Source organism: Meles meles, chromosome 2, assembly GCF_922984935.1.
Source record: "Meles meles chromosome 2, mMelMel3.1 paternal haplotype, whole genome shotgun sequence".
In the NCBI taxonomy this organism is placed as follows: Eukaryota; Metazoa; Chordata; class Mammalia; order Carnivora; family Mustelidae; genus Meles; species Meles meles.
Genome location: NC_060067.1, coordinates 25,540,121 through 25,610,955, shown reverse-complemented (window position 1 = coordinate 25,610,955; position 70,835 = coordinate 25,540,121). Strand labels below are relative to the sequence as shown.

At 47.4% G+C, this 70,835-nt stretch overlaps 1 protein-coding gene across 4 annotated transcripts; it reads left to right on the top strand.

Annotated features, from left to right (window-relative positions):
- The first annotated feature begins 19,676 nt into the window (after window positions 1–19,676).
- PDGFRA (platelet derived growth factor receptor alpha) lies at window positions 19,677–63,345 on the top strand. Of its 4 annotated transcripts, XM_045998315.1 has the most exons (24): window positions 19,677–19,829; window positions 20,903–21,026; window positions 28,688–28,748; window positions 30,541–30,858; window positions 33,448–33,708; window positions 34,821–34,951; window positions 36,177–36,348; window positions 36,439–36,628; window positions 39,702–39,817; window positions 40,791–40,917; window positions 41,988–42,181; window positions 42,906–43,000; window positions 43,202–43,334; window positions 45,433–45,537; window positions 45,956–46,066; window positions 46,288–46,441; window positions 47,338–47,504; window positions 49,780–49,895; window positions 50,241–50,363; window positions 51,117–51,228; window positions 52,478–52,577; window positions 52,698–52,803; window positions 54,703–54,944; window positions 60,299–63,345. In XM_045998315.1, the coding sequence occupies exons 3-24, from the start codon at window positions 28,697–28,699 to the stop codon at window positions 60,444–60,446; spliced, it is 3,273 nt and encodes a 1,090-aa protein (XP_045854271.1). In that variant the 5' UTR covers window positions 19,677–19,829; window positions 20,903–21,026; window positions 28,688–28,696; the 3' UTR covers window positions 60,447–63,345. The 4 variants fall into 4 exon arrangements, with proteins under 4 accessions (XP_045854271.1, XP_045854270.1, XP_045854273.1 ...); XM_045998314.1 differs by lacking the exon at window positions 20,903–21,026 and having other exon boundaries at window positions 19,680–19,829; XM_045998317.1 differs by lacking the exons at window positions 19,677–19,829; window positions 20,903–21,026 and adding an exon at window positions 22,375–22,711.
- The last annotated feature ends 7,490 nt before the right edge of the window (window positions 63,346–70,835 follow it).

Genomic DNA, 70,835 nt, shown 5'->3' with positions numbered 1-70,835 from the left:
ATTCTAACGACGAAGCTGACTGTGCATTTGTGTATATGCACTCTCGAGAGTGGTAGAGAAATCTCCTATTATGAAGGTACAAAGGAATCTCCCCTCTATGCACATGGTAATTTTAGAATTATAACATAGAGAAGTACAATACCACTGTAATTATAGCAAGTTTGCAGAAAGAAATGGCTTTGAAATAGTATATAATCTAAGTGTATTATATTTAGATAATATAAAATTTAATTTTATTGACACTGTTTTATTTTTGGTGCCAGGAAAAAAGGGTAATGGCAATTTTTTCAGGCTTCCTGTAAGACTATAAAAGTGCCTTCTGGATTTAAGTGTGATGTAAGCAATATAACTTGTGCACAAGCTCAGTCAAGTGGCTGGCATGTAGTAAGTGCTCAGTAAGTATTAGATGTTGTCATTTGGCAACAGCATGTATATAAGTAAGCATTTGATGCAAATGATGCCCTGTATGCATTTTTAGAATGAGCTCCAAGAGGAACTCACATTTGATCCACATGGTACCTGGTAGACCATTATCAACTACACTAAATGTTATTTTTTGCACTTGAAATGCACAAGGGACCATTTTAGACACTGAATGGAGCAGAGAAAAGTCCCGGCCTCTGGGTAGGACAAGGAGATGAATATCATAGAATCTGCTCCTACAGAACTTACAATGAAATGAAAGAAGCAGTTGCTCATGGAATAATAACAGAACTCTAGCTGAGCACTTACTATATGCCAGGCACTATTCTAGGTTCTTTGCTCCTACTAACTCTTATAATCCTCCCACAGATGACATCAGTTAAGTAAGGTGTCACAGATAGCAAGCAGCTCACAAGATTCCAAACTGGGCTGTCTGACCCCAGTCCACACTCTGGACTCCTACCTTAAATTGCCCCCCCCCCCCCCCGGGCATGCACATAGCAGTAATGTTGTGTAATCTTCAGAAAGGGGTAAGAAAACCACTATGGGAACATTCCAACCAGGAGATTGGGAAAGCTTCTCCGACGACTGGCCTCTGAATTGAGTTTTGAGAGATGAGGGGAAAGAATGTCAAGCAAGAGAGAACAGCTTCCTAGAGCCCTTGATAGCTCTCACCATGTGCTACAATTCTGGAGTAAATTCCTCCTCTGGGCTCCTACATCAACTACGGTCCCCTGCTGTAACCCTTAGTACATTCGACTTCAATTGCCCCCATTAAATATTTAATGCTGGATATCTCTATCCTGAGCACCCAGGAACTGCTACAATCTACTACTGACTACTCTTTTTCTGAAATTAGGTATTTTATACCACAAAACGACTACATTAATTTAAAATACCATGTGCCCCACAGAAATGTACATTTATATGGTGTGAAGATACATTGAACACACAGCTCATTATTTGAAACATAGTTTTGTGGCTAAATCAGTAGGATTATTAGAGCCAAAATAAACCTTTTAAATGCATATGTCACAGAGGATGAATGCCTTCCAATTATCTGGAAGTTAATATGGCATTTTAAATGAAAACGACAATAAATTCTACTCTTGTTCTCATCTGAATACTCTGTATTTTTCTGTCCTCCTCACACACAGAAAATGCTTAGCCTATCTAGTCCAGTAGAAAAAATACAGCCACGGTTGTAAGATGGGTGCTATTTGATGAAACAGACAAGAGAGGAAAATTAGGTTAGCACAAGGGAGGCTGAACATATTTAAGAAACGCACAAAATTACTAACTTATAATAATTAATGCATTCTCAAAATTCTTGCCAGAAACACTACTTTTCACATTATCGAATTCTGTCCCCATTGCTATTGAAATCGTAGAATATCTGAAGCATATTCTTTCTCATCCTAAAATTATTGGCTTTAGGATCCGAGCCAGCTGAACCCTCCCACCTACACCACCCACTATGAATAATTTAAGCCCTCAGAAAAAGGCATTCCTCTTGGAAGACATTAGGGTGCTTCCTGGGGATAGGGAAGGCTATTTGATTATTATTTTTTTTAAAGATTTTATTGATTTATGTGTCAGAGAGAGAGAGGGAGGGCACACAAGCAGCGGGAGAGGCAGAGAGAGAGAGAAGCAGGCTCCCTGCTGAGCAAGGAGCCCCATGTGGGACTCGATCCCAAGACACCGGGATCATGACCCGAGCAGAAGGTAGCGGCTCAACCAACTGAGCCATCCAGGTGTCCCAGGCTATTTGATTATTAAAAAATTCATTTCCTAGAATATCCAGACCTTCCCCCAGGGACCAAATCATTTCTTCCTTTAGAAAACCTCTTTAGGTTAACTCTGACTCTGCTTTTTTCCCCCAAAGACTTCTTGCTCACAAACAAGCTCTGACCTACCTGGCTGAGTGTTGCTGGTTCATCCCTTATGTCCTCTGCCTGTCCACTTCTGGCTAAGTGTTTTACAGGCACCCAGGGAAAGACTCCTTCCTTCAGTGGATGTCAAAACTCCACATTCAAGGATGATATTAAACATTATTTTACTCATAGTCTGAAATAGACTGGATTAATTCACTTGTTCTTTCTTTCTTTTTTAAGATTTTTTAAAAATTTATTTATTTGACAGAGATCACAAGTAGGCAGAGAGGCAGGCAGAGAGAGGAAGGGAGGCAAGCTCCCTGCTGAGCAGAGAGCCCGATGTGGGGCTCCATCCCAGGACCCCAGGATCATGACCTGAGCCGAAGGCGGAGGCTTTAACCCACTGAGCCACCCACGTGCCCCCACTTGTTCTTTCAATAAGCATTTGCTGAGTGCCCAGGGTGTGCTAAGCACTATCTTCTAGGCATAGGGTCTAAAGTAGTTTTCAAAGCTGACAGTCTCCCACTTTTCATGAACTTTAGTGTCTAGTGGGAGAAACAAAAAAAAAAAAAAAAAAGAAGAAGAAGAAGAAGAAGAAGGAAAGAAAGAAATATGTAACTACAAACTGTGATAAAGTGCTGTGTGATTAGTTCTGTGAAGGGAAGCACAGGAGAAGAGTGGTCAGGGATCTCCTTAGGACAGACTTTACATCTGAGATAGGGACAGTGGGAGAGAGGATGTGGAGGCCGAGAAAAATTTAAGGCCATCCCACCTCAGGTTTAGCCTTAGCATAAGTACAGCCATCTTAGCTCCGGCAGCCATCTCAGACCCCTGTGCCCAAGGGCTGAACTTTCCCCTACTTTTCTTTACTAAGCCCCACCCTGCTTTGGTTCCAGGAATCCCCACCCTGCTTTAGTAGCAGGAACCCATAAATACCCCTGCCTTAACTAAGTTCGGGGTCCAAGTGCCTACTCCTCTGTGTCGGGTATACTTGGGCCCAAGCTTAAGCTTGTCAAATAAACCCTCTTGTGATTGCATTGGTTCTTGGCTCCTTGGTGGTCTATTGGACGTGAAAACTTGGGCATAACAGGGGTGGGACAGAAGGAACTTTTCCCAGGCTAAGAAGAGGTGTGTGCGCATCCAGAGGTGGGAAAGAGCTTGACAGATTTAAGACCAGTGTAGAAAGAAGAGAGTGAAACAGGGTGACATTAAAGGGATAGACAGGGTCAGCTTTAGGAGCCTGGGTTTTGTTTTAAATTCATGGAGAAGCCATCGAAGGTCACTAATTAGGAAGTGACATTGATCAGGCTTGTGAAACACACTGTCCATGAGAATGACTAAAATTAAAAAGACAGACAAACATCAAGACTTGGCAAAGATACAAAGCAAATGGGACATTCATACATTGCTAGTGAGAGCAAAATTGGTACAGTTACTTAGGAAATTTGGCATTATCTATTAAAACACGTACATTCCATGACCCAAAAATTCCATTCCCGGGCATATCCCCAGCAGAAGCGCTTTCATAGGCTCAAAAGACAGGCATGAGAATGTTTACAGAAGTATTTTTGATCGCTGAAAACTGGAAACCATTCATGTATCCAACAACAATAGATTGATTAAATAAATGGTGAATTCCTTCAATGGAATATTTCCCAGAAATTAGAATAAACAAACTACAACTCCATGCAACAACATGGGTGAATTTCATTAACAAAATGCTGACTGGAAGGAGTCAGACACGGAAGATTACACCCTGTTTGTTTTATTTGTCTATGATTCATATAGAATCTATGATTCAGTGATAAAGTTTTAAAGCAGGCAAGAACCATGGTGTTGGAAGGTAGGACATCGGGCACCTTTGGAAGAGGCTTGTGTAGAAATGGCATGAAAGGACTTCTAGGATACCAGTCATGAGTGTTCATTGTATATAAAATCACTGAATTACACACTATGGTTTGTGTTCATTTTGTATATATGTTGTATTTCAACAATATATATTTGACTTACAAAGAAAATTAAGAGTTTACATTTTAGAAAGGGCATCCTGACTGCTGTATGGAGAATGGTGGCAAGAGTAGATGCAGAAAAGCAACCAGAGGCGATTCCTAGAGTGAGAGGAACCTCTTGGCACAAGGAGGGGGGGAGTGCAGTGGAGAGGGAGAGGAAGGGACAGATTCTAAATATTTCTGGAAGATAAGATGAATAAAACTTGTTAATAGCCTGAATACAGGGAGAAGGAACAAAGTAAACACCTAGATGTGGGGGGTTTGGGCAACTGAGAGGATGGTGGTGTCCTTACCTGAGATGGGAAGACTAGGGGAGAATCAAGTTTGGGTGAAAACCTATGGTTTGTAAATCAAGGCTTCCCAGGAGCTCCTTTGGTACAAGGCTGATCTCAAGGGAAGTGGAGAAGGTCCAAATGACTCAAAATGCCTATAGCCTTGCCACACCTGAGGTAGATTCTGTGGACAGAAAAAGGGGGAACATTCTCATTCAGAAAGAGATTGTTTCTTCCTAAGACTTTACTGTTTATCTCCAATTCCTCCCCGCTCCCTTAGCTCTGGATCTAACAAGCCAACATCTGCCACCAGGAAAGTGACAAGGATGTCCTTACGCTCCTCTCTTAGCCAGAAAGTAGAACGTTCGCATCTCTTCCCCTTGGGTCATAGATAGTTGCAATTAAACAACAACAACAAAAAACTTTTTGGGGCAGCTGGGTGACTCAGTTGGTTAAGCATCTTCCTTCAGCTCAGGTCATGATCTCAGGGTCCTGGGATGGAGCCCCAGGTGAGCGTGGGGTATGCTTTTCCCTCTCCCTCTGCCTCTTCCCTGTCATGTGCATACATGCTCTCTCTCTCGTAAATAAATTAATAAAATCTTTTAAAAAAATACTTTTTCTAAGAATAAAAGGAAAGGAACCCAAATACTCAACCAGAGAATGCAAAGAGGGGAAGAAAACAAGAGTGTGTTCTGAGCTATCTAGGGTCTGCCCAAACTATGGGGCACTGAGAGCCTGCAATGTTGAAGCTGAGGGGGGAGGCGTAGATGTCGCACCAGGGTGAGGCTGGGGAGGTAGCCAGGACCCTTTATGGTGGGCTTTGCACCCTGTGCCAAGGGTTCTGAAACTTGGTATTTTTGGAGTTGGGATAGTTAGTTGGGGGGCTGTGATTGGTTTACAGGGGAGATGCTGAAGACTTGAAATAGGGCGCTGGAGGCAAGAAGGGAGGAGAGGAAGAGATGGTGCCAAGAAGATCTGGACAATCAATCTGAAGGTCTTGGGTATTAAACAGATTCGGATTGGGAAGGAGATGGGCTAGTCAAGGGTAACGCCCATGCCGGAGGGACCCTGGGGACTGTGACATCAACAAGTAAGAGAATACAGGACAAGAGCAAGTTTAGAGAAGAAGCTTGAAATGGATTAGTTGAATCCTGATCTGGTGACAGCCTAAATACTGCTTCCTACAAAAACCCCCCTGCTCCCACCATATCCAAGCCCTTATCCCTAGGCACTGAGTAACTGGTTGGCTGCATTTGTTCATATGCTAATACTTGTTTCTTAACAAATAAATTAGAAACTTTTAGGAAGTAGCTCTTTCTTGTAATTTCTGTGGCGTCTCTTCCTGGCTACCTGCGCCCAACCTTGGGCATAGAAGGTATTCACTATGCCTTTTGAATTGTGTGGCATTTATGTAGCGTGAACCATAATACTAGAAAAAAGGCACAGAACATGAAAACCTCCCCTTCTCAGATTATAGGAGGAAAAACACGGTATGTTACTTCTGGGTTCCGTGATTAGCAACTCTATCGCCATTGTATCCACATAAACTAGTTCTAACTGTAAAGAGCATGATGGTGGTGGGGAGACCATTGCTGGAGCCAGGAGGGTGCCTGGTCCCCTCTACCTGAGAACGATGTCTTGTATTAATCAGAACCTCTCCTGTTTTAGTGTCTGTGTCACTGCTCTTTTGCTCAGAGCGGAGAGGGACACTAGATGACCTCGCACATCTTTGTGGTGTAAAATGGCATGGGAGTGTGAACTTACGGAAAATGGAATAGAAAAACTGAAATGAAAGGGATGTGTAACTTCCAGTGGTCTGTCTGGGTTCGAAAGTATCAGAATAATTAAAACGTTTTTCATTTGTCCTTTCTGTAATATGTAGACATGGCTGGCCTTTATCCTCCGGATGGTAGGAAATGCTGGTGGAATGAGGATGAGCTATTTGCCGCACAGCTTTAGAATGAAACTTACAATGGTCAGGGAGAGGGCTGTGCATTTTAACCAGGCGTCTTGGAAGTCCTGTGCTCAAAGGCCAAGTATTAAGCAACACCCTTCAGACAAGCTCTTTGTCGGTAATCCAGGTGGGGTGGGTGCAGGGAACTCTCGAACAGCAAATTCCACTTTCTTAGGTTTATCGGTGGCTTGAGGGAAAGCAGACAGCACACAGATCGGCAGATAAGATAACCACTATCTGAAGCGTGAGTCTGCAGTTTTAAATTGTCCTTTATTTGGAAATACATTCAATCTCCTTTAAATGCCAAGGCAAAACTTTAAGATTCAACTACGTAGCTATAGACAAATCATTTTTTAAATTTTTAAAAAGATTTTATTTATTCAGGGCACCTGGGTGGCTCAGTGGTTTTTATTTAAAAATAAAAAGATTTTATTTATTTATTTGACAGAGATCACAAGTAGGCAGGGAGGCAGGCAGTGAGAGAGGGGGGAAGCAGGCTCCCTGCCGAGCAGAGAGCCCGATGTGGGGCTTGATCCCAGGACCCTGAGATCATGACCTGAGCTGAAGGCAGAGGCTTAACTGGCTGAGCCACCCAGGCACCCCCAAATCATTTTTTAAAAAGATTTTATTTTTTTTATTTGAGAGAGCGAGTGCGTGCATGTGCAGGGGGAGGGGCAGAGGGGGAGGGAGAAGCAGACTTGATGCTCAGTGGGAGCTCCATCCTAGGACCCTGAGATCATGACCTGAGCCAAAGTCATGCTTAACAACCATCTCAGCCACCCAGGTGCCCCAGACAAATCATGTTTTAAGTGTGTAGAATAAATATATAACGTGGATTTTCACCAGCAATAATAGAGTCGCTCTGTAGGCTAGGTATTAGTTACACCATATGAATTGCTGGTGCTTACCTGGTTTGGGAGCTACGGAAACAGCAGTTACATATGCTAGAGTTGTCAAATGCATACCACCTTCTGTCACTGGAAAATTCAGATGACTCAAACTGATATTTTAAAAAATTAATTAATTTTTTATTAACATATAATGTATTATTAGCCCCAGGGGTATAGGTCTGTGAATCATCAGACTCACACACTTCACAGCACTCACCATAGCACATACCCTCCCCCTACCCTGCCATTCCCTAGCATCTCTGTTTCGTGAGATTGAGTCTCTTGTAGTTTGTCTCCCTCCCAATCCCATCTTGTTTTGTTTTTTCCCTCCCTACCCCCATGACCTCCCTCTCTCCTTCTGAAATTCCTCATATCAGAAGATCATATAATTGTCTTTCTCTGATTGACTTATTTCGCTTAGCATAAAACCTTCTAGTTCCATCAACATTTTTATAAATGGCAAGATTTAATTTCTTTTGATGGCTGCATAGTATTCCATTGTATCACCACACTTCTTTATCCATTAATCTGTTGATAGACATTTAGGTTCTTTAAAAAATTAACCAATTATAGCATTGCTGCTATAAACATTCAGGTGCACGTGCCTCTTCGGATCACTACATTTGTATCTTTAGGGTAAATACCCAGTAGTGCTATTGCTGGGTCGTAGAGTAGCTCTATTTTCAACTTTTTGAGGAACCTCCATGCTGTTTTCCAGAGTGGCTGCACCAGCTTGCATTCCCACCAACAGTGGAGGAGGGTTCCCCTTTCTCCGTATCCTCGCCAGCATCTGTCATTCCCTGACTTGTTAATTTTAGCCATTCTGACTGGTGTGAGGTGATATCTCATTGTGGTTTTGATTTGTATTTCCCTGATGCTGAGTGATGTGGAGCACTTTTTCATGTCACATGGATCTTTGCTAGAATTTATATGTTACTCTTTACCATTTTTATGTGTAACAGTCATGTGTGTCTCTGATTATCACAAGGAGTACTGAAACACATCTTCAATTTACTTTTGTGTGTTTTTACAAATCATGTCACTGCACTCTTATTTAGTAGAGGATGGGTTTGTAAGAGAATTAAATGCCAAGGTTGGAAGTCATGATAATCTTCCCTGAATTCAACTAAAACGGAAATAGGTATGGGACCACAATTATCAAAGTTCTTCTGAAAGATGTAAGCGTGTGTCAGTCAAGTGTGATCCGTGTTTGTAGTAACATGACCTAACCATAAAAGCGTGAGTGTTTGAGTTGGGTAAATCACACTGGTTCGGTTGGCCTTACTATTCCCCAGTGGGAAAACGGGGCTAACCAACAGTATTAATGGCGGTTTTTTTCACAGGGCTGTCATGGAAAATCATTTGGTAAGAAATACTTTCCATGATGCCTGCCCATGCTAGAGCGCTGATAATTCCATATAGGAGAACCTCAGAAAACTCAATCTTTTGACTCCACAGTCCAAGCCAGTCTGTCAAAATACTAATTTTCTGGTAACACACGCAAAATGTACTATGCTATTCCTTACCGACAGGTGAAATTTTTGTTTTAATGTTTGAGAATTCCAATAATCAAGGCCGACTCGACGTTATGAAGCACTGTTATTTGCCATGGGAGCCAATTCTAGGCATTTTACTTTGAGTTGGGACTTAAGTTCAGGCAGGTCCTGAGCTAGCACTCTGAAGTCTGGGGGGGGGGGGGGTTCAAATCTCCTCTAGAGGGGCCGGCAGAGGGCCAGGGCTCCCCGCCCCTGACCCCGGCGGGCAGCATGGCCACCCCTCTCTCCACTCTGGCTTCCTTGCCATCGCTAAACCGCTCCCTCTGCATGGAGCACATCTCTCCTCTTTCTTCCAGGGTTATTCTACTCACTCTTCAGGTTTTAGCTCAGAACCCATGGCAGGAGTGTCTTTCCCAACCTCTGAAGTTCCCTAAAATGCCCTAATTCTGTGCTTTTAAGCCTTTATATTTATACCTTTCTACTCTCACCCACCTTTTCACGCTGACTTTCCCCACCACAGAAACTGACATGCGGTCGGAAAGGCAACCTGCTGTATCTCCTTTGCATTTTGGCTCCTGATTGCATCATATGCCCCTCCCCCCCTCGCACGGACACCCAAACCTTAGCTGTTGTGAGGATGTCTCCAGACAGCCTCCGACCTTCAAGACGAACCTCGAGCTTGCCGAGGGCTGGACTGGAACTGAACCAGTATTTAGGGGCGCCTGGGGAGTCTTAGGGAAGGGAGAGACCCTAACCTGGCTCCTCTCCAGAACTTTGGGAACAGTCCTCTTCTTTTTACACGCTAACGTGGACTGGCCGAGTGCACTTAGATTCTGAGCTGGCCTCTTGCGCCCTCTAGTGGTCCAAAGTCACAGCCGCGCAGAGGGAGAACTCTGGAACGGCTCAGGGTTTTTTCTTTTCTTTAATCCGAGTTAACTGTTTAGACATCTACCAGGCGGCGAAGTCATTTCGTAAATGCACTTAGGGAGCAATGCAAAAATTAACCAAATGCACGAACAATAAGGAACTTGGAACATCTTGTGGAATCCTTGAAGGGCCTTGGGTTATTCATTTTGTAGTGCAAACTTTTTTTTTTTTTCAAGTAGTGCAAACTCCTAACGGGCTGTGTGTGCCCAGTGGATAACTGAAAACGTGCTTTAATCAAAGGCAATCATTCTGTCATTGTCAGCCTGTGAAACATTAGCTCAGGGAGCTGCGTGACGGACAGCACGCCTTCCTCTTATCTCCCCAAGACTGCTCCACCTCAAGGATGACCCAAGAACCATATCTGGCAGTTGCTCTGAGTCTCAGTTATATTCAAATTCCATGATAGGCAATCTCTAGGGCACCCTGGTGTCTCCTCTGAACACAGACAGTTCCTCAGATGAGTGTGTTCAATCCATCTGTGATTCAACATCAGCAAATTAGAGTTCCTTTAGGGGCACTGGAGACCGTCCTTTCCAGAAACAGGAACATAAGCTTTGCTGTCTTTGCCAACGCCCCAAACACGTACTCCTCGTGAGACCTAGCTTTTTGAGTGACTTAAAAATCATAGCAGAATATAGCTCCTTCCCTCAGAATGGCACGCTGCTTTCAATGTCACCTCCTGGGGGAAGATTCCTTGAGGATTTGGAGTGCTCTGGCTTCCTGCTGTAACTTCCCGCGTGACCAGATGACGGAGGGGCACTTGTCACATCTGCCGTTTAATCAGGGTATGGGTTTGTTTCCCGTCGTCTGTCTCTCCGCACCCCCCACCCCCCGCACAGAAGCTGAGCCCCATAGTGCAGAGGTCTTGTTTGTTTCTGTAGCACAGCATCCCCGAGTCTAGCACGATGCCTGGCACATAATATTGGTCAGCTGACCCATAGAATCCAGTGGGGGAAATGCTAAGGAGATGGGCCACAGAGGAAAGCTGATTTTGCTTCTTATTTTAGGGCTTCACTCCAATTGTGAGCAGCGGTATATGCTTAAAGACTCAGCGATAGCTGGGTTGGAGGGTCCAGATGAGCACCCAGATGAGCACCCAGAGGTCATGGCCCATCTATAGCTATACACGGAGGGCGGGGAGAGGAGAAACTCAGGCTCTCATTAGATTCCTGAAGCAACCAGAAACCAACATTCTCCTTGCCGCACAGGCCTGCGTCTCTCAACCCAGGGCCTGGTGGAAGCTGGCCTGAAGTCTGTGAAGCTTTACCTGCAGGATCGTTTCATTTTTTAATTAATTAATTATTAATTATTTTTATTTAAAAAAAGATTTTATTTATTTGACAGAGATCATAAGTAGGTAGAGAGGCAGGCGGGGGGGGGGGGCGGGGAGCAGGCTCCCCGCTGAGCAGAGCCCAGGACCCTGACATCAAGACCTGAGCAGAAGGCAGAGGCTTAACCCACTGAGCCACCCAGGTGCCCTGCGAGAATGTGAGTAGGCCGAGGACATGGAAGCAGCAACAAGAGAGAGCCAGAAGTGTGCGGACTGTAGGAATATGATCAAGGGTGAGATCAAGAATGCAATGAAGAATGAAAATAGGAGACCAGGTGAAAGGATGGGAGAGGGAACCAATCAGTACTTTCTTTTGTCTCTTTCAGAGTCCCTTTTCCATTACTATCCGGAGACAAATTAACTTGAATAAGCAGCATGCCTGAATGTAAAACATACACACACACACACACACACACATACACACACCCATGCTTAGATTCGCAGGGACACTGTTAATATGAGAATGTATGTCACCAGGGACACATCGAAGCCTTGGTAGGCTCACTGGGGATGTCAAGCCGCTGTGTATGTGTTTCAGCCCTTCTATCCCCAGTTTTCATTTTTGGGCGAAGGTGATTGTGTTTGTAGTTAGAATGAACAAACGCTTTCTGATTTTGTTGGTCAGCATCAAGCCAAGCTGCCAGTAATAGAAACACTCAACATAAAAGGCTTAATGAGATAGTTTTGTTTTCCCTACTTCTTCAAGAAGATAATGGGTAGCCTCTGAGGGTGTGCTGGAAGCTTCCCAGGTCAGGGACCTTCCATTTATTGGGCCAGAGTGCATGGTTTCCCCTTTCAAGGTTGCCTCATAGTCTAAGATGGCTGCTGAAGGGCCAGTCATACATCTGCTTCCATTCAGCAGAAAGACCAGATCGAGAAAGATGTGCCCTTTACCATTAGGGACACTTGTCCGCAGTTGCACCCAAAACTTCTGCTTATATCCCATTGGCCTAAACTTCTTCATGACATCTAGCTGCAAGAGAAAGACATGAAAGAAAGGTTTTGTCCCAGGAAGCAAAACAATCAGAGGCTCAGTTACGGAAAAGGAAGGGAGAATGATTGCTAGGGGACAATACGCAATCTTGATCACTGAAGTCGTATTTTTCTTTTGGTCCCTGAGAGTAAGCTCTGCCTCAATCTTTCCAGTGCATGGTGAGGGCTGGGGGTGAGGGAGAGAGCTAGTACTTGAGTGTCCTTAGGACAAGGGTCTGGCTTCAACCCCACTTGGTCTTTGGATGATTTGAATCCAAGTCTGAATGCAAATGTATTTTAAAAATACATTTGCATTTTAAAATAAAATAAAATAAAATATATAAATATATAATATATAAATAAAATATATAAGATAAAAATATACAATATGAATGACAGAAACCATAATCTGGTATTGCCCACTGTCTAGTAACTCAAGTTCTCGTGGTACAAAACGACCAGATACGTCTGACCACATTTATAACGCTGAACTTAGGTAAGCGTAGACAGCTCTTTACATTCAACCAACTCCCACGCAATCCCGTGTATTGTGTCGGGGATCAGGGATGACAACTGAATACTCCGGAGATAAAGAGGATCCCTGGGTGTCCTTCCGTAGCCTCTTCTCTGCCCACCGGAAAATGGTGGTTACTGGCAATTCTGTTCTGGATTTTCTCCTCTTTTGACTCTTGCCTTCTAGAGCTTTTTCATATGTACCATGTTTAAGAGTGGGCACATCATTTTCCTTCCCAAATTTGTGTTCCTTTTGCTCCCCAACTGAGGAACAGCACCTGCCAAGCCTCCACCCCCCCCCCACCCCCCCCCCCACCCCCCCCCCCCCCCCCCCCCCCCCCGGGCTCACATTTGGCAGGAAGGGTGTGCCTTCTACTTTCTCCCCTTTCAGATTCACTTTCTCCAAACTCCTTGTTGGGAACCCTGAGGCCAGGGAAGCATCCTCTCCTGCCAGATTACAGTGGTGGCCTCCCTGCCTATAGGCATCCTTTAGTCTGATTTGACCTAAAAACCAGCTCTGCTGGAGTCTTGTCCTTCCTTAAACCAATTCTGGTACTTCCCTAGAATTAAGACCAGATTCTACACGGCCTGAAGGCCCCATGATTAGGCCTCCTCCTCTCTCATCTCCATTTGCTCCTTTCCAAGTCCCAGCCATTCCAATTTTTTTTTTCATCCTTCTTGGGATGACCTTGTGCTCTCTCTCACTTCCAAGTCCCTGCACAAGAGATTCCTCTCCAGCTAGACTGTTATTTCTCTTAGGTTCAAGGAGAAGATGTCTCTTGCCCCTCTGGCCCCCAGGTTGGGCTAGGCTCCTTCTACGTGCTCCACGTCACTGTGCTCCTCTAAAATTTTGAGTACAGCACTGTAGTGCAACTGTATGTTTCACTGATTGATTGTTTAACCAGTCTACAAACTCTCTGCAGGCAGGGCTGTAGGTATACATTGTATTGAATTGGAGTTTCTCCCAGCCCAGGCTGGAGATCTCAGTTGTAAACGTTCTGGAGAATTCGGGAAGGTTGTGTGGCCCGTGATTCAAGACAGTGCCTGGTCTGCCTTTTCTAGCCATCTTCGTAAGAGTCTCACAAAGCGGTGAATATTGTCCCAATGGGTGCTCTCTCAAGACTCAGCAGTGAGGCTGCAAAGGGGGAAACTTTGGTGGCCAGACAAGAATATTCTAGCAATTTCCCTGAAGGCAAGGACCATATCCATTCTGCTTACTACCGTATCACTAATGCCTAACCTAGAGCCAGACACAAGGCAGATGCTCCGTGAGTGTTTCTTGACTCAGTGAATGGACTCTCCAAAGCCAAGAAGAAACTCTGGCTGGCAGTTTTTGATGGGTTAAAAAATGGAAAAAGAAACTCTTCCAAAACCAAGGTTAAGGGGAGGGCGGTCTGGTGGGGGAGGAGAGCCATGCATGAGGTGCATGCTTGGGGGTATCTTGTCCCTGTGGATACATTCTGTCGAAGTCAGGGTGTCTGGTGCACAGCCCCACAAGGCAGCCAAGGGGTTCCCTCACTGATCCTTTCCGCAAATTCTCCACACTGAGTTCCCTCACCCGTTCTCCTTCCTGGCTTTCCTACAGCCCCTCTGGCTGGTGAGGCCAGGCCGGCTTCTCATTTTCAGTTCCTCTCTTTATCCTTCCTCGCTCTGTCTCCTCTAGCCCTCTCACCTCCGGCTCATTTTCTCCCTTGCTCCCTCCCTTTTTCTTTCTTTAAAGATTGTATTTATTTGTGACAGAGAGAGAGAGAGAGTGAGAGAGAAAACACCAGCACAGGGGAGCTGGAGAAGGAGAAGCAGGTTCCCTGCTGAGCAGGGAGCCCTATATGGGGCTCAGTCCCAGGATGCTGGGATCCTGACCTGAGCAGAAGGCAGAATTTTAATGACTGAGCCACGCAGGTGCCCTCGGGCTCATTTTCTTAGGAGAGCCTGAGACTCTGAGTGGTGACAGCTGAGACTCATGACACCCCCACCCATCTTTGATTGAGAATATGAAATAGAAAACTGGACTGGCTTTCCCCCATCTCCTGAGGCCAATCCAAGGGAACGGGCAGTGATGATGTGGAGGAAAAGCCTGAAGAAGTGAGAGAAGGATCATTTATTTAGCTTTTCGCTGGGCTTTACAGACCTCATCTCACTTTTTAAAAAAAAAGATTTTATTTATGTATTTGACAGAGATATCACAAGTAGGCAAAGAGGCAGGCGGGGGGGGGGGGGGGGGGGAACAGGCTCCCTGCTGAGCAGAAAGCCCAATGCGGGGCTGGATCCCAGGACCCTGAGATCATGACCTGAGCCTAAGGCAGACGCTTAACCCACTGAGCCACACAGACGTCATCTCACTTGATCTTCACAGTGATGCAGGGACTTAAGGCAGACAGTGTGCCCATTCATGTACGTAGGGAAACGGAGGCTCAGAACCATGACTTGTCTTGACCAGATGACGCCATACCTGGAGCCAGGACCGGGGTATGCAGATTGAGGCACTGCTCTATGCAAATTGCTTAACTCCTCTGACTTTGTTTGCTCATGGGGGTAATCATGCACAAGCCACAGGGTTGCCTTGGGGATTAAATAATACCCTGATTAAATAATGGGGCCCACTTTCAAATGTAGGTACCATACTTAATGTAATTATGGGACGCAGCTCCCAGTGGCTTTTCACTTCACAACGCCTCTGCTGGATTTTTTTTTTTTTTTTTTTTTTTTTTTTTTTTTTTTAACATCACAGGGCCTTGCTGTACTCCTGGGACTTGCAGAGGACAAGGCCCTTTCTTCAGTCAGGCTGACCTAAGCACAGCCAGCCCTCCCAGCCCTCCCAGCCCTCCGGAGCCACAGCTGTGTGTTGGAAAGCTGGCTGCCTGGACCAGTAATAAGGAGCAGACCTCCCAACTCTACATTCCCTCTCCCTCCCCTCACATAGGTTCTCAAATTAAAAGTAGCTAAAAGCTAAATCCTAAAGAGAAGGAAATGGGGGGATGGGAGGCCCCCAAATGCCGAGATGGATGAAGGGGTTCTCTCCCTAGGAAAAGGGTGCCTCAAAATCCAGATCTAGAAGGGGTTCAGTCCTACTGCGCCTTTCTCAACTCTGAGGCGTGTAGGCCCACCTGGGCTGGGCCAGGTCACAAAACAGACCTCCTGGTCTTCCGTCCTCTGGGCGGTCTGTAAGCAGGCGGCAGGGTTAGGGACCTTAGGAGCATTTGAAGCTGGTCGCCTGCCCGCAGGAACTGCTGTCTGCTTCTTCTTAGAGCCAAATCTCTGGACAGAAAGACCCAAGGAACCCAGAAGAGACGCTGCACCCTTAGCCAAACAGCAACCGCCAAGGAGCGGAGGTATGCGGGGACCCCTGGACAGACAACTCCAACCCCCCAGTTACACACGCTGGTCTGGACCCTCCTGGAGAGCTAGCTCGTCCTCTTCCTTTTTCAAAAGTTGAGCCTCTCTGCATACTGAGCATGCAGAGAGGCTCAGAGCAAGCTTCCAAGCCTCCGCCGGCCAGGGCAGACCCAGGAGGCAAGGGCGGAGTCCTCGCCGCTCTCCCTCCCTCTCCCCGCGGGGACCCCACATCTGTGCGCCACATCCACACGCCTCGTCGGAGCCTTCCCTAGGAAGGTCCCTCTGCGGGGCCCAGGGAGGCGGCTCTTCCAGGCGCAGGCAAGTAGCGAAGGGGTGGAGGGAGGAAGGGGTGGTTAGCGCCGTTTTCTTTTTCAAACCGCCCAACGGTTTGCATTTTCAAATGGCAAACCTAGAAATGTGCACCATTCCCATCCATCTCATTTTGGGGAGGGGGGGGGATCACAAGTTTTTTAAACTGTGATTTGCACAACGAACGGCTTGGAGAACTGCTACAACCCCAAGTCTTCTAAAGCAAAAGGACCTTCTGAATTCTCGAAGGAAGCCAGAATTGGGGGTGGAGCCGCAGAGCAGGGGAGTAGAGAGGGGAAACAAAACCCCAGCTCAGCGGGGAACGCCCACGAGAGCCAAAGGTGCGCGGCCCAGAGCTGCGGCCGACGTTCCGGAGGAGTGGGGGGCGGCAGGCTCGAGCCCGGGAGCAGGGCGGGGGAGATTTTGTTCTTGCTTTCAGGGACCATTTTGGTTTGGTTGTGCGAAGTTCGTAAGGCCCTCTTTTTGATGGTTGGCTCTACACATCTCTCTTCGACCCTCGCACCCAATGTCCTGTCGCCTCCGGGCCTGGACGAGCGAGGCCACGCCAGAACGGCAGTGGTCCCTGCGACTTTCCCCAACGTCTCGGCCCAGCTCCACTCTGGAGTTAGGCCTCCTTCCCAGAGGGCCGCAACCCCCCCCCCCCCCGCCCCCCGACTCGCGGTTTGGGGAGAAAAAACTCATTTTTAACCTCATGATGATTCCTCAAGGGAACAACACAAGAGGTTAAAAATAAAAACCCGGCTTGGGCTGGGACCTTCGCACAGCTGCCCACGTCGGCGAAAGTCACCCCTCGGCGCGCACCGGGTGGCCTGGTCCCCCGCGGTGCCGGGGGCCGGAGCCCGGGGAGAGGAGAAAGGGCCTCGCAGTCCGCCTTGGCCAGCGGCACTTCTTGCCCGCGGCGGCTCCAGGACCACCCAGGACCCCGGGCGCCCAGGGAGCAATCTGGAAAGATCTTACAACAACAGGGGAAGAGAGCGGCTCGCCTCCCCCGCTTCCATCCCCCCCGCCCAGCCGCCTCCCGGGCTGACTACGCGGCAGCCCAGTCCAGCCCCGAAGGCTCGGACCGGCGGCGGAGCGAGAACGGCAAGATTCAAACCGGCCTATGAGCCGTGGGAGGCGCGGGTGGCTGCGGGGGCCGGGCTGGTTTTAAGGCACGAACCGCCTCTTTTCGAGGGCCTTGCAGGCCCGAATTTGCTCCCGACCACTGGGTTTATTTTGCTTTTGCCGGGGACGCAGATGTTGACCTCTCTCCATCTTCGCTCGGCCCAGACTCGCCGAAATCACCTCCCCCCACCCCCAACCATTTGCTTCCCTGCACCACCCCCCACCGGTGCGCTATCCCGGGAGTCAGCATCCCAGTCCTTTAAACCTTCTGGAATGTCACACATGGAAACCTTTAGCAAATGTTTGTTAATGATCATAACAAAGGCATCATTCAAATTAGGCAGGTAATTACTACCAGAAGGACAACTGGGTGCTTGCTGGCTCATCCATTCTCCATGCTTCAAACTCACGAGGAGTTACGACCCGAAGACGTCCCCGCCCAGCCTGCTTTTCGGGCCCCCTTTAAGCATCTCTGAAATGAACTGTGAAGTTACCGTTTGTGGGCTGGAGCCCAGGGTTTGGGAGACCCCGTCGCGACCGGGCGGGCAGTTTCCCAGAGCAAAGCAGGCCTTCCTGGGTAGGCTCCCTACCTTGCTTCCTACTTTTTAGGGTATTTGATACAAAAACTTAGATCTCAAGTTGTTTTTATTAATAGCCTGAAAGCCAGCACCCACCTTTTCCTATTATTCCGCACTATAACTTTTTTTGGGGGGGGCGGGAGGTCATGCGTCCCGGTTCATTATCTACAAACATTACGGTATCCTGTTAGCATTCCGAACAAGGGGCTGTTCATATATTTGCCTTCAATGATTTCCTGAAGGAACATGTGGAAGTAATAGTGAGTAGTGCAGTCACCCGAACTGAAGATGCACGAGAGGCGGGCACGCAGAGGAGCAGGGGAGTGGGGCCCCTAGCCCAGCCCCAGGCGTCTTCCCGAGCCTGACACCCCAGGAGCTCATCCCAGAGCAACACAGGACCCCACACCTTTCTGTGACCCTCTTCTTCTTGTCCACCCTCCTGCTGGAGGTTGATGACTGCCCGACGTTCCAGGCTCAACCTGGACGTCGAAACCCTTCCGAGAGTGTGGAGGTGGAGGGGGGATGGAGATAAAAAATGACTCCTTCCATTCAACAGGAGAACTCAAAATTAGAGAAGGCGGGGAAGGTGAATGCGCTCCCCTCCCCCTCCGTCCCTTGGAAACCCAACGTCGCCCGGTCTGGTTCCTGGAGCGTGAGCGCCCCCTTTCCTTCGCGAGCAGAATCGTTCTCTCCCTGTACAGTCTTTTGCCTCGAGCTTGGGGATAGGATTTGGGGCTCCGCTCAACCCTAGGGCATCCGTAAGGTCCGTCCCTTGCGGCGGGAGGGAGCACGAGGAGGCGAACCTCACCTGAACGAGGAGGTGGCAGATTTGTTGTAGTCGATTCCTCAAACGCCCAACCCTGAGCCTTTTTGTGTGCGTGCTAGAAGCCAGGGCAACCTCGCCCAGATTACCCCGAAAACAAAGACACGACAAGATAAGTGGCTCGGAGGGAGTAAAGGTCATTCTGTTGGCGAACGTTCCAAACCTACGCAGACCCTGCGTTCTTTTGTATCTTCTTTCAAACCTGTTTCAAAGCAAAACAAAACAAAACCAAAAACAAAGACCCTCATCTTCATCTGGGACTCTCAAGAGTTTGCCTAATCACATTAAAGGATTAGCAACTACCCCGCACTTTCCCTAAAAGACCCCAAGTTGTAAAGACGCAACCGGTCGGACACCTCTCCGGGCAGCCCCCTGTCTCCTGGGCTAAGAATTTCTACAGAAGGGACGTTCTCGACTCTTTGTGGGCATTAAGTGAAATCTCACAAGTTCTTTTTCTTTCTTTCAAAGAGCATGCAGAGCAGTATAGCAGCGTAGGGAAATAACCCCCTAAATCAGGAGGCGAACTCATGCTGGAAATGATGGGCAGTTTGTATTTCCACGAACCTCTTTCCCGGCAGAACATCAACACCTCCCCCTTCCACCACCCCCACCCCATCTGGTCTGCTCCCCGCCCCCCAGTTGTTGTCGAAGTCTGGGGGTTGGGACTGGACCCCCTGATTGCGTAAGAGCAAACAGCGAAGGCGCGATCTGGCTGCGTGGAGATTCAGAGCGCACGGAGTTCGAGAGAAACTTTTATTTTGAAGAGGCCAAGGGGGGGGGGCGCTTCATTTCCTGACAGCTATTTACTTAGAGCAAATGATTAGTTTTAGAAGGATGGACTATAACATTGAATCAATTACAAAACGCGGTTTTTGAGCCCATTACAGTCGGAGCTAGAGAGAGAAAAACAGAGGAGGGGACTCCGGGAGAGGACTGGAAACCGTGGACACTTTTAACTCCATATGTAGGATTTTCATTACGAATTGACATAGGAGGAGAAGGTAAGAAAGGAGAACAAAAATGATTTTTGTCTCTAAGAGAAGTTCCTTATCAGGCCCTTTGGGCTCGAAGAGAAGAAACTTCACTCAGACTTTGGGCGATGAGGAAAAAAAAAAAGTTGAATTCCATCTGTGTGTCCCGAGAGTCATTTATGTTTAATAAACTTCACTTGGAGGAAAGATTACCAAAAGCTAGAAAGTCTAGGGATTTTTTAAAAAAACAACACATTTTCCAGACCTATTTTTAAAAGCAGTGTTTTTCTGACAACTCTATAGCCTCCCAACGAAATTGTTTAGGCTTACATTTTTGAGGTTTCTTTTGGGGTTGGGGGTGGTATTCGTGTATACTGGGACGAGCACCAAGTAATGCTGGCAGTGGGGGCAGAGGTGTTTGCCCTCTTCCTGGCAGTAGGTCCTGGAAGGCGACAGGTTTTTAATGAGTATTTTCATTCCTCGCCCGCGGTTTGGCGGGACAGCGCTGCAGCGGGTGGTGTGGAGCGCGGCTGGAGGGCTGGGGGAGGCGGAGGGAGAAGAGCGCGGAGTGGGGCGCGGAAGGGGTTGTGAGGGGGGGGAGGCGTGAAGGGCTCGGCTGGAGAGGGCCGGACCTCGGGTGCCAGCCGGGGGCACATGGCGCCGGCCGAGAGCGCGTAATTACTGGACGGCACAGAGCGCCGGGTGCGAGCCGGGGCCAGACACGGCACAGCCCGGGCGGCTGCAAGACTTGCGGAGGGGGCGCGGACGGGGACGAGGGTTTGAGGGGACTCCCCAGCCGTTTGCGGGATCAGTGAAGTGTGAGGGAGAACGGGCGCGAGTCCCGCAGGGCGCTGGGGTTGCGCGCCCGAGTGCGGGGGCGCAGGCGGCGCGGGCGGGCAGGCGGTCTGGAGTAATGACAAACACATTTGGCCCTGAGTGAAGAAGTCGTCGTCGCCTCGCATTCCAGCAAGTGGGTTTGAGGAATTTCGTACTGCGCTCCAAGGGGCCCTCATTGTGCGCTGCGGTCCCCACCCCCACTCGTCTCCGCGCGTCCTCTTTCCTTGGTGGAATCTTTTTTTTTTTTTTTTTTTTAATTTGCAAAGCCCGGGGTTCTACTGCTGCCCAGTCCCGGTCGCAGGAAGGAAAGGAGGAGGATCGCCAGAAAAAAGCAGAACTTTTCTTGGGGGAAGTTAGGGACGACTCGGAACGGAAAAACCTGGTTCCCAGGTAAGAGAAAGATGGTAGGCGAACCGGCCTCGTCACCTTCCTCCGGGCACCTGAGTTCAAGATCCGCCCCCACCTTGGCGTGCCCCTTTCCTCGCGGGGATCCGTGGCACTTGCCGCCTGCACTCGCCCTGCGCTGCTCATCCTCTCCAGTGCCCCGATTTCACTCTTTGCTCCGGCCTCCTTGCCTGCTTCGGAGCCCTCTCCTCGTTCCTCTTTCGTCTATCCCCATGGAAGTCGGCTTTTACTTGTGATACTAATTTCTCCCGGTTGTGCCGGGGAAACGGGCGGCGTCGGTTTGGCTCGGAAACAAACTGGGATCAGCGGTTCTGTTCGGAAAGGGTCGCAGCCAGCTCAGAGCCAGAGGGGCCCGAGTACGACTGCCCCAGGGCCCGGGAACCGGGCCGCCTGGCCAGGTGGGCCGTCCGTCTGTTGGCTGCGCGTCTTGCCAGCAGCCGGAGCGCCCGTCCCTCTCTCTGCTTCCCTAGCCCTGCAAAGACCTCAGGATTGCGGAACGAGTGCTTGGAAGAACTTGCCACTCACTCCATCTTCCAGGGTGAGAGGCAAACCCGGGCTGGAGAGGGAGTGTGGATGGCCTTTATCAGGTCCGGACTGCCCCGAGCCCGGCCCAACTGCCTGGAAAAGCCCCGGGCTGCGCTGTGTGGGAAATGGATTTTTGGCTCCGCAGCCGAATTGCTCAACGTTTTGGACCGACTCGTCTCGCCACAGTCGCTCGCGACCAGAACTAGGCAGCTTTTTAGGGCAGGGAGATATCCGGGGCACGCGGGCAGGTCAGCCGCACAGCTCACGGGACTAGCATCTCTCAGCCCGGGGAGCGTCCGGGCTGCTGGAGGGCAGGGAGAGTCACTCCGGGCTTGCCTCCTCAGCCGCAGCCCTGGTGGCTCCGGCTTCAACATCTCCCACCCTTCACCCGCCTCTGACCCACTCGGACCCTGGCGCTTCTGCTTTGCATCCCTTCCCAGTTTTCTTTTCCTTTTGGTTTTCTTCTCGGTTTCCCTCTTTACCCTCTCCTGTGATAAAGGGACCCTTCTTCAGCTCCCCGACAGACGAGAGCCCGTCCATTCCTGTTTTGACACCCTGGTCAGTTCCAGCTTCGAGTCTCTTACACAGTGGTGTTTTTGGTTTGACCCAAGTGTAGCTTGGGTGAGTCCCACAGCGGGGGTGGAGGGTGGGGGGTGGGGCTGGGGGTGGGGAGGGGCCGGGAAGGAGTGGGTAGCTGACCCTCGGGCCTTGCACCGGTCCTTAAGTGGACCAAGAGGAACTCGAAGCAGAACCCCTGCTCCCGGCCCCAGGTCGCTTTCTTCCTGGGGCGCGGACTGGGGAGGGGTGCAGGGGGAGGGGCAACGGGCCGGGCTTTCCAGCTGCAAACTCGTCTGGCGCCGAGGCGGGCCCGTTTTGTGCCTCCTGGGGACCGGCCGTGGGCGGCGCGCAGCGCCTGGCCGCGTCCTGCAGACGTGGTGGCCAGCGCCTTCCTGCAGGCTCCAGCGGGTGGGACTCTCTCTGGCCTCCGGGGAGCTGCGACACGGCTGCGTGTTGCTGAGGGACGAGTGGCAATTCTGGGGGAGAAGCTAAAGCCTGGTCGGTGACGGAAAGGCGCGGCTCTCAGCGTTCCTTGAGTCTGGCTTCGCGGGGCCCTCGAGCAGCATCAGCCGTCGGGGTGCGAGGGGGTAGGTCCCGCGCTGGATGCAGGCTCCGGGCAAATCGCTTTTCTCTGCTGCGCCCTGGTCCGGTCTCTGCCGCTGCGTGTCTAATGCTGAAGTGTCTCTGCGGCGTTTCCTTTTGTTTAAAACGGAACAGAGCCGGGAATCCGCTGGCAAATAGGTTGGAGTAGCTAAAGAGGACCTCGGGTTTGGGCGCTCCCCTCCCAGACAACGGCAGTCCTCCCCTTCCCGGAGAGAGGGAAGCGAGGGGCGCTTGCGGGCGCGAGAGTGCACTGGGCAGCGGGGACAGAAGCGACCATGGAGGGGGGGTGGAGTGTGTGGCAGGGGGAAGGTTCGGTTCTTTCAGACGGGGAGGGGTCGCAGTCTCTGCGCCCCGCGGCGGCCTCTGTCAGCGGCTGCCCGCGACCGTACCGCTCTCGGGCCCATAGGAGGCGCTGGCGCGCGGCTGTAACCCTAAACCCCGGCCGCTCTCCCTCCACCCCTCCCGGCCCCCTCTCAGGTCTCCGCCGAAAACAATGCAAACGCCCAGCGTCGTCCTCGGGGCGCCGCGGCCTCTGCGGCTCTGAGGCCGGGAGTGCGGCCGAGAGGGACGCTCAGCTCCGACCGAGCGGGCGGTCGTCATCACCAGCCCCGGAGTGACAGAGCGGCCGAGGGCGTGGGGGCGCCGGGGAGGGAAGCGGCCGGCGAGGGTTCGTGTGCGGCAGCGGGGCGGGAGGCGGGACCGTGCGGAACCTCCCCGGAGAAGGGGGTCGGGCTGCCGGCCCGGCGGCGCTGTCTGGGACCCGGAGCCCCAGCGGCCGGTGGGCCGGGTACGATTCGCGGGGCCGCTGCGCCCTCTAGTGGTCGTCCGGAGCGCGCGCCCGGCCTTCTCCTGCCTCTGGCGCTCCGCGAGGCGGACTCGTCGGAGCGCAGCGCTGAGCCGGAGGAGGGCCCCGGGCCGACCGACACCGTCAGCTTCGCCGCGTCCCCAGGGCCTCGGATAGACCCCGGCAGGCACGGTGCGTGTGGCTCGGGACGGCGTGCAGGGTTTGGGGATGCGCTGGGGGCGGCGTCGTGATTGAGCGTGGGGCCAGCGGAGGAAGGCGCAGGGCGGTCCCGGGCGCTTTCGGGGTAGCGCCGACTTTAGAGGACCCTCGCAGGGTCCCCGGCGCGGTCGGCCCTGGCTGTTCTAGGACCCTACGCTGTGGAGCCACACTCGGCTCCACACTACGGCACTACGGCTGTCGCGGCCCCCGCCGGGCGGGTTTTGTGTTTTTGCGAGGGGTGACAACGGCCTGAGAACCGAGCGCGCTGCCTGGCCAGGGCCACGGCGTCGCAGTCGCCACCCGGCGCGGCCCAGGTGGTTTTCCCTCCTGCGGTGGGCGCCATCCCCCGGGTGGCGAGAGCTGGGGAAACAAAGCCCCGGATCCCCCGACCTCCTCTCTCCAGGGGCTTCTCCTTCCTAACCCTCGGACCCTGTGTGGCGCCGTCTTCCGGGCTCCCGAGGCCCCGCCGTCCTAGTCAGCTCGCTCGCAGCGACGGTGCTGGTGGTGCCTGTCCCCCAATTCTCCTGGGGCCCCGAGGACAGTGGAGCATTTTCGGCAACAGTTTGCCTCTTCCTGCTTCCATTTGCTGGGCTCTGGACTGAGATCACCGTGACACCTAAAAAAGTACGATGGGAGAAAGGAAGAGACGGGAAGGATTTGGGACATTTTAAGCACAGAACTTCCAGCGGTGTGTGTGTCTCCACGGAGCCCGGGACGCGCGTCCTTGGACCAACACTGTCATCTGCTGGCCACACTTGAGAACTGCAACGACCCTCTGTGGGAATGGGCTTCGCGGAGATTCTAAGCAAGTTGTGGCTTGAGGAAGATTTCATTCCTGGTGACGACGCGTTTCTTCTTACTGCAAAGCTGCAAGAATCTCGGGGCTGATTGCATTTGTTCTGTGGGCATTGTGTAGTTTTTTGCCTTAGTTTGTTTTTTGCATTTGTGTAGTGAGCAAGGCGCGGACGCACCACATCTGATTCTAAGAGCAGATCTGTCCAGAAGCTGGGTGGATATTTGCATATCCCTTTATGAGTGCAGCGCTGGAGTCAGGAGCGTGGTGATCTTGAGTTCGGGTGCACTGTAAGCGACTACACCCAGCATTGTCTCATCCAGAGTCACACCAGTTTGGCGACAATGAAGAGGAGGTCTCGTTTCAGTCTTCCATTGCTAAGTATTTGGCGCGGAAGAGCAGAAAGGTTTACGGGCTCTGATTGTCCCTTAAAGTGCTCCCATATAAAATACTCCAGCCACCACCCATCCCTGGGACGTCTGATGGAACGCAGGGAGATCTGAACAGCAAAACAGCGTCTGTTGGGGTGGGGATCCTGGTAAACACACCCTCCGTGAAGTTGCCACCACTGTCGACCAGCATCTGGATTGCCGGGGCTAGAGCTACGAGACAGGCTGGAACGTTTGTCACAGGGATAAAGTGGGATATGTAATTTTCAGTTAGAATTAACTTAGAGCTGAAATTAACCGAGCCTCGGAAATCTGAATCTTGAGGTGGTCAGTGGCTTTGAGGACCGTGAGAGAGTCTCCTGTGGCCTTTAATCATGCCAGGGTGGGGTGAAATTCAAGATTCAGTGGCTCTGCGGCGGGATACATTGAGCTGTTGGCCATCGGGAGGCTAGCCCTTGGATTTCTGAGGCTAGCCTGCTCTCACTTCTGGAAATAGAGCCCAAGCTCTGTTTACCTTCCAGCTTAGCATGTTGTCTTTGGTTATTGAGTTGCCTTCCAAGGCTCTTCACTTGTGTTTGCAGGAACAGGGTTGGAAGCCCATTAAGGACAGTGGGTGCAAACAGATTTCTGTCTTACATGACCGTGTGTGTTGGTTCGAGTTAAAACAGCCTGACTTGATCATTCATCTGGCCTTCATCTAACTTGAGTTTAGATCTATGTCTTCAGTATGCAGGTGATGAAGGGCCAGTCCAAAGGCCTCTCTGGGTCTGACTTTCTCATAAGTAGAAGTTGAAGGAGTTACTCTGACATCCCTTTCATCTCAGACATTTGGGCAGAGGGTCACCTGGGTGGCATTTGGTTGAGTGTCCCATTTACTGTTGATTTCAGCTCAGGTCATGGTCTTGGGCTTGTGAGCAGCCCTGGGTCAGCTCCATGCTGAGCACAGAGTCTACTGGGATTCTCTCTCTTTCCCTCTCCCTCTGCTTCTTTCCCCACTTATGCTCTTTTTCTCTCTCTTTCAAGTAAATAATAAATCTTTATAAAACATCTTAGGAGTCTGCAGGACTCCTAAGTCGATATAAAAACTAATGGCTGCAGTTTTCAAAGCGCTCTTGACTAAACTGTAACTTGGTCTTTATAATAACTTGGCAAGGCAAGCTAGCAAGTTAGGTGTTACCGTTCCCTATAATAGAAGAAGAGCCAGAGGTTCAGAGAGATGGACTAAGCATCGATATGGGTTGAACCTAGTCCAAAGCGATTTCCATCATGCTTCGGAGAGAAGGAATGAGAAAGACAAGAGAATGCCATGGAGGAACCACGGGTCCCTTGGCCTGAGTGAGAACGTGGCACACATCTCTTCTCCTTGTTTGTTTCTCTAACTCTTGGCTGTGCTTTTTCGTGTTGTGGTTGTAGAGGATGGAGCCTGAAACCCAACTTGTAGCTGGCATGAAAAGATATGATTATGATTTTTTAACAAAACAGATTTGGATGAAGTCCACTGCTCTCCTTGCAAAGTGATTTGTTCTTGCTGACTCCTTTCTCTGAATCTGTAACCTCAGTTACTTGTGTTTGCACATCTGGTCTTCAGATATGCTCCGGGATGGGTGTGTGTGTGTGGGGGGGGGGCTACTGATTAAGGGTGAGTGTTTACTCCCTGGGGGGAAAAGTCCCAGAAATAACAAGCCCGACTCTTCAAGATCCTCGCTACGTGCCCAGTAGGCAAGGAGGCCATCCTCTCCTGTTGTTCTCTATTGCCTCCCTGTAGGGCAAACACTGCAATTAACGATGAAATTTTCTTGAGTTACAGATGAGTAATGACACGAAACTTCCCAAATACGCCTGGGTTTCTAGCCAGGGAACTACTCTTATCAGAGAAGAGGGTTTGAAGTCTTGGGCAAATACATGTTGATTCTCAGTGTTCGGATCGTTATCGCTGGCGCTCAGGTCTTGCTTTCATTGCCCACGTAGCTTGTCACTAAAGATTCTTTCCTGGCAGCAGGGTTGCTGTATCTGCAGGCCCAGAAGGAAAGCTGGTGGGGCTGGCCCAGGGCAAAACGCTCGCTCCTCAGAGCCGTTTTCCTAAGCTCGGGAATGCTTTAAAGATGCACCATTGGCAAGTCCTGCTACAGAAATACAGGATATAAATGTGATAAAACCCAAGACATCAAGCTGGCTCTGGCGGGCTCCTTTGAAGTTGGCTAAGTGGATTATCAGTGGGAGGCTGATATTTATATGTACAAACACACAGGCCGTTACTGCTAATTGTGGTAAATCAGGCTGGCCGGCCTGGCTCGGGGACCTGCTGTGCCCGTCACCACAGCAGTGAGGAAACCCTACAACCCCTGCCCCTCTTAAGCTCCCGGGCACATGCCAGGAGACTCAGAAGCCATCAGCGAGCCAGCATTGTGCAAATTGCATTTGGGTTCACAGCGCCGCAATTGTATTTCTCTCACTAGGGTGAGCAGAGAAGGGAAGCAGGGCCCCAATTTGCATGAGGAAATAGTGTAGGGAGAGGGAGGGAGGGGACACACAAGGCTGAAGCACTGACCTTCCCTTGAGGGAGACCATATGGTGAATTGGAGAGAGCATGGCTTTTGCATCACCCAGACTTCGTGTTAGAATTCTGGCTTTGGCGCCCACTGTGTGACTTGGGGTGACTTGCTAAACTACTCTGAGCCTCAGCTGGGACTTCTAAAATCAGGTATGTCTCAGGGTTGTTATTAATAGACGTGGCATACAGATTCAGCATTTTTTTCCTGTCCAACCCTCCCCTCCCCGCCCCCTGCCGGTATTCTGCCTTTCACTCTTGTCTTCCTCCTGCATTTTCCCGGTAGAATTTGATGTAGCAGAAATCTGGGTTGTGCATGTGGCCATCTGAAAGCAAAAATGCACGATGGGGGCTAACCACAGGCATACATGGAGCTTTTTGTTGTTGTGTTTGCTTGGTTTGTCTGTTTTAGGCCAATTTACTTAGGAATCATGAACACACATCTTAGTTTCCAAAGCTAGCCGTGGAACAAATGAAACCCCATGAAGTCCTTCCATTGCATGCTTTGGGGTCTTGAGCAAGGCAGGGACACAGGACATCCCAGGCCAAGGCTTAGGTGATTTTTTTTTTGGTGGGATATCCTACCTAAAGTTTGCACCCCCCTGGCCCTCCCCCGCCCCACCCTGTCCACACCTCTAAGCCTGAGCCTGCTAGGGCGCCCCCGCCCTGCATGGCAAAGGGACACCCTCCAATTGACATTGGTTTTGACTTTCAAAAACATCAGAATGGCTCCTCGATAAAAAAAATACTTGTTGTAGCCGAAGCATCTTTTGCAAAGGTTGTGAAGGATGTGGACTTCATGTACTCTCTGTAGCAAAACGTGCCATTGACAGCCTATTTTGAGCGAAAACAGCTCCGTTAATGGAAGTTGAGTAAATAGCGTGTGCTTTTCACATTCTTCATTTCAGTGGGTTAAAAGGAACAGTTCTTCTATACTCTTGGATGCATTCTGAGACCATAAAAGCCAGACTTTTTGGAATTTGAAAGCTATGTGCGATCCAAAAGGGTTTCAGCTTCAGATGGCTCCTGTCATGATCTTGGGGTCCCTTTGGGCTGTGGGATTCTTTTTTAGGTATCTTAACTGCTTTAACCATGAATCTTAAGTCGAGGTATTTTCGACTAAAATGATGCTGTTAACATTTTCCATATTGTAAAGCACAAAAAGAATGAGGCTCACTGGTGGTTTTATTGGCTAATGCTGCCTCTGTTTGACATTTGATTTTCTAGTTTTCTGGAATGATGGGGACCTCCCTTCTGGCCCTGCTGATCCTAGGCTGTCTCCTCCCAGGTAAGGATCCCAGTACTCTCTGACCTCATTGTTCTGGGGGAACAAGTTCTGTGCTCTGGGAGTGTGTTCCTGTGCTCAGCAAACACAGTCCAGAAGAGGGGAGGGAAGTCGAAAATGATGAGAAATTATGTAGAATGACCACAAACCTTCAGTTCCCTTTGCTGTATCGTGCTAACTCCAGTTAAGAAGGAATGCTCACCAGTGGTAATTTTAATATCTGTATAATCCTGGCATGGAAACGTGGTAGGAATAATAGCCTAAATTTGCCCACCGCACTTTTTCCCTGGGACATGGGTTTCCAGAGACTTCATGAATGTTCGAAGGAAATAATTCATGTCCAGGGAATCATACCTGTCTTTATGTGGAACATGCTTGGATTGCTGGAAAAATCTTGGAGCCGCCTTTCCCCTTGGAATCTGGTTGGTAGAATATTTGACTCTTGGGAAATCTTACTGACATTTTTTTACCAGGAGGATACTACTGGGACCATTTGTGGAAACATTTACTGGCACTTTTTAGTGTTCAGCCAGTTGTTTGTACATCACAGATGTTCACCGTGAACCCAGTGTTTTTCTGGCGGGAGGAGTTAAGTCTGTTAGTGTCTGTAGAGCTTACTTATATGGGCATGTTAGCAGTAAGCAAGGTCAGTGGTTCCGTAGTTCCAAACTCCACCAAGGATACCCCGCCTGCAGGAGAATGGGTGACCAGATGCACTCATGACTTCAGCCTAGAGCTGCAAGTCACTGTGGGCGCATATTGAAGTTGGGTGGGGCTCCATGGAGATCGGAGACCACTGATGATTAATGAAGTCATAATATCTCTTCTGTTTTGTAGGGGAAGCGGACTGAAGTTTTAGGTTCTGAGATGAATTTCGAATTTTAACTCTTGGGCTTTAAATATTCTCACTTAAAAAAGTTAAAATCCAGGGGCACTCAGGCTGGCTCAGGCAGTAGATAGAGTGGGTGACGCTTCATCTCAGGGTCATGAGTTCAAGCCCCGCGTTGGGTGTGGAGCCTACTTAAAAATAAATAAAACGATGGGGCGCCTGGGTGGCTCAGTGGTTTAGGCCACTGCCTTCGGCTCAGGTCATGATCTCAGGGTCCTGGGATCGAGTCCCGCATGGGGCTCTCTGCTCGGCAGGGAGCCTGCTTCCCTCTCACTCTCTCTGCTTGCCTCTCTGCCTACTTGTGATCTCTCTCTGTCAAATAAATAAATAAAATCTTAAAGTAAATAAATAAATAAATAAAACGAAATTAAAATTAAAATCTCTATCACCCTACTTGGGTTTCTGGGAGGCCATTAGCGAGAAGGCATGCCCGAGTGTCGTGCAGAATGGAAGAGATTAGTTCTTGAGCACAAACGTGCTTTGTGCGTTGCGCAGTCTCCCGGCCCCTGTTCTCACCCCATTATGTACTAAGGGGAGCGCCTGCAGAGCCTGTGGACACTGAAGAAGCCACATGTGCTCGCGTCTCTGCCCTCTCGGGATATTTTATGGTCACACATGGGAGTCTGAAATACGGAATGGGAATCAGGCGTCCCTCTCTCCATCTGAGTGTTCGCTGGGGTCAATCCCGGGGTGGGGTGGGGCTCCTGAGGCCTTTGGAGCATTTGCTGCTCTCAGCAGATGCGGCGGCTGTTAGAATGGGGGGCCTTTCATGGGCATCCAGGCTAACGGATTTTTGCGCAGAAACGGTCATTGTTCCCGTGAGCCACGGCTGTTGCTGCTGTCCGCTCCCTGGGCGAGACAGTCCTTTCTGGCGGCGCCCTATTCAGAGCCCGTTTCCTTTTACAGGGCCCAGCCTAATCCTCTGCCAGCTTTCATTACCCTCTATCCTTCCGAACGAAAATGAAAAGGTCGTGCAGCTGAATTCGTCCTTTTCTCTGAGATGCTTTGGGGAGAGTGAAGTGAGCTGGCAGTACCCCATGTCTGAAGAAGAGAACCCCAGCGTGGACATCAGGAACGAGGAGAACAACAGCGGCCTCTTTGTGACTGTACTGGAAGTGGTCAGTGCGTCGGCGGCGCACACAGGCTTGTACACTTGCTATTACAACCACACGCAGACGGAGGAAATGGAGCTCGAAGGCAGACATATCTACATCTATGTGCCAGGTGAGCTGTGTGTGTGGGGGGAGCACCCTCCCTCCCCCGCGCCCCCCACCCCGAGCCGGGTTAGCGTCTTAAGAAATAGAAACATAATAAACGTGTAAGGGAGAAAACTTGGAGAGAGCGCACGTTAAATCAAGGTCGCTTGGGAGACCATTATCAAGAAATATTTATGGGGGACGTTTGGGAACCTCGTGAAGTTTTAGAAATCATTTGTACCATAGCACGTTTCATTGGCATTCTGCAAAAAATCTGAAATGACCTCGTTTCGGTTCAGCCACGTTTGACAAGTGTTTCGGTTTATTTATTGTGTGTTAGGCCCTGGGCGAAGTGTTGGGGACACGAAAAGTAAGTAAGTAGGTCCTGTCTTGGAGCTGCTTATCGTTTCTTTTAATAGCTTCCCAATAAGCAGGCCATTTTTTTCAGATGGAATGAAATACATATTTTTGATTAATTAGGGGTTTTTTCCTCTTGATTAAAATTCGGGGCAGATTGATACTGATGATGCTGTCTCTGACCCATGAGAAGCAGGTGCCAAGATAGGAGTTGAGATGGGATGAATCACACTAGGGTTTGAGGAGGGGACAGCCTGTGAGAGGAAATGGGGAAGGGTCCCAAAGAGCCTGCCTGGGAGGGCTGTCTACCTGCGTTGTTGGTGTGACCTTAAATGGAGGAGAGAAGGAAGGTAGGTAGAGTAGATGAGTCCTAGAACTCTGTGTCGAGAATGTCTAGGAGCCTAAGGAACCCCAGTGCCCCACAGTCCTTGGCTGGTGGCCCCTCCGGACAGCATGGCCTTGGGGTGTGATGGGTTTCAGAGCCTGCCCTTAGAGTGGAGGACAGTGTGGTGCTTTCTCCCAGTAGACCCGCTAATCAGCCAGGCTGAGCCATGAGCGTGAGATTCATTTGGTTTGCCACCCAGCTAGAATTCCCTGTGCCCTCCTTGCAGTGATTGAAATCTCCATCTGCATCTGTGTCTGTGTCTTAGATGTTCCTTTGTGCCTGTCTGTCTCTCTGTGTCTCTGAGTCTATACCATCTCTGTCTGTATCCGTCTCTGTGTCCGTCTCTGTGTCCGTCTCTGTGTCCATCTCTGTCTCTATCTGTCTATCTGTATCCGTCTCTGTCTGTATCTGTCTGTATCCATCTCTCTTTGTATCCATCTCTGTATCCATCTCTGTGTCCATTTCTGTCTGTATCCATCTCTGTCTGTATCCATCTCTATCTCTGTCTGCCTCTATCTGGATCCATCTCTGTGTCCATCTCTGTATCCATCTCTATCTGTGTATATTGGCTTCTACCAAGGACAGTTGTTTAAAGGAAGGCCATGATGTTATTTAAACATCGCATTGATAGTGCATAATGGTAGGGAAGACTTGATTTTTAAAGGAAGCCCTGGCTGTTGTGTTAGGAATATCGAACTGTGTATTTTAACCTGAGATGAATTTGTAGCTTTGTTTGCTGAAGTCTTTACGAACAGAGCTCAAGGATTTGGAACTCTGAACATGAACTCCAGTAACAGCAGTCTTCGTCCTTAAATTAAAAGGGGCTATAGTTGGATTACTTGGCTTAAAGCAGACAGACAGACAAACTGTTGATAACTCTTGCCATCCTGTTTTGGTAGAGGTGAGGTAAGGGGGTCTCTGGAGTATATCTTCCTGTCTTTCTGCCTTTTCCTTGTAAGTTCCCCCCCACCCCCCAAATCGGCTGCTCTTCTTGTCCTCTGTAACTGTGGGTGGCCCATGGGATCTAGACCCTCTTCATTTCTTTCGACACTCTTAACTGTCTGGACCCTTCTTCCTAAAAATAAAAGGTTTTGTTTTAAGAAGTGTAGGCATTTAGAATGTCACCCCAGCTTTGTTCACACGTAAATGCCTCCTGCTTTGAAGAGAATGGAATATGGGCTTGTTAAAAGCATATGGTGTTTTGATCTTTTGTTTGTTTGGATCTCTTTAAGATTGTACAAAAATTCTTGTTCCTCCCTTCCCCTCAGCACAAACGTCATCCAAGTAGGCTCTGAACTGCTGTCAGTAAGAGATCTTCTTATCCGCACCCGTGGAGAGTAAGGGGCCCTTTGGAACCCGACGTTTGACCCTCTCAGTACTCCTTACTGTAGTAGCTTCCATAGCTGGTTTTCTTTTGGAAATACAATTCCCAGGCTGTGGAACCGTAAATTCTGTTTATTACTTGACAGGTTATTTTTTAACAGATTTCTGTACTACTTTTCAGTGATACTGACTATAGGCAATAGGAATTTTTGAAATTATGAATATTTTCTCTTGTTTCGAATAGACTTGGTGATTGATCATTTTTTCAGTAGTGCTTAAATTTTGATTTCAACTCCTGGCTAATTTATAGTCATCACCAGCCTTTTTTTTTTTCCCCACTAGGGTACAGGCATTTTCGTGGGGTTCATACTTTGTTTTATTTTGTTGTTCATACTATATTTTATTTCGTTCATACAAAACAGCCCTTCTGGATATATGTGAAGATATCATTCATACCTAACGTGATTCATGCCAGTGAGATAATTTTTCTGAATATACAGGGAAAGGGGAAATTAACGTCTAATGTGTTTTTCTCTCTTCGCCAAACCACAGACCCTGATGTAGCCTTTGTACCTTTGGGAATGACCGACTATTTAGTCATCGTGGAGGATGATGACTCTGCCATCATACCTTGTCGCACGACTGATCCCGAGACTCCTGTCACCTTGATAAGCAGTGACGGGGTGGTGCACGCCTCCTATGACAGCAGACAGGGCTTCAATGGGACCTTCAGCGTCGGGCCCTATATCTGCGAAGCCACCGTCAGGGGGAAGAAGTTCCAGACCATTCCATTTAATGTTTATGCTTTAAAAGGTACTTAATTCAATGTATATGGGATTTTAAAAAATCATAGTGCCTAGTGATGGAGACCTTAAATATTTGGGGATTTCGCACCCCACCTTTGCCATAAAATGTTAGGCTGCCATCTGTGTCTGAAGTAACACTAATCTTAGCATTACTAAAGGCAAATGCTACCTTATTTATCCCAGTAAGATTTCATATTTCATCAGTTGACTTTGAAATACTGTGAGGAATTCTTTCCTCGCATAAGCCTCTTACTGTTGTACCCACATTCCTGACTAGAAGGCCCTAAATACAAACACACATCTGTGGGGGGTGGACGCCTAGATTAACTTCAGTAACTTAAGAAAGGTGATTTTGATTCTGAGCAAAGCTTGTTGCTATAGCCCTCCCTTTGAAGTGAGTGGTTCATGTGAATGGGAAAGAAGAAATGTGTGTTCGGGGTCAGAAGCTTGGGGTTAGCAAAAGCTACTGAACGCTGGGTAAGGGCCGTTTTATGCTAGCTGTGCTTGGTTCTAGAAAAGAACTGAGAATAGCTGAGAAGCAGGTGGGAGAGAGAGAGAGGTAGGGGAGGAACAAAGTGCCCAGAGCAGTGCTGGTCAGTCAAGGCTGGTTGATTAAACGAATAAATACATCCGTAAAGCTGGTTGCAGAAGAGGAGAGCCAACTTCAACTCAGATGCTCAGGAATGTGGTGCTCTGTTCGATCGGAATTTAGTTTTAGTATTGTTACTGTTGCGCGCGTGTGCGTGTGTGTGTGCGGTTTTATAACTGCGCCAAATTACATACACCAGCACAAAATCAAAGCTTCTGAGACTTTAAACATTTTGTCTTGATCACAGTGGTTTGAGAATTATTTTTAATGGGCAGCTTGGTTAAGTATCTGCCTCTTGCCTTAGAGTCAGAGAGTCATGATCTCGGGGTTGTGAGACTGAATCCCGCATCAGGGCTTAACATCTCTCTCTTCCTCTACCCCCCCCCCCCCCCAAATAAAACACAAAAAGCTTAAAAAGAGAAGAAAATTATTTTTCAGGGTTTTAAAAAGGAAAGAAACCCAGACCTTACAATGGTTCTTAACTGTATTACGGGTATTGAGGTCCTCGTGTCTGTTCTCCTTTCAAATAGCAACATCAGAACTTGATCTAGAGATGGAAGCTCTTAAAACTGTGTACAAGTCAGGGGAGACGATTGTGGTCACCTGTGCCGTCTTTAACAACGAGGTGGTCGACCTTCAGTGGACGTACCCTGGAGAAGTGGTAGGTACCTGCAGGGCTCTTGGTGGCATGGAGAGGAGCCCAGCAGGCCTGGAACACCTGTCACTGATGGCGCATGACACCAGGCTTCTCAAGAACTCAGCTTCCCATCTCCGCAGTGAGCCTGTTCTACTATAGATCACTTTATGGCTCTTTGGGCAGTGGGAGAGGTGGAGATGCTAGCTGGACCAGGACCTGCAGAATCTATAAAGGTGTACACTGAGCCTTTTTTCCCCCCATAAGTCAGAAAGAAATAGGAAGGTTCTATCTGTATGGTTTTGTCTGTCTGTCTGTCTATCTAATTCCCTTTCACTCCTGATTTGTACATTTCTGCTCCCTGCTCTTTTTGGCATTTGATAGCTTCTCTCCTTTTACCCGTTTCTCTCCCCTCTGCTTTTGCTTCCCCTCCTTCTTTCTCTCTGGGGCATCAGTTGGAAGTTCGGCATTTTCACATTTGACCTTAGGACCTCATGCATTGAAGAGACATTCATAGTCCGATACGCAGACATCTTCCCTGGCTGTGAGGCAGTTTGGTCTCACTGTTCATACTTGATTGGCCTTAATCCTTAAAGCATAAACATTCTGCTCACATACTGAAAATAGATATTTCCCCCCCAAACCACAGTACATGCTTTTTGGCCCCAAAACATACAATCTAAGTATCATTTTATAAAACAAAGTTTTCATCAAGTAATAAAAATAATACAGGTTTATTATCATAATGTTATAAAATTGAGAGAAACAGAGGAAAAGCCACTTCCCAGGACATCACCATTAATATTTTAGGAAGATGAGTCCTTTCAATACTTTGTATACAGAATAAATGTAATCATTAATAGGTATTAGGATTTAAATAGTACGTTGTTGTATCCTTTTTCCTTTAGCAGCATAGCACAGACACCTTACTATGTCATTAAATATCCATTTAAAATTTTATTTTCTAGGGAACTAGTCTGAGAACATTTTTTTATTAGACTTTATTTTTTAGAGCTGTTTTAGGTTAGTAGTAAAATTGAGTGGTCGGTACAGAGATTTCCCATTAGCCTCTGCCCAGTGCATGCACAGCTCCCCTCGTTATTGACAGCCCCACGGGGTTGGTGGGGGGAGGACATTACAATCTAGGAACCTACATTGGCTCCTCACCCCCACCCATGGTCCGTAGTGTACATGAGGGTTCACTCTTCAGAGCTAGTTTTTTAAAGTTGGTTTTCCTCCTCTTCTGCTGTAGAAAGGCAAAGGCATCACCATGCTGGAGGAAATCAAGGTCCCGTCCATCAAATTGGTGTACACTCTGAGGGTCCCCGAGGCCACGGTGAAAGATAGTGGAGATTATGAATGTGCTGCCCGCCAGGCCACCAAGGAGGTCAAAGAGATGAAGAAAGTCACCATTTCTGTCCATGGTACATTTTGCTTTCTAAAATGTCAGTTGTCCCTGCTGCTCAGGATCCACTCTGGTAATCATTACTTAATGGAAACTCTTCCCCCTGCAGAGAAAGGGTTCATTGAAATCAAACCCAACTTCAGCCCATTGGAAGCTGTTGACCTACATGAAGTCAAACATTTCGTGGTGGATGTGCAGGCCTACCCCCCTCCCAGGATATCCTGGCTGAAGGACAACCTGACTCTGATTGAAAATCTCACGGAGATCACCACGGACATAGAAAAGATTCAGGAAATAAGGTAAAGAAACACCCTTCCCAAGTATGCATTTCTTTCTACTGTTTCTCTTGGGATAGACTGAGGTTTGTGCATGTCTTACGACACAAGGATCAATCTAGAAAATGAGCAGTCTGACACGGCAGATACTTGAAATCAGGTACCTTTCATGATATCATTGCCAGGTGCTAATACTTTTGGTAAATATTTAACAATCAAATGAGAAGAAGGAACTAAAGACCTCTGTTCCCAGTGAAAGACCATTTCCTGCATCCAGAACGGGATGGAGGAAAGGAAGTCAAGTGGGACCCACTTGAGCTGAATATATTTGATGACGTCCACCATCTGTATGGCAAGGAGATAACGTATGATGAGGCCATTTATCAACAGAAACACATTTGCCCAAGGGAGACTTCTGCTGGAAATAGGAGTAGTGGCTGGTTAGACCTGGTTTAGAGCAAATGGATTCCCACTGAGGAGATAGTCTCTGGCCCCCATCTCTTACCTAGGGGTGGAGTAAGTCACCTTGGCCTCAGTCTCCACGTTTGTAAAGTAGGGTTAATAGTATCTTATGTCCTTCAAGGCAAGGAATTAGACCAGATGACATCTTGAGGCCTCTTGCAGTGTTTAAATTCTGATTGGAATCCCAGAGCAGAAGGTACATCCTGCACGAGGTTTTCTGACCCCACGCCCTCATCAGAAAGGATCCCAGAGAGGCGCATCTCAGTCTTCGCTTTCTAGCCCTCAGGGAAGAAGGGCAGACCCTCTCTCATTGGTTCGCTTCACCTTGGGACTTGCTTGCTTCTTTGTGAACAAGTCCCATGTGTCACTGAGAAGTAGTATCAGAATTTTATAGCCGTTGGAGAACAGCGATGGAAAGAGTGTCGAGTGCTCAATCTGGAGGGCTTTTCCGATGACACAAGGTGAAGGTGTGCAAAGATGTGGGCAGGGCCAAACTTTAGTTTGGGCTGTGAGGCCAGAGAGGAGTGGGGTAATAATCCTGGCACAGCTAACACTTGGGATGCTTGTAGGCATGCTCTCCGCAGGCCATATTGAGAGTCATGACAAGGCAAAGCTAACTCACCAGTGGAAAGGTGCAGGAAAGCTGCCTGTTAAAGTGATCCAAGGGCTCTGAGCACAGATTTGCCTAGTTCCCATGGTGGACCAGGGACCATAAGGATGAATGCACTGAATGGGGGATATGGCTTCCCCGAAGCTTTGGACTAATGGGTCCACCAGTTTCCTTGGCTGAGCCAGTGGAGACGATGAATGACAGAGGATCGTGTGGTGACCAGTAGCCGGGAGTGCTTATGGGGACTCGCTCAGAAAGTCCTGGCCCGGAGCGCGTCTGCATGTTCCCCAGAGGACAAAGCAGCCCACTGTGCTCCCATTAATGGTGCTGGCGCCTGGCATCTTGGGCTAGAAGACTCTGTGTTTACAGCATTATCTTTGGGGCCTCAAAATCCTTCCACACGTGTAATTTCATTGAATTCATTCTGGAAAGGACACTGTGCTGTTGCACGTGCTAGTTATCCCACGCTACACATAAGGACGACGAGGCGTGGAGAATTTCCGTGATGCCCCAGCTCTTCTCATGTAGTGACCAGCGCTCTTCCCATCCATCCCGTTGCTTTTCAGCACTGTGGTGTTTTACTTACTCATTTATTTAAAGATGTCCATCAACAGATGAATGGATAAAGAAGATGTGGTATATATACACAACGGAATACTATGCAGCCATCAAAAGAAATGAAATCTTGCCATTTGCGATGACGTGGATGGAACTAGAGGGGATCATGCTTAGTGAAATAAGTCAGTCGGAGAAAGGCAACTATCATATGATCTCCCTGGTATGAGGACATGGAGAAGCAACATGGGGGGTTAGGGGGATAGGAGAAGAATAAATGAAACAAGATGGGATTGGGAGGGAGACAAACCATAAATGACTCTTAATCTCACAAAACAAACGGGGTTACTGGGGGGAGGTGGGGTTGGGAGAGGGGGAGGGGGTTATGGACATTGGGGAGGGTATGTGCTATCGTGAGTGCTGTGAAGTGTGTAAAGATTCATTTATTTTAAAGATAGTTTTATTTATTTGACAGAGCGAGAGAGCACAAGCGGGGGGAGCTGGAGCGGGAGAAGCAGGCTCCCCACTGAGCAGGGAGCCCAGTGCGAGGCTCGATCCCAGGACTCTGAGATCGTGACCTGAGTTGAAGGCAGACGCTTAACCTGCGAAGCCACTGAGGCGCCCTTGTGATGTTTTAAAAAGGGCAATCAAATGGGCAAATACTTTATTGATGAACCCACACAAACACACAGAGCCAGATGTCATTTATAATACATGGAAGAAATCTTTAGGGGAAAGTCCCCCTTAATAAAGTATGAAGAAACAGGTTTTTCTAATTTCTTTTAAAAGGCAGTGCAATCTTGTGCTTTATCGGTATTGAAGCATGAAGTTGTTACTTTGTAAGAAGCCTTGCTCCATTCGCCCTGGTCTCCCTGCCTCCCCCAGCTGAGGGAAATACCTTTATTTGTTTCATTAGATTACTCTGAAACTTGCCATAGTTTTTTTAAGCAAGTAGCAGCAAGTAGGAATGTTAAGTCCTGGAGATCTCTCCATGTCAGTGTGCGGACTGTGCGTGCGTTCTTCAAGAGTGCCCCATTGTTTGGCTGTACCACCTAAATGGTGGATATTTAAGGGAAGCAAGTATTCTTTAAAAAGGTAAAAATCAAGGGTTTTTTTGGTATTTTTGTTTTGTTTTGTTTTGTTTTTAAGGAAAGTTGGTGGGATGTGTCTCTTTTTTGTTCAGAAGTCAGGCCTTAACCACAACCAATGGCTGTTCGAGCTACATAAGCTGTTGCTCATCAAGACCTGTGGTCTTCCCGTTTAAGAATGAAGTGTCTGTAAGTCAGACCTTCACTGTGTAGAAAGGGCACCGAAAATCCCAGAAAAGCGATGATGCGGACAAAAAAAAAAAAATAAAAAAGATGTTTTTACTTTCTACAAAATCAGACTTGAATGTGAACATGGTAAGTGTTGGAACAGTTGGCATCTGTTTGGCTCCGACTTGCTGACACCAAGACCTTGTCGTTTCAGGTACCGGAGCAAATTAAAGCTGATCCGGGCTAAGGAGGAAGACAGCGGCCATTACACAGTTGTCGTTCAAAACGAAGATGACGTGAAGAGCTACACTTTCGAACTCTTGACTCAAGGTGCGTCAGGCAGTGTAAAGATAATGTTAGCTCAGTGACTGCGTGAACGACTGCCCCCTTCCCCCCCCCCCCCGCCCCCGGAGAGCCTGGCACTTTCCTCCCAGTGGGTGAAGAGAAGAACAACACTTCACAGGAAACGCAGTGGGTGTAGATGTCACCTGTCAGGGAGAGTTTTGTTGGCCTTATGAATTCACACAGTTCTGGAAAGTTCCAGGCTGCTCTGAAACAGTCTGGGGGAATTCCTAGCTTACAACACCACCTGCTTCTCAGTCTGGCTCCTCCAGTTCTTGGAAGAGGGAAGTGATGGTTTTGGTCCAGATGACCTCGGTTGTTTCGGAGAGTTTCAGCCTTTTTGCTTAGCTCCCCTCACTGGCATCGACTGCGCAGTGGCCCTTAACCAGGAGGGTGTGCCTTGGTCTCTCTCCACGTTCACATTCAGGCCTTGTTCACTGGGTACCTGCCATGTGCCCAGGACTGCGTTAGGGGGCTCCCTTAACCCTCACAGTAAACCTTGATACAAATGCTGGTATATTTCTAATTTATTTGATCAAGGATTTAAAAAAAACCCTTTAAGATCTAGTCACATTCTACAGATGCACTTTGGTAAATGCTGCTTTACATTATATACTCTGGCTGAATCCATTAGTTAAACCCCAAGCCCTAAGACAGCTTTAAGAACCTTCTTGCTTTTCCAGCCAAATAGCCACAGGGGCCTTTTGCTTTCCTCACTCCAGATATAGAACACCACAGGACACAAATCCCTAAACACTGCAGCTGTGAAAATGCTCTTAACCAAGTGGGTCTATCCAGAGTGGAGCCCATAACTGCTTTCAGCCCCTTCTTGGAGGGTTACTCGCTTGGCAGGTCCGAATGCGGGGGGGACGAATTCTGAACCTGAATTCTGTGAACCTGGGGCTCACAGGAGTTCTGGGACCCAGACCAGTCGATTCTGATGGCCCTTCCCCTTTTGTAGTTCCCTCCTCCATTCTGGACTTGGTCGATGACCACCATGGCACTACGGGGGGACAGACCGTGAGATGCACCGCTGAAGGGACGCCGCTTCCTGACATCGAGTGGATGGTTTGCAAGGATATTAAGAAGTACGGAAACGAGAGGTTTCATTCTCATTGGTGGTCAAAACGTTTCTCCTTGATTCAAAGAACTTGAGAAGAATTTTCTTCCCTTGGCTTTCCCTTCTTTTGTGATTCTTCCTGGGCCAAAGACCCATAAACTCCAGGCTAGGGTCCTAAGCATAGGCCTGGTGTGCATGCGTGGATGGTGTGCGTGCCCGTGCACCTGTATGGTCATGAGCACTGTAAGGAGAAGGTCCCTGATTCTCACCAGATTCTCCAAGGGTGCCTCATCAGAAAAGAAGATGAATTTAAAGGACCACAGCTGTTAAGAGAGGATTTTTACTACCCTGGCCCACTTCACCTTATAGTTCTTACAGGGTGAGCTTTATCTGGTAGTTACTGGCGCGTGAACATAAATGACAGTCTTGTGCACGGTGACTGCCCCATTTGCCTTTCTGCTGTCTGGGCAGAGTTAATTCACCAGTTCCTCCTTTACCCGCCCATCTGTCCACCTTCTCTGATGGGCCCTCGAGCAATGAGCCCATGGTGACTGTGTTTGGAAACCTCGATTGTTTCTCTTGGGGGCTGAGGCTCCTAGACCTCCCCCTTCTTAGGGCAGAACGACAGGACTAGGATCTTAACTGGGGCTGGAATCTAGGTCTCATAAGCCAGAGGATCACTCCAACCCTACTGACACTTGAGGGGCTCTTGACAGTGCAGGTGGGGAGGAGAGGAGAGAGCCAGGCTTTTCCAGGGGCCGGGTAGTTGGGATAATTAAACATTCTTGAAGTAGAGCTGATCCATTGGCTCATGGGTTCAAGGCTTGGAATTGGTAGTCACATTTGATGGAACTTATTTCTACTTAGCCTGCTTCATCAGCAGTTACCTTTGAATTACCCACATACAGATTATCCTCTGTTGGGTCTGTGCAAACGAGTTTCGTGTTAATACACACATAAAATACGAAAGTCCACCTGTAGCAATCCCAGATGCAGGCGAGGTCAGAATGACTTGCCACTGTTGGTGATTCTCTCTGCTTTGCTCACCTCCCATTATCCCGCTAACTGGCTCTAAATGAAGGTCTTTTTTCTCCCCAGGTGTAATAATGAAACGTCATGGGCGATTTTGGCTAGCAATATCTCAAACATCATCACGGAGGTCCACCCCCGAGACAGGAGTACTGTGGAGGGACGAGTGACCTTCACCAGAGTGGAGGAGACCATAGCTGTCCGATGTCTGGCCAAGAACCTCCTTGGGGCTGAGAGCCGAGAGCTGAAGCTGGTCGCTCCCAGTGAGTTGCCCTTAGTCACCACCCAAGCCCCTCCTCCCGCAGGCAGAACCTTGAATCCCAGATGGGGTCCGAAAGGAATGAAGGTCGTCCCAAGGCAGAAATTGAGCTCTGAATGCTTTTAAAGGGCCATCTCTGGGCTTCCACATGGGAACCCTTTCTTTTGGATTCTGACCCCAAACTGCACCTTGCTAGAGGCATCTGAGGCATTCTGCTTGTCTAGCAGGATAGCTAGCCCGGCTCTGTAGTCTGAGTGTGGGGATGGATGATGGGGAAGGAGGATCTTCTGCCTTGTTGCTCCTTTGAACTGTTGAGACAGGTTGCATTCTTAAAAAAAAAAAAAAAATCAACAAAGCCCAAAGTATGATAAAACAAAATGCAGCCTTTCAAAATAAACTGAACTTACATGGCTTTCAGTCCCATTTATCAGTCTTTACATTACAGCCCACTTTCCGTCTAGAAGGTTAACGTTGTGGCACCTTTGGAACAAGTAATTGTATTTCCCTGGTGGACTTTTGTCCCCTTTCTCTTCCAAGGGGAGATCTGGGTTAGTGTCATGTATGTCGATGATTGAGAGATGGTATTGCCCATCCTTAAAATGAGCCAGGCAGCTTTGATGATTTTCCCCCAGAAGGGAGAGGTTTCCAGCCCACACACAACCACATCGCCTTCCCACCCTCCTGCGTGTTTGTGGAAATTTCTGCCTCACGCAGTCTTTCTTCTTCAGCACTGCGGTCCGAACTCACTGTGGCCGCTGCGGTCCTTGTCCTGCTGGTGATTGTGATCATCTCACTTATTGTCCTGGTTGTCATTTGGAAACAGGTAGGTGGTACTCTCCAAGAACGAAAACCTTTGAGGCCAATAAGAATAGCAACCTAGTTCAGGGCTTGGCACAGAAAAGGAGCTCAGTAATGATGTGTTGAACGTGTCAGTCCTGCTGTGTTCTGGTCGCTTGGCTGTGGTCAAGCTTCGGTGCCCCTGGGCTTTGGTAACTCACCAGTTACCTGTTATGCTCATTTATAGAAACCGAGGTATGAAATTCGTTGGAGGGTCATTGAATCCATCAGCCCTGACGGACATGAATATATTTACGTGGACCCAATGCAGCTGCCTTACGACTCGAGATGGGAGTTTCCAAGAGATGGACTCGTGCTTGGTAAGCGCCTCCTGGGGTGATCTCCCAAGACTCCCCTTTGATTTGGACATGACCTTTTATAGCCTTGTGCAGGAATTAGGGATCTGAACTTGGGCTCCGTAAGAGTTAAGCAATAGAAATTGGCTTTCAGAAGTATTTTTCTGTCTTGAAAATGAATTAATTGCATCACTGCCATGGTTTTTACGAAAAAAATCTCGTTCCAGGGGCACCCAGGTGGCTCATTCAGGTAAACGTCTCTGATTTCGCCTCAGACCATGATCTCGGGGTCCTGGGATCAAGTCCCGCATCAGGCTCCGCCCTCGGCAGGGAGTCTGCATGTCCCTCTGCCCTTTCCCCCTGCTTCTTCTCTCTCTCAAATAAATAAAATCTCAAAAAAAAAAATAAAAACATAAAAAAATAAAAATCTTGTTCTATAACAGATTATGGTGAAAGAAAATTTTACAAGTGGAGAGGAGAATGTGAGAATGTCCTGCCAAAGGTAGTCATTGAGATGGCTTGGCTTTGGGAGTGACACGAATTGATGAGATGAATTTATGTGACTGAAAAGGAACAGACGAGAATTAAATGAGGACAACCACACAGGGTATTTTAATCTAGCCCAGTCTGAGGATGTATTAGATGCTTCTTTAGAAATGTATATAGGATATAAAAATACAGGTACTTTCCAAAGCAAAACATGTAAAAACAATCAAGCCAACTTATCACAACCTTTTCAGGTATTTCAATCTTGGGCTGAGACTGAGTATATGAATTATTGCAAGGAATTTCTTTTTTAAATCACGTCGTGGGTGAATGAGAACAGGACAAAGACAAAAAAGCAGATGAACACGGGGGGCGGGGGAAGCAAAGGGAAAATAAGATGAAAACAGAAAGAGGCAAACCGTAAGAGACTCTTAACTATAAGGAAAAAACTGAAGGTTTCTGGGGGGGGGGGGGCGTGGGAGGATGGGGTAATTGATTGAGGGCACTTGAGCACTGGGTGTTATTTGCAACTGATGAACCACTAAACTCTACCTCTGAAACTAATAATAACAGTATATAAATAAAAAAAAATTTTAAAAGACAAGTGAAAGAGCTACAGGTTGTGTCACTGGGAATGCACTGGACCCGCTTGTCTCATTCCAAAGTGCAGCAAGGTTAGGTCTTCTTAAAGAGTCACTTAAGCTGAAACGGAACAAGATGTCCTATAGCTACTTCCAACAACTACTTGTACCTGGGAATGAAGCTTCATCATCTCTCCCTCCCACCATTCGCACCACTGTACCCCAACTCCCCATCGATTTTTCAGCAAGAGCCGAGGAACTTAAAGTAGTAAAATGTGGGGGAAAGGGGGATACTCCTAACATGCTAAGAGGCATTTCTGTGTGCCTCTGCTCCTGTGTGTTCCTAAGGCAGCCGTACGTTTCTGGGTACAGTCTCCCTCATGCACACGTGCAAACACCCACTGCTGGTTGTTAGTCCCTTATGAGCCGAGTCTTCCCGCGGCTGTTCACTTACGTTGCCTCCAGCGTGGAGCCAAGTATGGCTCCCGGGGTGCAGTAGCCCGTGACATTCCTGGTCCTTCCGACAAGCAGGTGGCAAGGACACCAGCCGGAACTTCACTTACCACGCCTCGGAATCAGCGAGGTCTCCTATACGGAGGAATTTCCAGTTGATAAGGACTTACTGCTGCAAAAGATGCCTCTGTTTGCATGCGGAGAACTGAAGGGTAGAGAAGCAGGGGGTTTGGGCGAGAGCCACAGGAAACGGGGGCCTCGGAGCCTGCAGACTGGCCCTGCGCTGGAGCTGGGAGACGGAAAGCTCACACCAGGGAGGGATGCGCCCTCCTCACTCCTGCCCGAGGTTCCCTTCCCCTTGCAAATGGTATTTGATGAAAGCAATTGTACTGATTTCCTTCCGTGTGGGCTCTGTTCTGGTCTCACATGCTGACTTGCAGGAATCAGGACGCTTACTCCATCCTGGACGAACAGCCTCCCTCCCCGCCCCCCCTCCCACTGGCCCCGGGCGCCTTTGGACACGCCTACCGCTGACCATGGTGAATAAAACCGAGGGGATGACGCCACATTCCACCTGTGTTAATGGTTCTGCTTGCTCGCAGGTCGGATCCTGGGATCTGGTGCGTTTGGGAAAGTGGTTGAAGGAACCGCCTATGGGTTAAGCCGCTCCCAGCCTGTCATGAAAGTAGCTGTGAAGATGCTAAAACGTAAGTGCCTTTTCCAGAGATGTGTTTTTTTTCGCTTTGGTGTTTTTTGTTTTTTGTTTTTAAATCTAGGTTAGTCCAGTGAATGTCTGAAAATCACACAGCCAGGGTGTGCCACATTAAGGACCAGTACTTGGTTTTTTCCGATTCTAGGTTTTCTGTGTCTTTCTGTGTCTTTTCTCTTCACGTCATTTAGATTATTCTCGTTGCCTGTATGTTGGAGACTCAGGAGTTGTTATTTTTGGTGACTTCTTTTTATCTTGAAGACTAGGTATTATTAGAGTCTAGACCAAGTTACTCTCTGTTTCTCTTTTAGACTCTTGGTAAATAAAATGCTATCCGGTCATGGGATTGGCCACGTTACTGGGTTTTTCTGTGAGGTAGATGGGTTGGAATGATGGGAGATCGATTTCTTCAACAGCTACAGCCAGATCCAGTGAGAAGCAAGCTCTCATGTCGGAACTGAAGATCATGACTCACCTGGGGCCTCATTTAAACATTGTGAACTTGCTGGGAGCCTGTACCAAGTCAGGTAGGCTTCCTGACCTGGGACGGAGGATGGAAGTCCTTCCTCTCTGCCTCCAAACATGCCAGCAAATATAAGTCCCCTGAACGGAGTTGCCTGACTTCCGCTGAATTGTTGGAAGCTCCTCATTTTTGAGAATCTTCTCGTGTCGGGACAAACATAGCATTTCACGGCATTTCTGTTCTTCATTTTCATGCCTGTTTCTTCACTGCTTTTGGTTCCCACAGGCCCTATTTACATCATCACCGAGTACTGCTTCTATGGGGATTTGGTCAACTATTTGCATAAGAACAGGGATAGCTTCCTGAGCCGCCACCCGGAGAAGCCGAAGAAGGAGCTGGACATTTTCGGATTGAACCCTACGGATGACAGCACGCGGAGGTGGGTGTGGAGTGACGTGTTGCTGTGAGTCACAATCCTCACCACTGGAGACGGCCGCGTCCCCATAGAATCCGGGTCTGCAGACCCAGCAAGACGTAGAGCCCCGCTACCCTGCCCGTCATCCCCTGATGCAGCTGGGACATCGCTATCTGCAGGTGTTCGGGACTGGGTATCATGCGGGGAGGCCTTGCTGAGAGGTTTGAATGAAAGCAAGAGTTGGAATCATTTTGGGAGCCATTTGGCTGTTAAGGTGCGGCCCACTTCAGGCCTCACTAAGTTCTGGCTCTGTCCAGGGAGGCTGCCTGCTGGTATCTTTTGAGAAACTGCCCGAGGACCCCCAAGTTTTGAGATTTTGCCTAGAGGTCAAGCCAGTGGTAGTAATCGTACCTGCAGGAACGTACAAGGAGCTGTCAAGTTGTGTGTGGATTTCCAGTTCTGTAAGATCAGAAAGCGCAAGTTCACTTTATACTGAGTTACTCGATGGACCCCAAATTGGCACTGAATTTATTGCGGGGCAGGAAACATCTGCCCAAGCCCCCAAGGTTGTATGGCCCGGGTTTGTGGCGGGTGAGTTGAAAACGGAGCGAGAATAAAGACAGGCACACTGAGTGGAGATGACCCAAGTATTTGTGTGATTACTGGTTCATGCTCATCTCACCCACTGGACTGCCCCACGTGGGAGGTGCACGCACATTGGTTTTGCTTTTGCTTGCCAGCCACCCCCCTTGGGGTGTTGCTTTTGCTTGCCGCCCCGCCCCCGAGCTACCCCCTTACCTACTGCACTGCTTTGGTTACCGTCCCGTCTCCCTCCCCCCCTGCCCCCCATCTGCTGAAGGTCGAATGACCACTTCCAGGGGGCAGCACCTTGAACAAGGTTTCTTCTTCTATTGTTACAGTTACGTTATTTTATCTTTTGAAAACAACGGGGACTACATGGACATGAAGCAGGCTGACACCACGCAGTACGTCCCCATGCTGGAGAGGAAGGAGGCTTCTAAGTACTCGGACATCCAGAGATCGCTGTATGATCGCCCAGCCTCATACAAGAAGAAAGCTGTGTTAGGTAAACCGTCACTGTCCACTCTTGGGTCTGCCTGTGGTTTAATACGATCCAGATTTCCCCTGCTCTCCCAAGCTGGGTTTCTGCTGCTCTGGTTTTATGAAAGAGCTGCAGTGGTACGTGTTCTCACGTGCTGAAGTTCGGAAAGGATTTTTGGGTTTTACAAAATAGTAATTGCTTCTTTGCTCATAGGAGTGCTCTATTTTCAGATAGCCATGGAAATCTGCACTTAAAAATACTCAGAGGAAGGGGTGCCAGGGTGGCTTAGTTGGTTAAGCTTTTGACTTTTGATCTCAGCCCTGGTCTTGATCTCAGGGCTGTGAGTGAGTTCAAGCCCCGTGTTGGGCTCCAGGCTGGGTGTGGAGTCTGCTTTAAAAACAAAACAAAACAAAACAACAACAACAAAAAACCCTAAAAACAAAAAACAAAACCTCAGAGGAAGGTGAGCAGAGCTGCCGTCCTGTGGTCCCTAACTGCGCGTCTGTGTGAGGGTCTGTGATGTGATTTCAGAAGTTTATGGCCCGTGACTTGAAAAGAAGAAAAAGAGTAAACAAATGCCATGTATTTTCACACTTTAAACATAATCCTCTTAAAGAATGGTTTATCCTGATAGAATTAGCTTTTTTTTTTTTTTGGTGTTCATGTGTCTTTTTTTTTTTCTTAATGAAAGTGTGGTGATCACTGATTCCACAACCCCCCCACCACCGCCCTGCCCCTATTGGCAAAATTAAAAGTAGCTCTCCTCTATTGGTTCCTAATAACTATTTTTAAAATTTCAAGTTCTCTAAGTCTCTAGTACCTAGGAGTTCAGTAGCCCTTGTTTTGAGCTGTGTTAATATCCACTTTGTGATAGACACTGGAAAGTAGACAATTGGAGGTTGTATTTTTCTGCCGAAAATGTTGGCATTTCTGTTGTTGTTTGAAGGAAGCTCTGTCTCGTCTTTCAAAACAGATGAACATGTGGCAGGATTGCATTGATCTATAAACTCCAGGGAGTCTAGCCAATGCCCATAGCAGATGGACCACCCCACTTGTGTGGGGGGGGGACATAGGCCCCTCCAGGTTCCCGTCTAATCCCAGGCTTGGAGCTGGGAGGACGCTACTGTTGGGTCTGATGTTGACGGGTCTTGTGATTCAGTGTTACTGGGCTTGAGCCCTCCCATTAGTCAATGCACAAAAGTGTTGAGCTGCCATGGAAATTATTTTGAAAATGACTGATAGGCTCTGAATGCTTGTAGGGTTCTTAAGTGAAAGGTACAATCTGTTAAAAAAGAATGTGCTTGTTTTGCAAAGCTCGGTACACAAGAGTATTTTCCATTGCTGCGGTTCCAAGTTCCACTCACTTGTTTTTGCCAAGTGGGTACACTTCCAAGCCCTTTTAAAAGATGAGCCAATGGGAGCTGTCGGAACCAGTGCTTCCTCTCCCCTCCCGTGTTGTTAAAAATAGTTTACATTGCTTCCCAGGCTGGACCTGGCTCCAGATGTCAGGGGAACCTGATTCATACTCAGCCCGGGCCCCGCTGGCAGGCAGACCTCTGCTTGCTGGCCTTCTCCTAGCTGGCTGGAAAAACATGAATGGCTACAGCTACTCTTCACTTGCCTGAAATTTTTTAAAAAGAAATGAGAACGGCTGGCCTAGATTACCTCCTTCCTCGAAAACCCTGGGACTCTTCCAGATGGGACTGACTGGGGAAAGTGGACAAGTTACAAAAGGAACTAAAGGCAAAGTCCTTGGCACTGACCTTTGAAGATTGTTACCTCTGGTCTGACTGGGGCTGGATTTTATTCAGGAAATGAGCCAAACGCTGTGAAGGTGGCTTTAAAAAGAGGGAAAGAAAAGAGGGGGGATTCCTAGAAACTACTTTTTCAAAGGGCCCTCATGTATATTCATCATGGAAGATTTTGCATGTGCACGTGTGTGTGTGTGTGTGTGTGTGTGTGTTAGAGGTGGCTGAGGTAACTTGCTAACTAAGGCTGAAAAAAAAAATTGGGGAGGCAAACAAGATGTGTGAGAACCCCCTAGACTGGTCCTTAGGGATACATGTGTATGTAAACCAGAGAGATTCCTGCAGACAGATTTCTTTTTAATGGTAGAACCTCGGCGTGGCTTGCGTACCCACCCGTGAGGTCCGGAAATGCTATAGGAAAAAAATGTTAGATCTATTCTCTGGACAAGTCTTCGCACACTGACAAGTGGCCCAGCCCCATGGGCGCGTCCTGGTGGGGGATATTTTCACGCTGCCCTCGAAGGCCAACACCCTTCATTCCTTTTCTGTAGACTCAGAAGTCAAAAACCTCCTTTCGGACGATAACTCAGAAGGCCTTACTTTGTTGGATTTGTTGAGCTTCACCTATCAAGTTGCACGAGGAATGGAATTTTTGGCTTCGAAAAACGTGAGTGTGTTCATGGAACAGAGTTCTCTGTAGATGAGGCCATAGGCGTGAGTGAGGTGGGCGCGGAAGGTCTCCAAGAGGCTGGTGGCAATGGCTGCTTCCCTCTTCCTTTTCCCCGAAGCATAGTGGGGAGTCTGGTATCATCAGGTATCTACCCTGTTCTAGAACTTTCTCCATCTTGGGAGTGGCTGGAAGGAGAGCCTGGAGGAGGTGAGCTCTCTGCTGGGACACCCTCTGTGAAGTAGGCCACGCAACTCGTGGCACCACTGTGAGGTGGCCAGTCACGTAGGGCTGACGTTGCCTAGTAACAGATGGACAGACAGTTGTTTTTCCCTTCCCATGCAGTGTGTCCACCGGGACCTGGCTGCTCGAAACGTCCTCCTGGCGCAAGGGAAAATCGTGAAGATCTGTGACTTTGGTCTGGCCAGAGACATCATGCATGATTCCAACTACGTGTCTAAAGGCAGCGTACGTGCTCCCTCCGCTCACTGGGCATGCTCGTCTTTCCTCACTGGGTCTCTAGAAGTAGATGTCGCTTCTGGCCCCTCAGTGTCCGTATTTTTAACATGGAGTCCATGAAACCCAGGAGCAGGCTCCAGGGAATCAGTATGCAAAGCGTAGGCTCTGTATCCAGACGGCCTGGTCATGAGTACTGGCTCGAGCACTTAGTAGCCTGGAGATTGGGGGCAAGTTTCTTGCCTGTTCTGTACCCTGGTTTTCCCTGTCAGTAGCAGTGACCTGATAACAGTATCTGTCTCCTGGATTGCTGTGGTGATTCAGTGATTTACACGTCAGATGCTTAGAACTGTGCCTGGTACGCAACGAGCACTCCGCGAGTGTTAACTGCTACTCCTTCGTGCCTGTGTACATGCGTTCATTTCCAGAGAGAGAGCAGCTCGGACTTGTGTCAGACCTGCAAATGGCGTTCAGGGCTCCTACGCTTTGGGTGAACATTCAGGGTTCATATTTTTGGGTGCTCTTTGTTGGGAGGACACAAGAAGCGACATTGACTATTTGTCCTTCATGAGTTACTTATTGCGCACCTGCTAGATGCCAGGCACTCTTCTGAGTGTAGGGAGCAGAGTGCTGAACGAGAAACAAAGATTTCCTGGGCAAGGTTGTTGGTGCAAGTTATTGGTCCAGAGAGAAGCCCTATTATTTCTGCTGCTGTGGGTCATCAGCAGGGATGCTGGGTTTAACTTCCTTCCTCTCCCCATGCAGACCTTCCTCCCTGTGAAGTGGATGGCCCCTGAGAGCATCTTCGACAATCTCTACACCACCCTGAGCGACGTCTGGTCTTACGGCATTCTGCTCTGGGAGATCTTTTCCCTTGGTATGGGCCTGACATCTCCGCTCATTTGGGTGGTTTGCAACAACACTGGAAGGGAAACACTGTTTTCCAAGCTCCAGGGTGTAAACGATGCTAAGATGCTTGCTGTGAGTCAAGGGTGCGGCCGCTGCTTTGAATGACGAATTGCCTGGTTGTGGTGGCTGCTGTGTGCCCACGCGGACTGAGCCGGGAGTCTTGGGGGACTGCACCTTCGCCCCTGGGCTGTGCCCCTCCTCTCCTTTGGGCTGAGCCAGAGTGACTTTGTCCCACTGGAAGTGTTCCTTAGGACACCCACTCCCCAGCTGCTTTTTCGCGTGGGACTGTGGGTTAAGTAGGTTCACTGGCGGAGAGTCGCCTCTCCATCGCTTCCTGGTGATCGAGGCTCAGGTGAAAAGGAGTATGCTGAAGGAATGGGAGTGACTAGCCTTCCTGGTCATAGCTCTGGGAGAAGAGAGGGACCATCTGGTCATTCAGTGAGTCAGTCACCAGGTCCCAAATAACGCAGGTACCCCGAGCTGCCAGGCGAGGGACCTGAGGGAGGAGTGATTCATGACACTGACCTTAGCTCCTTTGGAGAGGCGAGATCTCCACGTGGCAATAAACAGTTTCAACTTGTAACGGGAAGAAAGAAGGGAGCCCTGCGGTAGTTTTGGAAGGCTTTAGAGAGGAAGCTAACTTTGATCTGACCTTGGCCATACACAGTGAAATGTTTCCTGAATTCTGTAGGAAAGGATTTCCTCCCTGCTTCGTCTCCTTTTTCGATCCCAGTTTTCCGTGCTTAGATGTCACTGTGGGTCAATCTAGTGGGCGGCTTGCCGGGAGTCTTACAGTCTTTTAAAACCAGAGAATTATCTAGATATTTTAAGCCCCAGCTTTGGCTTTGGCTCTAGTTACTTGAACATTTTGGTGAAAATAATTTTTCCTTCCATGGGTCCGAATTTTCTCTTGATTTTCTATTTTGCTTTGTGTATGTAGATTCAGTAGTCAGATAACATTGAAAAACACTTGTGCTCTTTCTAAAGATGTAGAATTTTTGCCTCGGGTGTCTGGACTTGACCACCATTCAGTACTAGTTACGTTTAAGATTTGCGGAAGCCTGTGAAGTCAAAGAGACGATCGCACATAATTTCCTTGAAAGAACCAGAACTTCAAGTGGCGATCCCCGGCGTTTTTGGTAGATTCCGTGTCACCCTGAGAGTTTCAGCAGTGTCCCACGTGCTGGCTAACCTGGGTCGTTTCCCTCGGTTTTCAGGCGGCACGCCCTACCCCGGCATGATGGTGGATTCGACTTTCTATAATAAGATCAAAAGCGGGTACCGGATGGCCAAGCCCGACCACGCCACCAGTGAAGTGTGAGCCCCATCCCTAGCTCGGGGCCTTGTGTTCATGCCTGGGGGGTGGGGGCGGTCTGGGGGTGGCAGGGGTGCCCTGACACTGCTCCGCAGGCCCACTCTGGTTGTGTGTTCCCGCAGCTACGAGATCATGGTGAAGTGCTGGCACAGTGAGCCAGAGAAGAGACCCTCCTTTTACCACCTCAGTGAAATTGTGGAGAATCTGCTGCCTGGACAGTACAAGAAGGTTGGTCTGAGCCCCTTCAAGTTGGGTGGAAAGGAACCGGCAAAGGGAAGATGTCAGTAGCTGGCGGCTCTGTTGCAAGCAGCACTGTTCAGCACTGTTTCATTTTTATTTTATTTTTATTTATTTTTTTATTTTCAAAAGATTTTTTATTTTTATTTTTAAATATTTTATTTATTTTTAAATTTATATATAATTATTTTATAATAATTTAATGATTTAATTAAAATAAATATTAAAATAAAAATTAAAATATAAATATTTTATATTTAAAATTAAATTTATATTTAAAATTATATTTATAAATATATATATCTTATAAAATATTTTATTTTTATTTTCAAAAGATTTTTTATTTTCAAAAGATTTTTTATTTTTATTTTTAAATATTTTATTTATTTTTAAATTTATATATAATAATTATTTTATAATAATTTAATGATTTAATTAAAATAAAAATATTTTAAATATTTTATATTTAAAATTAAATTTATATTTAAAATTATATTTATAAATATATATTTTATAAAATATTTTATTTTTATTTTCAGGAGATTTTTTATTTTCAAAAGATTTTTAAAATTTAATATTCAGTGTTCAAGATTCATTGTTTATGCACCACACCCAGTGCTCCATGCAACATGTGCCCTCTTTAATCCCCACCACCAGGCTCACCCCATTCCCCCACCCCCCTCCCTTCCAAAACCCTCAGTCTGTTTTCAGCACTGTTTTAAAGGGACATTTTCAGAGGAGGAAAAAGATTGCTTGATCCAGTGGCCTGGCTTTCCTGGAGCGCTCCCCAGGCCCCTGGTAGCAGTGATGTCTGAAAACCCTCCCTTTCTGCAGGGCTCCCCTTTTATCTTAAGTGTGCAACACCTGTAAGCACTTTATTCTCCAGATGTTTGAGGCTCCGAAGCTACCGTGCAGTTAGAAGTCTTAGGGCATCCACAGCCATTCTGTCGCTCATTTGAATGCACTTAAATCCATGCTGACTAGAAGGAACAACCTCAGCTGTATGTGGGGCTCCAGCTGGTTTTTTTTGTGCAATAGGAAGCATTGTTCAGAGGAACAAATGTAATTTCATGGAACCAAGCAGGATATGTTAATGAATGAAACAACTTTCTGCTGAGATGCTGGGAGGGAACCAGAGATGCAGTTGCGTTATAAACTGCATTTCTACGAGTCAGATGAGTCACTCTGTGTAGTTTTCATATTTGTTGCTGCTCCTCAAAGAGGAGCCGTGTTAGGAGGTTGCGTGCTGAACTGAGAGTTAAATACTTTTGTCTCTTGATTATTTCACCGCCCGTTACAACTCCTAGAAGTGAAGCATTGAGGAGGCAGAAGGAAATTAGGGTAGGTCCATCAAAGGAGTTCTGACTGGGTTACGTAGGACGTGTTGGTGGGAAGAGACTAGAACCGTTGCTGAAAATGGGGTCTTTTTCAGTCAAAGGTCTGTGATTTTGGAGTTGGATATCTTTCTCCAGCATTTAGGGATCAGGAAGTTTTCAGGGATGGTGCTCCCCGTGGAAGTCCTTGTCACCTCTTACTGGGATGCATCCAAGTCCTGGAAAGACACTGTAATGGGGACCAGAAGGGTCCCTGCTAGTCCCAGAGAAGGGAGCGGGTGTGTGCGGGGTGGGGGGGGGGGCGGCACAGTCCTAGCTACCGGCTCAGAGAACGGACTCATTGTATCTTAGGGTGGATGAGAGATCTCTCTGGCAGGATGACCCTGTCCTTGGTGGCCCTTTTCCGTGTCCCACACCTGCGGACGGTTGACATCGGACTCTCAGTTGTCGAAATCCCGTATCTTTGAGGGAGCTTGGAGACACACAGTTAAGTGGGAGTTAAGTTCGGAGTGTCCTTGGCCGCAGGTGGCTAACCGTGTGAAATGCATGTCTGCAGAGTTACGAGAAGATTCACCTGGACTTCCTGAAGAGCGACCACCCCGCTGTGGCGCGTATGCGCGTGGACGCGGACAACGCCTACATCGGCGTCACCTACAAGAACGAGGAGGACAAGCTGAAGGACTGGGAGGGCAGCCTGGACGAGCAGAGGCTGAGTGCGGACAGCGGCTACATCATCCCCCTGCCCGACATCGACCCGGTCCCTGAGGAGGAAGACCTGGGCAAGAGGAACAGACACAGGTAGGGCTTCGGCAGAGCCCCGCTCCGCTCCGCAGGGCACCTGCTGGTGAGGCCCACTGCCGGCTGCAGAGCCCCAGGGGTTGGCTTCCTTTTGTAAACGCCTCCCAGACAATCGAAATGCAGCCCTATGGGGCTGGGCAAGGTAAGAGGGGGCAGGGACGTGCTTCTGAAGGTGGAGAGTCTCTGACCTGAGTCCCCAGGTAGTTGGATCAGTCACTGCAGCCCTGATTCTTGAGATACTGGAAGCCTCTTCTGCTTGTTTCCCGCATGGGTCCTGGGGCTGGGGAGAGAGCGGAGAGAGAGGCTAGACTGACTGACTGGGCTATTCCATACTGATGGTTACCAGTAGATCGTAACCCCAGCTGCACCTGGGGAGACTTGAAAACTGATCTGCATACTTCACCCAGGCGGGCAGGTTAGAATCTCTGGGTACCTGGCCCAGGCACCTCCTGGCTGATTTCTTCTTTTTTTTTTTAACTTCGTATCATGGAAGATTTCTGACCCGCCCCATTCAAGGTGACTAGTGAACTGTCAGTTCTCTCATTCAGCTTGAGCATCCATGATCTCTATGATCTCATGGCCAGACTGCCCAAAGAGCTGTTTCTCCTCTTCCTGGATTGTCTTGAAGGAAATCCCAGACATCCTATCATTTCCTCCATAAATACTCCATTATGGTGCCTCTAAAAGATACAGGCTCTGAGGGTTTTGAAGGGGCGGGGTGGGGGAGGTTGGGGGACCAGGTGGTGGGTATTAAGGAGGGCACGTATTGCATGGAGCACTGGGCATGGTGCAAAAACAAAAAGAAATTAAAAAAAAAAACAGCTGGAGTTACTAAGTTATTAAAAAGAACTGCAGTGCCATTATCTTGCTCTCCCCACCCGTTGACAACAAATTAAGAGAATCAGATGTGTTCAGATTTCCCTGATTCTCTCATAAATATGGCTTTGCATTTGTTCTGAGAACCAAGTAAGAGTGACACATGGCATTTAGTTGCTATGTTTGTATACGTTTGTCCTGCCTCCTCTTCCCCCCTTGCATGGTATTTGTGAAGAAACTGGAGCAGCTGCCTGTAATGTTCCCATGTTCCAAACGTCGCTGAGTGCATCCTGTAGTGTGTCTTACACATGCTTTGTCTCTTACATTTGCTGTCAACTGGTAGTCTAGAGCCTTGGTGTGGCTCAGGTTAGAGTTTCTGGCAAGCATGCTTCAAAGTGTACGTCCATTGGGAACTACGTACTGTCCAGCTTTCTCCCTTCTGTGACATTAACGGCCACCGAAGATCATCACCTGGATCCACTGATTTATTAGCACGGCGATATTTAGCTAGGACTAAAGCCATTAGTTTACACAGTCCCAAATAGGGGACCGCGTACCAGTTCGCCACAGTCTTTGCATAGCCCTTGAACAGAGGCAGGAGAAAATGATCATAGTGGTTCTTGGTTCCAGGTCCAAGTTGTGTATGAGTCTCTTTCTCCCTTTTCCCCCCCTCTTCATTCAGGAGACTCTTGTCCCTTCTTCCTCAGTCATTCGGTTTGCTACCTATAGTTACTTAGGCGGAAGCACGTGGAATCCATTAGTTTGGAGCCTTGTGATATTGGCATCCTTTGCTAGTGGTATGAATCAGGTAATGTAAAAAAGTACAGTTGGGTTCTTTGTTTTTGAAATGTGCTATGAGAATAGGAGAGATTGGGCAGAATGCCCTGATTTACCTTTGCTGAGGATAGTTTGAAAAACACGTTTATATTCTTCAGCAAAGTGTTTCTCTGAGCTTTGGGTTATCTGTGGTAGCACTTGACCCTGGATCTGCCATCCATTGGTTATTTTGTATGTCAGGGACTCTGAATGATGTTTCAGTTCTAAAAAGGTTTTGCTTCTAAGTTGAGTTAGGAAGTTGTATTGATAAGTAACATAAGTAAATTGCCCTGAACTTTTCTGGGGGTACATGAGACTGCACTGCAGAATTTGACATCTATCACATAGACTAATTTTAGTTGATAGATAGTTGTCATCTTAGATAATCAGAACTTTTGCAAGGGTGATAACGTTTGATTTTCGAATTATACAAAGTATGTCCCAGATGACTACTCCAGGTCAGGTGAAACTGTGGCTCTGAGAGGTGGGCTGAGCATGGGGAGCGTCTTGGTCAGCTTGGACTGCTGTTACACACTATCATAGATTTGGGGGCTTAAACAAAAGGAATCTGTTTTCTCAAGGTTCTGGAGGCTGGAAGTCCAAGATCAAGGTTTGGTTTTTCCTGAAGCCTCTCCTTGGCTTGCAGATGGCCATTGTCTTAATGTGTCCTCACGTGGTCTTTTTCAGTGTGCGCTTTGCGGGTGTCTCTCCTCTTACAAGGGCCCCACTCCATTTGGGTGAGGGCTCCACTTTAATGACCTAATTTAATCTTAATTACCTCCTAAAAGGCCTTATGCTCCAAATACAATCACAATGGGGATTAGGGCTTCAACAGGTAAATTAGGGGGTGTGGAGTATACAGTTCCATCCATCATGGGGGTGGGGATGCCAGAGCTGGGATGTTCTGGGTCTAGGAAGGCATAGTGGTCCTGTGGAATCCTCTCCTTGGGCTCAGGAGGCTTGGCCTTGGGAGGGGAGTGGGCATGAGAAAGACCAGGCCTTGGTTGCTGTAGAGGGTGTTGGGGTGCTCCGTCAGTAAGAAGGGAATCAGAAGTAAGCCCAGTCATCAGTTCTAGGTCTGCCTCAAGGCCGGTGCACAGCCAGGATGCCCTGGGGCTGAGTCTCTCTCAAGTTAGGTTCCTCCATGGCCACACCCCTGCCTTCTGTCTGTGAGATGCAGCGGCAACAGCGAGTGGGCTAAGGCCAGGAGCGTCAGTGCATGGTGGGGGGACTCCACTGCGGGGCTCAGCTGTCGAGTCCCCCAAGGAGGGGCCTTAGTCCAAATCACAGTGTCCAAAGAAGTCTCATAAAGGCGGGTCCTCGTTGGATTGGGGTCCGTATCCAACAGTTGACTCAGGCCTCCAGCTACTGGTGGGGGCTCCAGGAAGCAGATCTGTCTGGCCTCCCAGGGAGAAGGGTTGTCAGGACGATGGGATTATCAAGACCAGCCCAGTGGACTGGGGTTCAACAGGAGGCTCCCGGACCAGGGTATCAGTTGGGGGTAGAGTGGCGTACAAATTCGGAACAGGGAAAAAGGAAGGGCCCAGTCTGTGGGGTTCTGAAAGGAAACCTCAGTTTGGGGACCCTGCAGGCTCTAAGAGCTCTTGGGCTGCAGTGACCTCGGGGTAGAGGGCAGCAGACTGATTCCCGTGGGCCTCTACCGGCCAGGCTCATTTCTCTGCTTGGAAACAGAACTGACCTGGGCGGGGGGGGGAGGGGGGGGAGCAAGGCAGAGGAGTCAAGCCTGGTACTCATGGAAGAGAACAGCTGGCAGGGTTGAGAGCCACTGCAGGTGTGTGTGTGTGTGTGCGCGCGTGCGCGCGCCTCCCTGCTCTGGCTGGCCAGCCCATAGTGAGGCTTACATGCTGTGTCCAGCATGCTGCTGGAGCCTCGAGGGGAGAGCGGACAGGCCTGCCTGTCAGCACATAACCTGTCCGGGTGGGAGTGGGGGCAAAAAGACACATGTAGACCTGTTGCAATCCCAGGCGAGAGAATGGTAAGGCAGTAGGGGTTCAGAGACAGGAAGACAGACAGGGAACCATGACAGGCTAGAGACTAGGGAGCATTATTTTTCTAAAACTCTACATGACCAATTGTAAATGTCCAGAAAAATTGAGAAATTACATCTGTCACTTAGCTTCAGTAGTTGTTAACATTTGGTTTCTCTAAGTATATAATGTATACTTATGCCTATTTTATGTTTATATCTAATATATACTACGTATCATAGGTGATGTATATGTACCCCACACACACGTATCATAGGTGATGTATATGTACCCCACACACACGTATACACCTATGCTTTTTCTTCTCTTGCTAAAGCATTAGAAACTCCAGCAAACACCTCCCTGAGAATAAGGATTCTCTCAGGGCGCCTGGGTGGCTCAGTGGGTTAAGCGTGTGCCTTCAGCTCAGGTCATGATCCCAGGGTCCTGGAATCAAGCCCCATGTCGGGCTCCCTGCTCAGTGGGGAGCCTGCTTCTCCCTCTGTGCCTCTGTCCCACCCACCTCCACGCTCATACATACATGCACTCTGTCAAATAGATAACTAAAATATTAAAAAAATAAGGATACTGTCCTATAAAATCACAATAGTGTGATCACATGTAAGAAAATTAGCAACTATTTCCTAATATCTTTTTTTTTTAAGATTTTATTGATTTATTTGACAAGAGACACAGTGAAAGAGGGAACACAGCAGGGGGTGGGGAGTGGGAGAAGGGGAAGTAGGTTTCCCTCCAAGCAGGGAGCTCAACCTGGGGCTGGATCCCAGAACCCTGGGATCATGACCTGAGCCGAAGGCAGACACCTAAAGACTGAGCTACCCAGGCACACCCCCTCCCCCATACCTTCTTCTATTCAGGGCCTTTTTAGGTTGGAGTTTGAGTAATAACAATAATAATAATACCAGCTAATATTTATTGAGACTTAGTATGTTCTAGGTACTGTTCTCAGTGCTTTATGGTTATTACTTCTTCATTCACCCTGACAACAGGAGTATCATCAGGTATTGTCATCCCTCTCTGTAGGCCAGGGAGCAAGCTCAGGGGGTTAAGTGACTGGTGGGACTCTGACAGCTGCTGCATGGTGGACAATTCCAGACCTACAGCTTTCCAGCTCTAGAACAGTCCTTTTCAGCCTCTGCTCTAGAGGGTAAAGGACCTTCACGGGGACTTCCAGACTAGGGCTGGGGCAGGTGGGGGGAGGGTGTAAAGAGGAAAGGGAGGAAAGCATTCCCAGGGCATGGATTCAGATCCTGAGAACACTTTGGACACTGGGGAAGTTTCAGGGACAACAAGTGACTGGCGCGGCTATAGTTTGCAGCTGATTTCTTCCCTCTGTGCTTTTCCTTCCCTCATTGTCTCCTGATCAGGCACTGCTTACTTCCTTCTCCACTAGGACTGAGTAGGGGGCGTAGAAGTGGTCACAACTTGTTAGCAGCTCTGCTGGAAGATTTGACAGGAGAGGAGGAGGGCCCATGTGTGGAGATGACCTGGGGATCTCGATTTTGCCCCGGGGCCCACTGTGGCGTGATGTGGGATGAGTAGCTGCCTGGCTTGGCGGCAGGATCTTGCCAGATCGGATGGCCCGAGGTTGAAAGCTGGAAGATCCTGCAGGAAGAGCTCCTTTGCCTTTGGGGGACCACCCTAGCCCCCCAACCCCAGTCTTACGGGTCTGCACGTGGGCTTAACCTTTCCCATCCTCTCTCCCTCGTGCAGCTCGCAGACCTCCGAAGAGAGCGCTATCGAGACAGGTTCCAGCAGCTCTACCTTCATCAAGAGAGAGGACGAAACCATCGAGGACATCGACATGATGGATGACATTGGCATAGACTCCTCAGACCTGGTAGAGGACAGCTTCCTGTGACTGGGAGATTTCAGCAGGGACCTTCCACTCCTGGAGCCACTTTGGATCCCTTTAAGCAAACCACTTTCTTGCAATGCAGAAGTTTGGGAGGAGGACTTGGATGAGGCGTCAAGAGAAGTTCCCAGCCGAGGGCCTCAGGGAGCCTGCTCACTATGGCTGAATGGGAGATTTCGAGATGAACTTCGTCGGCCTTGCCTCTTGGCCGTGATTCAGCATCTCAGCAGCGTGTGAAGTCTGGAGATGGATGGACAAGGAAGCGATAGGCCACGGAAGGCGAACTCCGTGTTTCGAGGGCATTTGGTGAGATTCCAACAGACACAAGAACTTTGATTGTGAGAAAACTCCAGCATTGTAATTATGTAAATAGGTCTAACGGAGGATGTGTTTAGGTTTGTATTAACTGTCTTCTCTGGACTTCTGAAGAGACCACTCGTCCCATCCATGTACTTCTGCTTGAAAACTGGTATCAGCTGCTGTTGAGCTCCTCTGTGAAGTACATGCAAAACCACTTTTGAACCTTAAAAGGTACTGGTACTATAGCATTTCACTTTTTTTTTTTTTTAGTGTTAAAGAGATAAAGAATAACAATTAACCAATCTTGTTTACTAGATTTGGGTCATTTAGAAGCCCACCAACTCATTTTCATATAGTAATCTACGTTTATAATACTACTGTTATCAGTAATGTTAAATGTGTCATGTGTAACACGTTTTCCCTATAGAGAAAGCACAATTAAGAAAAAAAATTCTTACTAAGTAGGCGACAAGTTTGACAGTTTTGACATTTATATCAAATAACTGATGTTTCTCTAGAAAATACGGTAATAGCTTTAGTGGATTAAATTTAGTTGAACATAGAGAACAGAGTAAAGTAGCATCTTCCAGGAAGTCAGTGTTTTAAACTGTGGACTGAATAGGTTCTCTAATCCATTGTACTAAAAACAATTAATCGCCCTCTGAAGTGATGGGATTTGAAAGAAACAAAACCCCTAAATGCGAAATGTTCTCAATATGAAGGCATAAGCCCATGCTCATGTTATTACCCAGTGGAAAATATAATCCTCAGCAAAAAAGACTGAATTTGCAGAGGCCATTTTCATGCCTGGTGACTCCGGTACATCCCAGCATCTGTGTTTTTAAAATTTTACAAGCCCTCGAAGAAGCAAAAGGATGCCTTGACTATGGCTCCCTCCTTCATCTCCTTCTCCACAGAGAAATAGTTTGAAACTGGGAGAACACACAGGCTCGTGTGTTAGCTTAGGTCTTGGTTCCCAAATGTAATGGCAACCAGGATCACCAAATTCTAGGTCCCCACCCCAGAGCCTCTGAATTACCGAGTCTGGCCCGGAGCAGGAATCTGTATTTTTATAAATTCCTTGGCTGTTTGATTAGCCAGGTTTGGGAAACACCTGCTTTGGTTCCAGGAAGTTGCCATGGGAAACAGATCATTTGAAATTTGGAACTGGGCTAGAAGTCAACCATGCCAGAAGCCTACTATTTAAATCCTTGGCTCTGGGTCAGTGACATTCAGTGCCCTCCATCCAGCAATTGCTGCCTTTCATTTAACTTTCCAGTCTTAGCTGAGGCTAAGAGAGCCAAACCTTGGTTTGGCAGGTCTTCTAGGAGTAAAGACGCTGCTTCCAGTTGCATGGGACAATTGGACCTGCCCCCTGTGGCATGCATGAAAATGACACAATTCAGTGTCCCAAGTCTCTGTGTAACCAGGTTGATATTTGGGTGAAAAAATGATTTTTTAAGTTTTGCCAAAATTGTGGGGTGAGACGGCAGGACAAATTGTCACATCCATCCAAACTGTCAAACTGATTGGTGTGGGTTCATTGGCATTCTTTGCAGTAGCGCTTAATTGCTGACACCGTGTGAAAAAAGACCTGGGCTGTGATTAGTGCAATCACGGCGTGTGCTCCTGGCAGGTGATGCATTGGAAGACGCAGCAGCGGTAACAAACAAGGTACTTGACTCCCCACGGGCGCAGTCTCAGTGCAAGCCCCAACTTTCTTCTCCCCCGTTTTCATACTGAGTGTGAAGACTGAGCCCGATTGGCCGATTAAAAACAGAAAATCTGACTAGGTTCTGTAGAGCCAATTAGACTTGAAATACATTCGTGTTTCTAGAATCACAGCTCAAGCATTCTGTTGATGGCTCCCTGTCTGTTGTACAGCCTTCTTTTGCCGGTGCTTTGCATTTTGATGTTCCTTGGAGTTCTGCATGAAAATTCTCAGACGAGTACGTTCCAGTCCTAATGAATGCTCCCACCTGAGTTTGTGTGTGACTGCATTTTTTTTTTTTGTACCGTGTTTTCAGTGTATTACAGATTTGTTTCCTTTTTGGCCTCCTGCAAAGTCCCCAGATGAAAATTGGCCAATCCTCCCTGCTTTCTATTTTTATGAAGACAATCAAAGCTGGCCTGAGAAACACAATTTGTGACTTTTTAAAATGGTCGATGATGTCCTTAAAATGTGGTCTGCCAATCTGTACAAATGGTCCTATTTTTGTGAAGAGGGACGTGAGATAAAATGATGTTATACATCAATATGTATATATGTATTTCTATGTAGACTTGGAGAATACTGCCAAAACATTTATGACAGAGCTGTATCACTGCCTTGGTTTATATTTTTTTTTGACTGTGATATTCCCCACAGGCACATTGACTGTTGCACTTTTGAATGTCCAAAATTTATATTTTAGAAAAATAAAGAGAAAAATACGTCAGTGTTTCCAAAACAGTGGTGTGGCGAATGTGTGAGAGGTAACTCAATAGGTAGGGTCTACTGATAAAAAAAAAAAAATGTATTACAAAATGCCCCATTCGTGTTTTTGTTTTAAAACATGTAAATGAAGATCTTTATATTTCAATAAATGATATATATAATTTAAAGTTACACTGAGGTTCCAGCATTTTGGTTTTTAGCCGAATCCCGGAAATTAAAGCCATGCTATGCAATTTCCTTTGTTAGCAACATTTCAGTGGGACTCCATAATAGGGTTTCGATGAAACCAACAGGAAATTTAAGATTGAAACATTATTTGAGCTGGTTTTCAGACCTAGGATTTGTCTTAAAGATGATGGGTACGTGGCTCATATTTGATCCTACAGTTTATTTTAATAGCATCATGTTGCATGGTACTTTTCTCCCATGCAGAAGGAGTACACGACTGCATTTATTGTCTACAACATTCAAGCATGGCACATAGCTGTGATATAGAAGATGACAGAGTTTTTTCATTCTAACAGCTTCCCCACCCCGTGCTGGTTCCCAGAAGCAGAAATGCATCTTCTATCTTTCCATTTCACTTTCTGTGCATCTGTTTTTATACATACGTATACATCTGTATTTTTGCTCTGTATTTTACCTAAATGAGATTTATTTCTTTTTTAGGAAAAGATTTTATTTATTTTTATTTTAGAGCATGAGCATGTGAGAGAGCATGTGCACATGAACTGGATTGGGGGAGAGGGAGAGGGAGGGACAGACCCTCCAGCAGACTCCTCACTGAGTGCAGAGCCCCAGTGCAAGGCTCGATCCCATGACCCTGAGATCATGACCTGAGCTGAAACCAAGAGTCAGACGCTTAACCAACTGAGTCACCCAGGTGCCTCCATAATGCTTTCTAAAGTGCTTCTTCCCCCCGCCTTTTTTTTTTTTTTAACATAGACTTTATTTCCTAGAGCAGTTTTAGGTTCACAGCAAAATTGAACGGGAGGCACAGAGGTTCCCCTCTACCCCGTGTCTCCCCCATCAGCATCTCCCAGAGTGGCACATTTGTTACAGTTGATGAAACTATACTGACACATTCTTCAAGACTTTATGGGGCTTTTCTCTGTCAGTGGTATGTTTTAGAGATCTCTGTGAGAAGTCCCTGTAAATAGATTTCCCTCATGTTTTATAGTTTCACATGTGAATGTAATCAATGTGATCGTGTTCCTCTAGGTGTCCTTATAGTTCCCATGAATCAATGCGATGGGAATCAACGGTTCTAGAATCAGTGCAATCATGTTCCTAGGTGCCTTTATGGTTCCCATGCTTTGCTATTGGAATGATTTCATGAAGCTCTTGTACACACATCCTTGTGCACACATTGTAGTGTTTCACTAGGACAGAATTCTAGAAATGAAATTGCAAGGCCAAAGGGTTTTCAGAAATAAGTTGATATTAAGCCCAAATCTTCCTGTATGATTGTCCCAGTAAATTTTTGAGTCACCTGATTTTCACATTCTTTTAGGAACCCTAGTTTTCTAGGGTTACCTCTGCCTCTCATTGCTCACTGCAGTATAGTATTGGGAAGATGTTGGTTTTTGTGTTCTGAAGCGTGTTGAATCAGATGACTTTGGGATTTAAAGAACAAAAATTAGAGGAGCCCCTAGATGGCTCAGATGGTTAAGCCTCTGCCTTTGGCTCAGTTCATGATCCCAGGGTCCTGGGATTAAGCCCTGCATTGGGCTCTGGCGGGGAGCCTGCTTCCCCATGTCCCTCTATTGTTCCCCCTGCTTGTGCTCTCCTACTCTTTCTGTACAATAAATAAAATTTTTAAAAACCCACAAAAAGGATACAGTTCAACTTACTTTCAATTTCTGGATGGTGGAAATGATTGCTAATAATAATTGGAATGTGGCACCCTATTCCAACATAATTCCTTATCACCCATATTCGATTAGAAGGTCAAAGTTCACCTCCATGGAGTTCAGTTGGAAGATGTGGATGGTAGGCTGGGTATTGGCTCTGCTTCCCTTCCAGCCCCAAGGAGGAGACGTGATCTAGCATCCACACAAGGCGCTTAGCCTCAGAGCAATCTTCCTATTCTTTTTAATGTATAATTCTACCTCTTAATATAATACAGACGATGTGGCCTACTTTATCTCCTCATGCCAATAAAAACAACTTTCACTATTGGACTTTTTTTTTTATTTGAATTCAATTAGCCCACGTACAGTATGACATTAGTTTCAGATGTAGCGTTGAGGGATTCATCAGTTGCGTGTAACACCCAGCACTTGTCATGCACGTCACGTGCCCTCCTTAATGCCCATCACCCAGTTACGACTATTAGATGGTTTTTTTTTAAAGATTTTATTTATTTATTTGACAGATCACAAGTAGGCAGAGAGGCAGGCAGAGAGAGAGGAGGAAGCAGGCTTCCTGCGGAGCAGAGAACCCGATGCGGGGCTCGATCCCAGGACCCTGAGATCATGACCTGAGCGGAAGGCAGCGGCTTAATCCACTGAGCCACCCAGGTGCCCCCGACTATTAGATGGTTTTAAAACTGTCAAAGATCCTTTTCACGTTTACTTTTTTTGATCCTTAAGATAGCACGTTGAGGCAGGGAAGACATTTGATGAGGAAACCAAGTGACTTGCAAAAACCATACAGCTGAGTAAGGAGAGCACCAAGGCTAGAAATTCCGAATACACTAATTCCGGTGCTGTTTATATCATATGGGACCGTGGGAAAGCCAGAGATCCCGAGAAAGGGTTCGTGTTCAGAAGTAGGTTGCTTTGCTTCTTGAGATATTTCAAAAGACAAGTGATGGACTAGTTGGCCTGTAGAAGCATTTCACACGTTTATAATAAGAACAATTTCTTTTTCGTCTATACTACAACAGCTCTAATAATATTATGACTCTAATAGTTACATGCCTCATAAAATGCAGCTCAAGAAAATGATTTAGAATACCTGAATCCATCATAAACTAGGCAATTTCCCCCAGGATAATGGCAATAGAAATGCTTCATTATCTCTGACTCCAGATACATACAAGGATTAAGCCCAACCACGTTGTTATAGCAAAATTAATACACTGTGCTAATAACAAATTTTTCACCCCTACAATTAAATATATGTGAATATATATGTGTATATATACATATATATATGTACGTGTGTGTGTGTATATATATATACATATAGCCTTACTAGCAGATTGTAACGTTCTATTCTACCCAGCTACATAAATAGCACCAATATCCTAAGGAATAATGAACGCATCTTCCAAAATCTATTCCTATGTGGGTAATGTTTCCATCAACCACATTTTAGTCTACATATAAAGCAATGGAGATATCAAGGACACATGGTTTCACATGGCAGGGGGAGCGTATTTGCTCCCTGTTTCTGGTTTAAAGCCTAATTGGAATTTTAAAAAGATTTGCCACATTATCCTGGCAGATGGTATTTTGCTTTATCATTATTCATGGGTATTAATGACTTCCCTCTGGAGCATGTGTATCCTGTCTATTTTGAATTTCATTACATTTCATGCTGACTGCTCCAAACAGAATCGGATCCAGAATTTTCTGTGTGGTGCTTGAGCTGCAGATTGTTGGGCTAGTCAAAGTTTTAGGCTTGATTAGAAATTAAGTAACTCTTTGAAAGGAAGAAAACCTTTTTCTTCTCTGACTTGAGTATTCCATTACATGTTTTCCTTTTGCTGAGCTTGCCATCCCACAGGGTTGCATGTAATAATCTGGTATATATGAAGACAATTCCAAAGTATCCTTCGTTAGCCTGAGATTATTAGACATCCTTTCTTTTTTCCCTAGAGGGGTTAGGGTCAGTTTTCTAAGTATGGAAAATGCATGAGGACATGATGTAATGATCTGGCCACAGAAAGTCATTTTTTAATTAATCTCTTCAACAAATATTATTAGAGAACAGCCTCTTCTTTGTTTAGTTGATCTCTAGAATATTTAAGCCTCACTGAGGCAGCTGGCAGAGTTGATTCCAACCGGCTAATTACCTGAGGGGAACAAGACGTCACAGAGCAGAGCAGCACCGAGCAGAAAACGTGGTGGGTGGAGGGCCACAGTCTATACTTGGGAGTAATGAAAAGCTGGAGCAGTATATCGTGAATCATCTATACGATATGAATATAGCTTAATGGAGACTTCTGGTAAAACTAAAGCTTTCCTGCAATCAGAGGACACAAAGTGTTGTCGGAACATTTGAGAATGGGAAGGTAGGTTTGGGGTAGCCAGACCTGTGGACTTGGCTTCCTCCAGCCCCTGTCCTAGCTTGATTCCAGACGCTTCACAGCCACGTTCACATCCATCCTCTCCCAATTTCCCCCCCTATCCTTAGATGTTATTGAGCTAGGCATGTTACAGGCCCCGGGATTCAGAAATTAATACAACACACAAGATCTCTACATCACAGAAGATGGAAATAGTTTCTCTCGAGAGCAGAAAGCAGATTTATTTGATGGTGTCCCCTTCTGGGACAGATGTTGGTCAGATGTGCTTGCAGCCTATCGTAAAACACTGGTTCCTAAGCTCAAGGTTCTTGTCTGGGAGGACCGTTGCCTCTGAGCACCCACCCAGGCCACTTTGCATTACCTTCATAGGGTTCAGGGTGCAGGGAAAACTGATGTAAATATCAAGCTCATGCTGTTTACTGGATTGTGGGTAATAAAGTCCTTTGTTTCTGATCCAGGAGTCTCTTGTTTTCTGGAAGCATCCATGAAACTGTGGTGGTCCAACCTGTAAGCTTCCAAGTATGATAAAATCTCAGACCCTTCATAGTTCTTGACATTAACTCACCATATTTTTTTTACATAGAAAATATTTTTTTTACACACAAAATATTTTTTTTACATAGAAAATGATGTTATGTATAAGTAAAGACAATTATACTTCTTCCTTTCCAATTTGGATGCTTTTTATTTGTTTTACTTGCCTCATTGCACTGGTTAGGAATTCCACTACAAAGTAGAATGAAAACAGTTTATTCGGAAGGCTTTTTTCTGCATCTATTGAGATTACCATATACTTTTTCTTTTTTCATTTGTTAGTTTGGTTAGTTACATTGACTGCTTTCCAAAAGTCAAGGATTCTTTTTTTTTTTTTCCATTTTATTTATTTTTTCAGCGTAACAGTATTCATTCTTTTTGCACAACACCCAGTGCTCCATGCAAAACGTGCCCTCCCCATTACCCACCACCTGTTCCCCCAACCTCCCACCCTTGACCCTTCAAAACCCTCAGGTTGCCCCAACCTCCCACCCCTGACCCTTCAAAACCCTCAGGTTGTTTTTCAGAGTCCATAGTCTCTTATGGTTCGCCTCCCCTCCCCAATGTCCATAGCCCACTCCCCCTCTCCCAATCCCACCTCCCCCCAGGAACCCCCAGTTTGTTTTGTGAGATTAAGAGTCATTTATGGTTTGTCTCCCTCCCAATCCCATCTTGTTTCATTTATTCTTCTCCTATCCCCCTACCCCACCATGTTGCTTCTCCATGTCCTCATATCAGGGAGATCATATGATAGTTGTCTTTCTCCGATTGACTTATTTCACTAAGCATGATATGCTCTAGTTCCATCCACGTCGTCGCAAATGGCATGATTTCATTTCTTTTGATGGCTGCATAGTATTCCATTGTGTATATATACCACATCTTCTTTATCCATTCATCTGTTGATGGACATCTAGGTTCTTTCCATAGTCTGGCTATTGTAGACATTGCTGCTATAAACATTCGGGTACACGTGCCCCTTCGGATCACTATGTTTGTATCTTTAGGGTAAATACCCAGTAGTGCAATTGCTGGGTCATAGGGTAGTTCTATTTTCAACATTTTGAGGAACCTCCATGTTGTTTTTCAGAGTGGTTGCACCAGCTTGCATTCCCACCAACAGTGGAGGAGGGTTCCCCTTTCTCCACATCCTCTCCAGCATCTGTCATTTCCTGACTTGTTAATTTTAGCCATTCTGACTGGTGTGAGGTGATATCTCATTGTGGTTTTGATTTGTATTTCCCTGATGCCGAGTGACGTGGAGCACTTTTTCATGTGTCTGTTGGCCATCTGGATGTCTTCTTTGCAGAAATGTCTGTTCATGTCCTCTGCCCATTTCTTGATTGGATTGTTTGTTCTTTGGGTGTTGAGTTTGCTAAGTTCCTTATAGATTTTGGATACTAGCCCTTTATCTGATATGTCGTTTGCAAATATCTTCTCCCATTCTGTCAGTTGTCTTTTGGTTTTGTTAACTGTTTCCTTTGCTGTGCAAAAGCTTTTGATCTTGATGAAATCCCAATAGTTCATTTTTGCCCTTGCTTCCCTTGCCTTTGCCGTTGTTCCTAGGAAGATGTTGCTACGGCTGAGGTCGAAGAGGTTGCTGCCTGCATTCTCCTCAAGGATTTTGATGGATTCCTTTCTCACATTGAGGTCCTTCATCCATTTGGAATCTGTTTTCGTGTGTGGTGTAAGGAAGTGGTCCAATTTCATTTTTCTGCATGTGGCTGTCCAATTTTCCCAGCACCATTTATTGAAGAGGCTGTCTTTTTTCCATTGGGCATTCTTTCCTGCTTTGTCGAAGATTAGTTGACCATAGAGTTGAGGGTCAATTTCTGGGCTCTCTATTCTGTTCCACTGATCTATGTGTCTGTTTTTGTGCCAGTACCATGCTGTCTTGATGATGACAGCTTTGTAATAGAGCTTGAAGTCCGGAATTGTGATGCCACCAACTTTGGCTTTGTTCTTCAATATTCCTTTGGCTATTCGAGGTCTTTTCTGGTTCCATATAAATTTTAGGATTATTTGTTCCATTTCTTTGAAAAAAATGGATGGTATTTTGATAGGGATTGCATTAAATGTGTAGATTGCTTTAGGTAGCATAGACATTTTCACAATATTTATTCTTCCAATCCAGGAGCATGGAACATTTTTCCATTTTTTTGTGTCTTCCTCAATTTCTTTCATGAGTACTTTATAATTTTCTGTGTATAGATTCTTAGTCTCTTTGGTTAGGTTTATTCCTAGGTATCTTATAGTTTTGGGTACAATTGTAAATGGGATTGACTCCTTAATTTCTCTTTCTTCAGTCTTGTTGTTGGTGTACAGAAATGCAACTGATTTCTGTGCATTGATTTTATATCCTGACACTTTACTGAATTCCTGTACAAGTTCTAGCAGTTTTGGAGTGGAGTCTTTTGGGTTTTCCACATATAGTATCATATCATCTGCGAAGAGTGATAGTTTGACTTCTTCTTTACCAATTTGGATGCCTTTAATTTCTTTTTGTTGTCTGATTGCTGAGGCTAGGACTTCTAATACTATGTTGAATAGCAGTGGTGATAATGGACATCCCTGCCATGTTCCTGACCTTAACGGAAAAGCTTTCAGTTTTTCTCCATTGAGAATGATATTTGCGGTGGGTTTTTCATAGATGGCTTTGATAATATTGAGGTATGTGCCCTCTATCCCCACACTTTGAAGAGTTTTGATCAGGAAGGGATGCTGTACTTTGTCAAATGCTTTTTCAGCATCTATGGAGAGTATCATATGGTTCTTGTTCTTTCTTTTATTAATGTGTTCTATCACATTGATTGATTTGCGGATGTTGAACCAACCCTGCAGCCCTGGAATAAATCCCACTTGATCG

Excerpts from the sequence above, each read along its gene's own strand:
- PDGFRA (XM_045998315.1), top strand. The coding sequence starts at position 28,697 with ATGATGGGGACCTCCCTTCTGGCCCTGCTGATCCTAGGCTGTCTCCTC. Across the intron at positions 30,859-33,447 it reads TATCTACATCTATGTGCCAG|ACCCTGATGTAGCCTTTGTA; the intron begins GTGAGCTGTGTG and ends GCCAAACCACAG. Across the intron at positions 47,505-49,779 it reads CAAGAAGAAAGCTGTGTTAG|ACTCAGAAGTCAAAAACCTC; the intron begins GTAAACCGTCAC and ends CCTTTTCTGTAG.